The sequence below is a fragment of the Ovis aries genome, chromosome 3, assembly GCF_016772045.2.
Source record: "Ovis aries strain OAR_USU_Benz2616 breed Rambouillet chromosome 3, ARS-UI_Ramb_v3.0, whole genome shotgun sequence".
Taxonomy (NCBI): Eukaryota; Metazoa; Chordata; class Mammalia; order Artiodactyla; family Bovidae; genus Ovis; species Ovis aries.
The window spans coordinates 205,279,565-205,350,926 of NC_056056.1; the positions used below are offsets into that span (position 1 = coordinate 205,279,565).

Here is a 71,362-nt window from a genome sequence, read left to right on the forward strand (position 1 = left end):
TACTGTTGAAGCCTAGCTTGAAGGATTTTGAGCATTACCTTGTCAGCATGTGAAATGAGCCCAATTGTGAGGTAGTCTGAACATTCTTTGGAATTGCCTTTCTTTGGGATTGGAATGAAAACTGATCTTTTCCAGTCCTGTGGCCACTGCTGAGTTTTCCAAATTTGCTGTCATATTGAATGCAGCACTTTAAAAGCATCATCTTTTAGGATTTAAGCAGCTTAGCCAGAATTCCATCACCCCCACTAGCTTTGTTAGAAGTAATGCTTCTAAGGCCCACTTGATTTCACAATCCAGGATGTCTGGCTCAAGGTGAGTGACCACACCATCGTGGTTATCCTGGTCATTAAGACCTTTTTTGTGTATTTCTTCTGTGTGCATTCTGTGTATTTTTTCATGATGCGAAGAGCCGACTCACTGGCAAAAGACCCTGATGTAGGAAAGACTGAGAGCAAGAGAAGGGGGCGACAGAGAGTGAGATGGTTGGAGCACACCATGGACTCAATGGACATCAGTATCAGCAAACTCCGGGAGATAGTGAAGGCCAGGGAAGCCCGGCATGCTGTGGTCCACGGGGTCACAAAGTGTCCAACACAACTTGGTGACTGAACAACAGGAGGCCAAGTCACTATGCCAAACCTGGATATTTTTACACAAGAATGCAGTCAATGTCTTGTGCATGTATTTTAAATATACAAATACTTGTATTTAAATTTAAATACACAAATACTTGTGTATTTAAATTTTAATATACAAATATTTGTGCATTTTAAATGTTTTAAATATTTTAAAAATACTTACATATTTCAAATATTTTCACATATTCATGCTGGTTCTAGCCTGATAAGCCTCTGAAATGTTTTAGCTACTCTGTCCCACATCTAGGTTTTACCTGCACCCGAAGAAAAGGAGACCGGGCAAGATCATCTTCAAAGATGATGATCAGCTACTTCCATCAAGAAAATCAATCCTCAAGGAGTTTACTAACCAAAGGAAGGAGAGCCTTCTCAGCTAAATTTCCCATCAAGTCTGAAAACTGTTTTTAGAGACACCCAGCTCAACATATGCTACACTTTCCCTGACTCATGCCATATCCTGCATTTTCCAAATAAGTGCAGGATTTATTATAATAAATGTCCTGCAATATTCAGTCAGTTCAGTCACTCAGTCATGCCCGACTCTTTCTGACCCCATGGACTATAGCACCCCAGGCTTCCCTGTCCATCACCAACTCCCAGAGCTTACTCAAACTCATGTCCATCGAGTCAGTGATGCCATCCAACTATCTCATCCTCTGTTGTCCCCTTCTCCTCCTGCCTTCGATATCTCCCAACATTAGGGTCTTTTCCAATGAGTCAGTTCTTTGCATCAAGTGGCCACACAAGTACTGGAGTTTCAGCTTTTGCATCAGTCCTTCTAATGAATATCACCAGTGAATAAAAAAAAACAAAAACCTAGATTATTCTGGCTAGTTAGCCTAAGTCACTGCCATTTTAGTCTTAAATAAAACTTACTCCTAATATACAACAATGTCATTTAATTTGCAAAGGATTTCATAGTCACAACCTCTGATATAACTATATCTAACAGGAAGGAAATTCACCACTTAATTTATATAAAAAATAAATTGGCCCACCCATGTCACAGAGCTAGTTTAGTGGCAAACCTGGGATTTGAGCCCTACGCCCAGCCTCCAAATCTTTCTAGTAAGATCCAAGGTGTTCCCAATGGTTCTTGAATGGCCCATTTGAAACTTGTGCTTTTATGGATAATTTGGTTCTTCATGGCCTAACCCCTGAACTGAAACCTTCAAGCCTATCAGAAGCTATCATTCTTTCACTATTTTTTGAGCATCAGCTCTAAGCCAGGCACCATTCTGACCAGAGTGTATGAACCATTGAACAAAATAAAACTTCTGCCTTTGTGGAGCTTACAATCTAGTAAGAGTGGACCATGAACTTGAGAAAATGTTAGGATCTGTGTTCAGCAAACAGGACTAAAGTAGATCAACGTGGGAATTAGAGCTGCAAGTGGGTGAAGGTTGCTGAAATATTTAAAAAGGTGCTCTGTGTAGCCTAAAGTGATAGCTGAGCCAAGACTTGAAGGAGGTAGGGAAGGGAATTAGAGCACCTAAAACACAGTTTTCCTTTTTCTTTGAATGGCAAACAATGCAAAACCAAGCTTTGACTGAGTGATGTAAGGCAACATAGGCCCCAAGAGATGAGTACAAACAGTTGTGTTTCATACCTCCAACCCAAGAGCTCAGGATCACTTTTTAAGTTTCAGGCGCTAAACACATCTAAATGGAAGTCTTGAGGATGTTAAATATACTGCTGTGTTGAAAACAGAACTGTCAGAACTGATGGTCCGCACTGCAAAATATACATGAAGAATGACAAGGGTTGTCTCTTAGTCACTGTTGAAATATGTGCAGGCCTGCACGGTGGCACATGGAAATGTCATTTGACTCCTTCTGGAGTGATCGCTTCCTGTTACTTCACAATGAAAACAATCTGTTTGCCTGTATTTACAAACTATTAAAGTGTCCTTAACCACAGGAATAAAAGTAAAAAGAAAATATATGGTAAATAGACTGAGATCACAGGCTGAGAACATCTTACAGCTTCGGGAACAAGGACTGTTTTCTGTTTGGGGGATGGGGAAGGTTAAAAGAAAAACAAGAAAAACAAGCTCTGTAGCCCTGATTACCCACGGGAGAGCATGCCACAGGCTGGAGTTGACCAGATTGCAGGCCTAGCTCTGTAATATCCAGCTAAACAAAGGGGCCAGTGAGGACCTGGACAGGAGGCAGGGCCAGGAAGGAAACAGTTACTTGGGGCTGCAGTAGAGTGACCAGCCGGACTCAGCCACTCAAGGACAAAATAGACCAGTTTCTCAAAATAATTGGTGGTTTCATGCAGTAAAAACAAAATGAGGATGAATGCTTGGAGCTTATTCAAATAAGAGTAAAAACATATCCAAAAGAAAACACAGCTAGAAATAGTTGAATACAAGTTTTGTATTGAGTTAAAAACTGGACACAATCAGTTTATCAACTAGTTTATTTTTCTGGAAATGACTGGTGTGTTATTACAGCTGACTTGAGGCTGTATTCATGGGCAAGAGCACCCCCAACTCACACACAAGACCTCAAATCACACCATACCTATTATATTGGGTGGTTACCGACAGAGTCACCATAAAGAATTATGTGGTTAATATATGGAACATTTTCACAGCAGCTTGGAATAACTGACAATATTATGTTCAAAGGGTGAATGCAACAAGGCAGAGACCTGGGCCCTACCCAGCTCTGGAGAATGCCCATACACACCACCAGGGCAGAGCGCCCCCCGGAGTCTGAGCATGGCAGTGCACTTGTCTGCCTAGTCACCACTATTCAGTTTTAACCATTTGTTGTTCTTTCGCATTTTTAACCTGATTTCACAATATAGTCCTACAAACTTTCTTAAGTGCATCAGGATTTCTAGGGAAAAAAAATAATTTTGCGTTGGGAAAAAAGTGGAATAAAGCAGAACCACCTGATTTCTTTCAGAAAGGAAATTCCACTCATCTGTTTTTTGCTGTCTCTTAACTTGTACCCCAACTGCCCACCTACATATGGGTTCCTGACTGAAGGTTCTAACCTAAGGTTGGAAGGGGCACCAAGCTTGTGCCAAGCCCAAAAGCCATTGAGGTGCCTTTTGCTGCTTTGGGAGACAGTGGCCTCTTACAGACCAGGACGTGATAGCAAGAACAGGCTGGCTTGGGACTTACAGGGAAGCCAGGTTAACAGAGCAGAGCCTCTGCAGCTTCGGCGTGCAGCAGAGTCACAAGGAGCCAGTTAATGCAGCTGCCTACGCTGAGATTCTGAGTCAGCTAAACCCGGGACAAGACGTAGACATCTGCATTTTAACAAACACCCCCCACCTCCACTCCGCTATCTTCTCATGTAGGCAGTCTTCCACCTTCAGCTCTGAGGAGCACGTAAAGCAGTGACAAGGCATTTATCTGTGGAGGAAAAAACCACGCACATTCTGCCAACAGACAACCTGGGCACCCCGCCCCCCAGCTCCCTTCGCCTTTGGCCTTTCGACAGTGACTCCTGGGTGGTGAGGGGCGGAGTACACGTCTGACCACATCTGGGCGACCCCTCAAAAGGCCACTTTCTCCCAGTTTCCCACTCGGAGTCCACACGCCATCTACTCTAATACCTACTAAATAAAGGCAACATTTCTAACTCATTTTAAGGTATGCAATTCTTTTATTTCCTTGGCCTGACAGCAGAAACTTCATTATACAAGAGCCTGCATCTTGACAGAGCTGACCCTCAGACTTCCCCCACGGGAAGGACCCTTTTCATTCACGGAGATGAACTGAAGTGTCTTGAGATGAATTGAAATGTCCCATCTGGGTGCAAATTCCTGCTTCCCACCCAGATCATAACCCTAACGTGAAAATAATCAGAGTCAAATGGAATCCCCAAGAAGTATGAAAAGTCACCCTTCTCAAATTTTTCTAACTAGCAGCTGTGGGAAATTAAGACCCAAGGAGGGGGTGCCACTGGCCTCACCATGCATCTCTGTGCATTGAGAAAGTGGAGGATGGTGGGCCGGGAGCAAGAGTTCTGGATAAGCGGGAGGTGCAGACAAGCCATCTTACCCCATACCTGCCCCTTCTATACGTAACTCCGTCAACTCATGGAGTGAAGTCTGGGAAATGTCAGGACGAGTGGTTTTAGCCTATTACTGAAATGCGTGACGCTCATTCAAGTCCAAGGTAGGTGTGGGGAAAACGGGCACCAAAGAGCAAAGCAGGTTAGACAGAGATGCTCAGAACTCATTCAGTTCCAGTTCTATGCTATGGAGACTATCTTCGCAATCCTGACATCCCTCACGCCTTGGCCTCTACTCTCCAGCAGAAGGGGAGCTCCATCTAAGTGTCTGGGTCTGAGGTCTACAGCCACCACAGGGTGGTGGGCTGGGTACTGTGATGCTTGCGAGATGACCACTGGGATGTGGGAGGGATGTAGGAGATAGGAGAGGTCAGGGGCCACAACACTTCAATTACAGTGGGTCTCTTGGTCCCCAGGAATGGTCCACTACCAGCCAGTAGCCCTGCAACATTCTCAACCCCTTTCCCCACCTGTCTTGTGCAAATTTCAAAAACAGAATCTCTGCCCAAAGCAAAGGAGAGCAGGAAGTTACTGTGGTCCATGGTCTCTGGCCCCAACTTGCCCACCCCCCGATTCTTCCATGGAAATCAGATTTCGCAGCAGTGTTTGTTGTGAGACTGGAGTATCCCCATTTTTTTTTTTTTTTCCCTATCAAAGCCAACTCAACAGCTCTGTCCTGACGTGCTTTCTCCCAGGGCTGAGAAAGCAGCAAAAAATGTCAATCGAGCCTGTGAAAATATGGTGATGGTGTGTGTGGTGTCGTGTTTCCAGGTGTTCCACCTCTGTCTCCTTCACGGGGGGAGCCCTCCCTCTGAATCTCTCTCCCCAAGCCCCACACTTGCCCCTCCCCCTGCCCCGAGTCCATCGGCCGGTTTCCGCCACTCACTTCCCGTAGACACTCTCGTCACTGTAGGCCACATACAGAAAGTAGTCTTCCTCATGGTTGTCCTAGGCAAAGAGGGGAGAGAATGGTTTAGAAACATAATCAAGTTCATCATCCCTAGGGTCTGGAGTCTCACACAACCTTGCAGGGTAGGCATAGGAGGTACCCTTCATCCCCGTTCAAAAGAGGATAGTGTGACTCCCCTGCTGGTCCAGTGCTGAAGACTCTGAGCTTTCAATGCAGGGGGTACCAGTTTGATCCCTGGTCAGCGAACTTGGCTCCTGCATTCCACTGGGCAGGGCCAAAAAAACAGGGATCAAAGAAGCAGCACAAGTGGCTGGGATTCAACTTTGAACTCTAAGTTCACAAAAACCTTCATGGAGAACATCATACACATCAGAGATATGAAGCTCATTCTGGCGAGAAGAGCAATGACACAACATGATATATTGTTGTTAACTGCTGCTCAGTCACTGTCGAGTCCAACTCTTCTGTGACCCCATGGACTATAGCCCACTAGGCTCCCTTGTCCATGGGATTTCCCAACAAGAAAGTAGGTGGGTTGCCATTTCTTCCTCCAGGAGATCTTCGTAACCCAAGGATTAAACACGTGTCTCCTGCACTGGCAGGCAGGTTCTTTACCGCTGAGCCACCAGGGAAACCCATTAACCATATAAATTTGAAAGTGAAAGTCACTCAGCATGTCAGACTCTTTATGACCCCATGGACTATACAGTCCATGGAATTCTCTAGGCCAGAATAATGGAGTGGGTAGCCTATCCCTTCTCCAGCAGATCTTTCCAACCTGGGAATCAAGGGATAATTATATATATTGGGATATAAAATTATATATATTGGGATATATATATATATATATATATGAATATAAACCAGAGAATATATGCTGTGGAATAAAAACTAGAAATTATTAGGAAAGTTCACTAATAGGATACAACTATAAGGCAGTATTGTGTGAAACCCTTTGAAGAATAATGATGCAGTTACAGTCTAAGGTGATAAATCATGATCAAGCCCTCTACTATGGTTTATCATCATATTTTTACAGTTTACCAAAAATTAAACCAAATAAAATCATTCAAGTTACTATCCCTCCAACTGAGTTGATTTGTGAAGACAAATGAATCCACTGAAAGACGGCCTGGTCTTTAAATTTCATTTGATTTGGTATATCTGTGGTCAGAAAGCACTTCCTGCTGTTTCAATAAGGACACTCCAATGTTAAAACACTACGGCAGGGCAAGACTGAGAAAATAATTCAAAGGGACTGAATCCAGTGGGCCGCTCAATTGCTGAGGGACAAGAGACACGTGATCTCCCAGAGCCTGACACGGCCATGTGAGAGCATCCTGATAAATGATACCTCTGCCACCTGCCCCACTTTCCGAGTGTGTGGATGATAACACCTGGGACAGAGGCTAGAGAAGGCCAGACGGTACGGCCTTGTTGCCAGGACAATTACCTCATACAGCTGGCCCATGGTCGCACTAGTGGGAGGTATGGTGTTGTTGACAAAGAAGAATAAGGCGTCCTCAGGTCTCAGGTGGATTCTCTTTCGGATTAAGAAGTAGAACTGGCCAACTGGATGGAGGCGGTAGGGGGCAGTGGGGTGGTTAGGAAATGAAGACAAAGCGGAAGAAGACGAGAGGTTAGCAGGAGGGTAGTAAGATCCAGAAGACAATTCTACTGCACCTGTTTCCCAAAGCACCAGACTGCCATTATCATCTGAGCAGAGCCAAACACTGTCCTGCAGCTTCAGAAACAAAAACTGACATGGCAAGAAGCCTGTGTGTTCCTTGATATGCTATGGAGTTTAATTCCTCAATCCGTCTCCACTTTACTCAATTTCAGACCTAATGCTAACATTCCCACGGTCTAAATCTGATTTGAAACACACTTCTCGGAATTATTTGGGGTCCAGTGGTTAGGACTCTGGTGCTTGGCCCAGGTTCTATCCCTGGTAGGGGGAACTAAGATCCCAAAGCCACATAATATGGGGGGGAAAAAAAAGAAAAACAAAAAACAGATACTTTCAAGTCCATTTCCGCCTAAGACAAACTTGTGATGGAAGAGATCTGCTGGACTCCAGTAATCTTAGTACAATCCCTCATCCCAATGTCGGGGCAGTGAGTGGCGTTCAGTGCTTTATTTTTCACTGAGCACACTGAAAGGTTTCTGCTGCTGCTGCTAAGTCGCTTCAGTCGTGTCCGACTCTTTGCGACCCCATGGACTGCAGTGTAACAGGCTCCTCCGCCCATGGTTTCTAGAAAGCTGATATTCAAACCTAACCACTCTGGAGCAAACACATCTACCAATATCTTTCCAAGTGTCTCCTGGATGCAGTGGTTAAGTAAGTAAGTAAAGTCACTCAGTCGTGTCCGACTCTTTGTGACCCTGTGGACTGCAGCCCACCAGGCTCCTCAGTCCATGGGATTCTCCAGGCAAGAATACTGGAGTGGGTTGCCATTTCCTTCTCCAGGGGATCTTCCTGACCCAGGGATCGAACCCAGGTCTCCCGCATTGGAGGCAGATGCTTTAACCTCTGAGCCACCAGGGAAGTTATTCCATTAAAAATCAACATGAACAATTAACGTATCTTTTACAAATCCAAACAGTATCTACAAGATGTATGAACAAAAAACCCATAACTTAAAGAGGTCAAGGTATTCAGCTGAGAATCTCTATAATGTGATCTTCCCAACAAATTAGTCTGGTTTTCCTTATGGTGTAAATTGGTATCACAATAACAAACCTGAATTTTAAGCAGCTTATATAATACGCATCTGCTCTTTTCTTTCAAGCTCTCACACTCTGCTGCCTCTAAATCAAACAAGGCCCTACAACAATGGGAAAAGCTTAAGGAAATCGGTGATGGGAAAGAACAATTACATCACCATCGCTGAATCACCCAACTCTCTGGGGCATCCCACTCACTTCCCTCAGTTCTACCTCCCCTCAAGCCCATGATCACATGCACACAGGAAGGACTGGGAAGGCTTTGCTGTGGGAGGAAGGGTCGGGGGGGGACAGAGCATTACCAGTGAGGTCAGAGGGCACGAGGTACTTCCTCTTGTCCAGGTCAGGCACCCTGGCCTTGGGAGCCTTCTCCACAATCACCTGGGAGGACAGACAAAGGGTGGGAATGAAAACTGCAGAATCCAACCAATGTTACCTTCTTTCTACACCCTACAAGTGCCCTTATCTGAAGTGAGTTTCTCTAGGCGAAATACAACTTTTCCATTTCTTATTCTCTCTTACCCTTTACAAAATGTACGGGGAAACAAACTTTCTTAATAAGGTTATAATTTTATTACTGAAACAACAAGAGAATAGGGAAGGGATACTACGAAAAGTAAAGAGGCCCTTGATTTTAATTACAAGTTACCTATAAGATGTGCGTGTGTGCATGCTAAGTCGCTTCAGTCGTTTCCAACTCTTTGCAACCCTATGGACTATAGGCCACCAGGCTCCTCTCTCCTTAGGTCTCCAGGCAAGAATACTGGAGTGGGTTGGCATGTCCTCCTCCAGGGGATCTTCCTGACCCAGGGATGAAACTAGAGCCTCTTATGGCTCCTGCATTGGTAGGCAGGTACTTTGTTATAGGACATACACTTTCTGGCATTTAGTTGAAGCACCAAGAAAATTGTCTGGATTTTCTCAAGTGGTCCTCAGTACCTACTAGGTTTATTCTTTCTCATAAATGATATTTATCTGTAAAGGTACAGATAATGTGGTTTAAATTTTGTACTTCATCAAAGTTTTTTTGAGAGTGACTGTAAAAAGAAAAGTGCATTCAAGGCACTATTAAGTGAAAAAAGTGTTAAAATAGTCCTTGTATTAATAGAATGTCGGTACAATAACCCATAATAACCCATACTGATTATCTGTTAGAATTTTAAGAGATTTTCAGTGTCTACATTAAATATTTCTACAATACTTCCAAGTTTAGAAGGGTCATTTATTTTTGTAATGAAAAGGAAAAAAAGATCAAAAGGGAGGAGATATACGTATACCTGTGTTTGACAGAAAACAAAATTCTGTAAAGCAATTATCCTTCAATAAAAATAATAATTAAAAAAAGAAAAAAGATACATAAGTTATACATGTAGATGTATAAAACAGGAAATATTTTATAAATAAAATTTCAAGCAATAAGTTAAATAATGTACTTAAATATTTCAAAAACACATTCAGTATTTATATACTATATAAGTGATATAATATGTAGTTTGATTTAACTTATAAATACTTTGAATTGATTATAAAACCATCAGTTTTAGATTTTTAGTCTAGAAAATATAACCATTTTAGGTAGAAGATAAGGAAAGTACAGAAAAGTTAAAGTATAAACAAACACTGGGCACAGGTCACATGAATTCTCTTAACTTCAGCACTCCAAGGAGTAAAATATGTATGTACGTTTAGACGCTCAGTTGTGTCCGAGCCTTTGTGACCCCATGGACTGTAGACCACCAGGCTCCTCTGTCCATGGGATTCTCCAGGCAAGAATATTGGAGTGGGTTGCTATGCACTCCTCCAGGGGATATTCCCAACCCAGAGATCAAACCTGGGTCTCCCACATTTCAAGCAAATCCTTTACCATTTGAGCCACCAGGGAAGCCCAATAAAAAGGAACACAGTAACCTTCAAACACATCTTTTACAGACATATGGAATGGATCCAACAAACTCAAATAATCCATAAATCCATAAAACTTTTATGTGAAAAGGCTTTGTAAACTGTAAAGATCTAAAAATAAAGATCTGGAGAAATCTGAAGCTTTTAAATTTAAGGGGATAGGTTAACATAGTGAAAAACCTACTTATTTTTGCAGAGAAAGAGAATTCTGCACCAGGAAGACCAGAAGGACATTATCACACTTAAGTCACAGGCACAAAATGAGGAACAGAGTAGTAACCAACACAGTGATATTGTCATAACTAGACTTATCATGGTGTCTTGAAATGTACATAAAAAAACACTATGTTGTGTAACAGGAATTAACAGTGTTGTAGGTCAATTATACTTTGAGAGTAAATCCTGAGTTCTTATCACACACATTTTTTTTCTATTTCTTTAATTCTGTATCTGTATGAGATGATGAATATTCACTAAATTTATTGTGACCATCATTCTATAAGGTATGTAAGTCAAATCATGATGCTCTACACTTTATAGGTATACAGTGCCATATGTCAATTATATTTCTATAAAACCAGAAGAAAAAATTAAAAAATAAATAAAACTTAAACCTGGAGTACTGATATATGAATCGCTAGTCTATGTCTGACGCAGGGTGCAGCATGCTTGGGGCTGGTGCATGGGGATAACCCAGAGAGATGTTGTGGGGAGGGAGGTGGGGGGGGGGTTCATGTTTGGGAACACATGTAAGAATTAAAGATTTTTAAATTAAAAAAAAAAAAAGATAATATAAAAATAAATAAATAAAGTGTACCAAAAAAAAAAAAAAAAAAAGAAATGAAAGTGGGAAGAGCATAGGAACAGACCAGTGAAGATCCATCAATGAGGCAGCAGGTAAATAAAATTAAAAGGGAAGGAAGGAGCATAGCATTGTGCTACGCATGAACTGAGACCTGGCAGCTCCAGCCCCAATTAACACGAGATGGAAACCACAAGAAGGGAGCAGGAAAAGAGAGCAACAAAGACAAGTGCAATTGAATCAGGGTACGTGACTGCTTTGATAACAAAACAGTCCAGTGAGAAAGGGCTTTGGAAATCATTTAACCCTCTTTTCTGTCAACATGACACTTCAGCACAGTGAGATGCAGAGTTCTGCCCAGAACTAACACCAAATCTCAGGATTCAAAGAGCAAAGCTCCTTTTATTATTATTATATATATATATATATTTTTTTGGTCATCAGAAAGAAAGCCACACACTGAGCAGCTGGAAGGAGTTTGGCCACTGGTTAAAATCCAACTGGAGAAATCATGAGATCTGAGTGAGTCATAAGAGCTTACAAATTATCAAATAAGTAAAATATTTAACAGCAAACAATGAGAAAAAAATACAGGGATTAGCTGAAAGTCTGGGTGAATGCATGGAAATAACTGAAATGGGAAGGGCTGTTTTGAGGAAATATAGGAGAATTTCAACTAGATTTTGGAACAGGTACAATTCTGAGCTTGTAGCTTATACAGAACTATTGGAACAGAGCTTTAATCTTGGAGTTCTGAAAAAAACGGTCGTCATTTTGCTTACTGGAATGTTTTTCTGGCATCATACTGCCATCTTAACTGTTGATGGCAGCAACAGTTGACTTCTCTATTTCTAATACCTGACAGCATAAGGCACGCTTAAATCATTCTTAAATCATGAACTGCCTTGGACCTTGAGAAACACTATGGCCTGGAGGATCCAACAGCCAGGATCAGAATCCCAGCTCAGGCACACATCAGCCACTTTCAGGAAGTTACTCCATTTCTTCAGATCCTTCATCTGTAGAAAGGGATTATAATGGCGTGAGGACTAAGTGAATGGCTACAGACAGGGCACTGAAGATATTCCCAGGGACGTGGTAAGCTATCAATCAGTTAGTTGTCACTTGAAAATATTATAAGAGGGTTAGGATGGGCGTCACCAAGACTTGGTGGGAAACTTTTAAAACAGTCATCCAAGATCCAGAGACCAGGAAAGAAATTTGCGAAGCATCCTTTAGTAGGTAATAGGGCTAGTTCTCCTTTTTAGCTGAAAACACCTCTGTACATAATTCCTCTAATGTAACAGCCTTCATGTCTCCCTTAGTTTACAGAAACAGTACTGCAAGAGGTTTATACGGCCCACGTCGCTTCTGGCAGCTGGAAGAACATGAAAAGTTAGATGAAGACTGGAAAGGAATTCACCATCAGATAACTGAAATTCCTTTACACGTAAATTACCTGTAATATTTATCCTAAAGTCCCTGCCCTAAGATAAACAACACAGTCTTAGGGTCTCTAATCCTATCTCCAAAACTCAAGGATTGCTGTTCCCTCTATCACACTTCAAAAGCCTTCTGCCCTCAAATCCAGCTACGCAGCCCACATTAGCGAAAACCAGGCAAGAGGCGGGGGGAAGGGTGACAGGAAAAACGCCCGGATGCAAAAAGACACCTTGGTATTTCTTCCCCGTTCCTTCTCTCCGCCTGCACTAGGTTTAAGAACATAAACCTGAGTCCAAAAACCCGAGAAGAAGGTCTCAGTCTTTCCTGACTGTGTTCAGGTACAATGTGTTCAGAATAAACACCGGCCCACACACCCTGGAGCCAAGAATGATGAGGCAACCGGGTTGCTGCGCAGAGAACGTGACCTTGTTTTCTGGGCCAGGCCTCTCTTGTGGCGTCCCCTTCCCTTCCTAATCCTCACAGAATAAAATAAAAGATCCAATGGCTTGCGAACATTTCCCTCCCAAACCCAAGGCTACAAAGGGCCAAAGTCCTTCCGATTAACGGAGAACCACCTAAGGGCGGAAATTGATGGGAGCAAATCCCCTGGATCTGTCATTCCTGAACACTTCCATGCTATCTTAAGGCAGCATATGGGTGGTCCCGACCTCATCATTCTCGCGCCAAAATGCTACATTTTGAGTACACCCCAGCCAACACATCCACTGAACACTGCTGAGTCACTCAATCGTAGGATCCGTTCTAAAACTGCGGTCAGCTCTAAAAGATGGGGACCGGCTCTAGGGATACGAGTTTTAAAAGGTCCGCAGTCCGAACGTCCATTCCACTGGCTCTCCCCGTGGTGAAAGGCGTGCAGGTTGAGTAATTTTAGGGGCCACCCTTCTGTGCCTTTGGGTAGCCATCACGACTCCCCCGTCCCCATCCCCATCCCCCCTCTCCCCCCTAGGACACTCACAGGGACCCGGTCCGGATATTTCTTCCGGATCTTTTCTCCTTCCTTTTTCCGATACTCAAAGGGATGGTCCTCCTTATACTGGAATTTCATGATGAACCGCAGGATTTCTAAAATCCCCGGACGGGGCCTGCCTCCCTCGCGGACGAAGGCGTCTCTCCCGTCTTTTGATGATCCCTTTGGGCAATTCGCAATGAGTCTCAGATTCGCTTCCGAGAGGCCAGCCCACGTCGCAGCGCCGCTCGGCAGAGCTTTCAGAAAGGCGGGACTCGGGGCCTGGGTTCCAAGACAGGATAGGGCCAGGTAAAGAATTCCCGGTCGCTTTTCCCGAGAGCCGCGAGCACAAAAACAACACGACGGCCGGCTGATCCTGTGACGTCAGGAAGCCCCGCCCCCGCGAACCTTGGACCGCGGGATGGGGGTGGGCAGGCGCAGTCCATTTCAGTGTTTTCTCATTCTAGTTACAGTTTCCCCGAATACAGTCCAATTAAAACACGAGAAATTTCCACATTTTATTTTATTGTGACAGTGACATTAGAGGTGTTTATAAAACAACAACAAAAAATAATGTTCTAAAGATGTCTTCTACCCTCTCCGCCATTTCTTGGTTGGGCCCCGAAACAAATACAGATGGTGAAAATCCAGCTTTTTTTCAGCCTGTTGGGATCTGGAGTCTGGAAAGAGGTGGGATGGGGGTCCTCGAACTCCTTTGGCCCATTCAGAGGTGCCCCGGGCTTGTATTTCGCCCTTTGCCCGTTCATTGATTACACTGGTGCCTCGGATGCTGGGCTGGCTGCCTCCGCCCCTTGACCTCTCGTTCACCACGTTGGTGTCATATTTGGGTTTTTGCAGCAAATCTGCTCCTAGAGCAGCAACATAAACAGAGCATGACTCAGGGAACTGAAGAGATGTAGCAGGTGAAGGGCAAGAGGTATGATCAAGGTCCAGGGAAGTGACGTCAGTCGTTACTACTAAGAACTTTGCATAGGTTGAGCTATGGAAATGAGTGACAGATCTCAGAAGTTAGGTGTCTTCGGAAAAGAAAACATCAGGCGATTCAGGCGATTAACTCAGTAGTCCTCAATTTTTCCCCTGATGCAAAAATTCACCGGAGGAGAGTACTCCTTTCCAGACATGAATACAGAGTGCCACCTGAAGGGCTGGTGGAAGACTGAAGGTAACAGTGTCGCCTCCCTTTGGCCCTCCACTTTCGCTGCTAAGACAGAGGAATAAGGCCTTTCCAACCACTACTAGCAAGTGATTATAGGGACCTGTAAGGGAAGAGCAGCAGAAACTGTAATATTAAAAAAGAGTGAAGATACAGAATAAGGGGCTGCTGTGCCAGTCCAGGAAGTTCTGAAAAATGACAACAGTGGCCTGGGTCACTTGTCATCTTTCATCAAGGTCTCAGGATCTCTGATTAAAAAAAAAAAAAAATGAAAAGAAACAAGGAAAATGAATAGCATAGCCCTGCATTTCTTTATTTTTAGGATTTTTTTTAATGTGGGCCATTTAAAAAATCTTCATTCAGTTTGTTACAACACTGCTTCTCTTTTATGGTTTTGTTTTTTGTTCACAAGTCATGTGGGATCTAAGCTCCCCAACGAGGGATTGAATTTGCACCCCTGCACTGCAAGGTGGTCTTCACCATTGGACCACCAGGGAAGTCCCTAGCCTTTGTTTTTAATGCTAATCATTTTTCTCCGTGGCATTTTTCAATCCTTATTATGTATGAAAATCCAGGAATTCTTGTATCACATTATATTTTTGTAATGTTTAGTCCTTATTCTCAAATTGGTTATTTTAGCTGTTTGAGCTTGGACCCAAATATAGCCAAATCTCTCAAAGGAATACTTTAAAATGAGCATAGAAGAGTATTGTTTTCCCATCAAATCTACTGGAAACAATCACAGCTAGTTTAAAAATGATTTTAACTTTTATCTTAAAAATACCTATTCACAGTAGCAGATTACATAACAAAGATACTCAGGAGATGAAATTTCATTAACTTTTATGCCTTAAGGCCTTTCTAAATGCAAATACTTTTTCACAGACTAGCCACTCTGTCAACCCTTTACAGCTTGCTACATATACTTGTAGCAGAACACTTAAAATATTATACAGAAGGTAATTTTGTAAGGGCTTCCCTGGTAGCTCGACTGTGAACAATCTGCCTGCAATGCAGGAGACCTGGGTTCCATCCCTGGGTTGGGAGGATCTCCTGGAGAAGAAAATGGCAACCCACTCCAGTATTCTTGCCTGGAAAATGCCAGGGATAGAGGAGTCTTGCAGGCTGCAATCCATATGGGTCACAAAGAGTCAGACACGACTGAGCAACTAAATAACGACAACTTTCAAAGTCAGTTGGTGGTTTTGTGGGAAACCAGACAGTGTTCTTGCCTGGAGAATCCCAGGGACGGGGGAGCCTGGTGGGCTGCCATCTATGGGGTCACATAGAGTCGGACACGACTAAAGCGACTTAGCAGCAGCAGCAGACATACTTTAACAATACAAAACAGCAAAATTTAGTTCACATGGGTCGTGACAGGGCTTCCCAGATGGCTCTAGTAGTAAAGAACCCACCTGCCAATGCAGAAGACATAAGTGACATAGGTTCAAACCCTAGGTCAGGAAGATGCCCTGGAGGAGAGCATAGCAACCCTCTTTAGTATTCTTGCTTGGAGAATCCCATGGACAGAGGAGCCTGGTGGGTTATAGTCCATGGGGTCACAAGGAGTCAGACATGACTGCAGCAACTTGGCACCGGTGCACACATGTGTCATGACAAGTAATCTTTTTCTATTTATTCCAATATATTACTTCTTAGTTACTCTATTATTGTTGTTGAGTCTCTGTCAAGTCAGACTTTTTTATGACACTATGGACAGTGACCTGCCAAGCTCCTCTGTCCATGGAAATCTTTAGGCAAGAATACTGAAGTGGATAGCCATTCCCTTCTCCAGGTTGTATCTTCCTTTCTCCAGGATGTCTTCCCCACCCAGGGATCAAACCCAGGTCTCCTGCACAAAAGGCAGATTTTCAAGTGAGGAGCAGTCACAAAACCACAAGATTAAAGGGACCAGAGAGGCTCATTAAGATTAAGAGACTGGACTACCTAAGACCCTGCACACACCCTAATCTTGTCAGCAAGCCCATCCTTTTGAAACTTTGCAGAAGAAAGAACTCAAGACTTCCTTGCATTGATCCTTATTACATACCCCTGCTTGACTTGGCCAAAAGCGAAGAGGAAGCCTCAAGGAGCCTCTTGATGAGGGTGAAAGAGGAGAGTGGAAAAGCTAGCTTAAAACTCAACATTCAAAAAACAAAGATCATGGCATCTGGTCCCATCACTTCATGGCAAATAGAAGGGGAAAAACTAGAAACAGTGACAGGTTTTATTTTCTTGGTCTCCAAAATCACTGCAGACAGTGACTGCAGCCATGAAATTAAAAGACATTTGCTCCTGGGAAGAAAAGCTATGACAAACCTAGACAACTACCCTTTCCAGTACTCTTGCCTGGAGAATTCCATGGACAGAGGAGCCTGGTAGGCTACAGTCCATGGGGTCTCAAAGAGTCAGATACAACTGAACAACTAACTTCATACTTCATTTTTGTTGTTCACCCCAGGCTTCCCTGTTCTTCACTGTCTCGCAGTGTTTGCTCAAACTCATGTCCACTGAGTCGATGATGCCATCCAACCATCTTATCCTCTGTCACCCCCATCTCCTCCTGCCCTCAATCTTTCCCAGCATCAGGATCTTTTCCATTGAGTCGACTCTTCGCATCAGGTGGCCAAAGTACTGGGGCTTCAGCTTAATCAGTCTTTCCGATGAATATTCAGAATTGATTTCCTTTAGGATGAACTGGTTTGATCTCCTTGCTGTCCAAGGGACTCTCAAAAGTCTTCTCCAACACTATGGTTCGAAAGCATTAATTCTTCAGCCCGAAGCCATTTTTTATGGTCCAACGTCCCAATCTGTACGTGACTACTGGAAAGATCATTGCTTTGACTACATGGGCCTTTGCTGTACACCTAAAACTAACACAACTTTGTGTATCAACTATACTTCAAAAAAAAAAAAAGGAATATAAACTTATGCATAGTATTTGAAGTAAAGTAGATTTTAAAAGTCAGCTAAAATGCAGGGATTTTACATGTGTGTGGTAGAAAGGTGCTTCTCTTCACAAGCCTTGTAGAGCTATTTGACTTTGCAATCTATCTGAAGGAGTAAAAGGAATAAAAATTAAACTAAAAAACTAACAGCAAAAGGTTTTTCGGTTTGGTGTTTAAAGTCTGAGGAAATTGAGTGCAAAGCCAGCTCAGGAACTCAGTTTCCTGCCAGTGATATCACTTCTCTGTAACTTAGTCTCAAAAGCTGACCAAAAGGAGCACATTGTTTGGAAAATTAAAAGGGTCCTGTAGGCATTCAGAAGGTTATGGTTACTTACTAATTGTTTGACCCCTCATGAACTTTTGTCCACTTTGAATTGGATTTGCATTTATCTACTTTGGTGTTCACTGAGTTTGAATTTACACCCGTTTTGGGGAGAGAGAGAAGATAGGACCTAATTCCACCCGCCATAGTAATCAGATCAACATTGGAAGGAAAATCAAGTCCTAAGTCTAGTTCAGGAGGGATGTACCACACAAATCCTGTATAGGCAAGTTTGATATATAAACTGGAACCAAGAAAGGTCCAGGCACTCAGAACACTGATATCATTGACTTCCCTGGTGGCTCAGATGGTAAAGCGTCTGTCTACAATGCAGGAGACCCGGGTTTGAGCCCTGGGTTGGGAAGATCCCCTGGAGAAGGAAATGGCAATCCACTCCAGTACTATTGCCTGGAAAATCCCATGGACAGAGAAGCCTGGTAGGCTACAGTTTGTGGGGTCGCAAAGAGTCGGACACGACTGAGCAACTACACTTCACAGTAAGAACCAAAGGGTAGCATGAACATTTAGTCTGTGTTCTACCTGGAAACTGAAACACAATGAAGAGGCATTAAATTTAGTCTGCTTATTTCATAACTTTGTCTGTAACCAAGCTCTTATGAAAGATATTGGAGTATTGTTTTTGTGGTAGCTGAATAGCCATAGTGGTTTCCCTGTATTCTACATCTCACTTCTGCCATTCATCCTCTAGTGACAGTAATCTTACAGGTTACATGATCTTTTTTCCCCTCTTCAAAAACTTTCAATAGCTTTTCATACAATGCAGGATAAAAACCAAACTGCTTAAACTCATATGGTATCTCCTTTGCCTCTCCTTTCTGTTTGTCCATCCCTGTTTCCTTTAGACCTTGATCATAAAGATGAGACCATTAGACATTAATAACTTAGCTCATTAATAATTTAGCTCCTGATTTCTGCTTTACTAAATATATGTAACACCTTACTGAATCTATTGATTGCTTTCTTGGAGGAGGAGTAAGAACGAAGAATTGAGTTGTTAACAAATGACTGACCCTCTCTCCCTAGCTTCCTCTTTAGTAAATTTGCAGGTGGATCTTTCAAGCGCAAGTGGATCACACAGGCAAAAGAACACCCAACCACAGGTGGACCACGGGAGCAAGACAATGTTCCGAGGAAGAGACATCAGCAGGTTTGCATGCAGTGGAAAGATGATGAAGAATCTGAGCTTCTGCCTTAATGATTAACTAAGACTGTTTCTCCTTGTTCCATTTAAAAATTGTCATGACTGAGCAGGATCATCAGAGTTGGTCTCTGGACATAAGTTCACCATCTCCTCAGATTGCTGACTTTTCTTCTTTATCAAAGCTTGCCCTTCGATTTATTAGCTGTTGAGCAGCAAGCGGCCAAGCTTGCACACAGTTATAAAATGTAATTTGTTGTTTGTTTAGTCGTTCAGTTGTGTCTGACTCTTTGCGACCCCTTGGACTATAGCCCACTAGGTTCCTCTGTTTGTGGGGTTTCCCACGCAAGAATACTGGAGTGGGTTGCCATTTCTTCCTCCAGGGGATCTTCCCAACCCAGGGATTGAACCTGCATCTCCTGCATTGCAGGCCAATTCTTTACGGCTGAACCACTGGGGAAGCCTCATACTATGTAATACTTAATTGCCATCAAAAGATCCCAGCCTATCTTTTCAGAACCTTTCTTTTTCTGTTACTCTTGGGATTTTTAACACTCTCCATGATTCGAATTCCCATCTTTCCCGTCTTTGGTCATAGACAGAAAATGGACTTATCATGCATATTTGATGTTTACATTCTATAATCCTTCAGGTTTCAACTCAGACATGACTGCTTCATGACACCTTTTCCAAACTCTAAAGTTCTGAGCAATTCTGAGGTGGGAAATAGTGGAATTCTGGCTTAACAGAGGTGAAGGTGCCAACAGATGGGTATTGGCCAACATTATTCAGACACAGCTTGTAAATTATCTTCCACAAATGTATCTTGGACAATCCATAAATCACTGAAATTGTTTTCCCTGTCAGTCTGTTCAAGGGCGGACTTTCCATCCTGGCTTCTTTATTACCTTCCAGCCAATCTGTTCAGCCGATGAAAAGAAAACAAAACTGGGCTGTTCCCAGACTTTGCAGTTTTTCTCCCCTGCCTATTAAATTTGTTACATAAATTTCATTTTTGCTTTAATTCCATGCTCTCATATACATGTAACTCCTAATGTGTTAACTAATCAGACTCTTTTATAGTCTTCCCAGCCAGACCTATAAGGCCAACTCAACAAGATTCGACATTATAAATCCTGACCTAGACTTGGACCAGAAACAAAACACTACAAGGTTTCTTGTGCTGTTCTATTTGCCTCGAAACCACAGAGGAAAGCAATCATCACAACCCAGTCAATCTTCTCTCAGACTCATCTTCCCACAGAAAGGAGCTCCTGTATCATCCTTGTGTAAACTAGTCCACATCTGGTCCATCTCTCTCAGACTGGGAGCGTCATGCTCGCGGAGTCTTCTCCTTCTGCTCTGTAGATATATATATATATTTTATATAATGAATCTCTGTGGGGTCACACGGAGTCGGACACGACTGAAGCGACTTAGCAGCAGCAGCAACAGTGTATATGCTTCCATGCTACTCTCTCCATTCATATAGATACTGACACTTCCTTTCAGATATTCATGTCCCACTGGACATATTTCAGTTTGGGCAAATAAAAAATGATTTTTTCAAGTGTGGGTTTTTTTCCCCCCACTTAGTGTAATCACCCCCAGTTCAGTTCAGTTCAGTTCAGTCGCTCAGTCATGTCCGAATCTTTGCAACCCCATGGACTGAGGCACACCAGGCTTCCCTGTCCATCACCAACTCCCAGAGCTTACTCAAACTCATGTCCATCGAGTCAGTGATGCCTTCCAACCATCTCATCAACTGTCGTCCCCTTCTCCTCCTGCCCTCAATCTTTCCCAGCATCAGCATCTTTTCAAGTGAGTCAGTTCTTTGCATCAGGTGGCCGTAGTATTGGAGTTTCAGCTTCAGTATCACTCCTTCCAATGAATATTCAAGACTGATTTCCTTTAGGATTGACTGGTTTGACTGGTAAACACCCTAGAAAACCCAAATTAAGCTCTCTCTCTCTCTCTCTCTCTCTCTCTCTCTCTCTATATATATATATATATATATATATATATATATATATATATATAAATTAAGCTATAGAGTTTGGATAATGAAGCTTCATAGGCAAGCTTCATATTTATGCCATTTAGACTGAGAAATGGGTGGCAGAGATTCTTCACTACTTAAAATGACAGGAAAGACCTAGAGAACAATAATGTAAAAGTCGTATTTCCTAACTACTCTATTATTCATTGTTTTTAATCTAAGTACAGTTTAGAGTTCTCCTGAAGAGATGAAGTGATTATCACTCATTTCATCACCACCATTCCACATCCAGTCCCCCATCCCTTTTCAGGCTTTCATCACTTTTAACTAGGATTTTTGCAATGTATGCTCCTGTCTGGATTGAAGACCTGCTTTTTCACACTTCAGCTAAGACCTTAGACTTTTATCAGTGTCTTTCTAAACACTGAGCACATGGAATTTTTCTCCTAAAAGACTTTCATGACTGTCTTCAAGTTCAGTGTAGGGCTTACTGAGTACCAGGCTTAGCAATGTAATGTTTTTCTTCTTCAGCTTATGCTCACCCTTCTTTTTATAATATATAATTCATACTAAACTAATGTGCAGTAAAAGGAAGAAATGATAGAAAGTGAACAATTGAAAAATAAGCAAGGGGAACAAGGAGAAGGGAGAACTGGTTAACTTACTTACATATACATATATATATATATATATAGACATTTTAACTTGAGAGCTTCCAGACTTACATCCTCCTGCCCAGACCCTGAATCCCCAGATTAGCAAATTCAACAATCTCTGGCCATTTCCATTGGCTTATTTTATAAACACTACAAAGTGTAAAGGTCCAATATGGAATTTTTTTTTTTTTTTTTTTACAAATTGAGGATTCCCTCACTCACGAGGAAAATGATTTTTCTCATTGGCACATCTGAATCTTCCTTGTATTAGACCTTATCTCAGATTAACTTGGTTTATATTTACCATCAGCTGCCTTTCCCCCATCTTAGAAATCCCTGAATTTAATTTCCCCCTAAATGAGGTCTCCACTAGTCTTCCACATCCTCAAAGACAGGTACACCTTCCACACATTGGCTCAGGTCACTGATGCAGAACTTAATTTTCCCTTACAAAGTTTCCCTACCCAATCCATCAGCAAGTCCTGTCCCCAGAATATCTTTTTGACTGCAGCACTGCTCAGGGATGTAGACTTTGGGGAGAGATCAGTTAGCTTCATCGAACCCACATTTAAAGTTTGGAAGATGGGTACTGAAGTTTGAAAGGCAAGAATTCTGAAAGTGGATCTTTCTCCAGGGGATCTTCCTGACCCGGGATTGAACCAGGGTCTCCTGCATTGCAGGCAGATTCTTTACCATCTATGCCAGCAGAGAAACCTGTGAGGATAGTTAAAAGGAGTGAAACAAAATTGAGACCAGTGGTGAAAGTGATTGAGCTGATGAGCAAATGTCTTAGACTGAGTAAAGAAGTGAAGCCAAAAAGCTGCTAATGGCTTGTGACAAAATGGGAGGAGGACAGGGGTGGGAGACTCCATGTGGCTAAGGACAGGGCAAGGGGAGAGGGAAAGTGAGGCAGATAGAGCTCTTTAGAACAAGATCCTTACAGGCAGGGTTTCGTTCAAGATCTCCTTGTACCTGAGGACATTTTAACTTCTTTAAGGCTGTAGCATCCTGAAGGTTGAAAGGATCTAGAGTACTTTATGGAATATTTGACACTGAAGAGATTCATTTGGCAGTGCAAAACAAGGCCCCCTTGGGTGTTATTAACAATTCATGCATTTAACAATTTCCAGAGGCAGTGTCTTAAATGACTCAGAATAAAGTAGATCACCAGCAGATTATACTTACTTAGAACATTTTCCCTCCTGGCTCAGTGAGCGTTCCAAGAAAGGGCTTAATGAGGTGGTGCATTAATCAGCCACCCCTGGGTCTGTATTGCTCCCTGAAATGGAGCTAATTGACTAATAAACAAATTTTCTAAAATATTCCTTATCTTTATACAGGATGTATTAAGATGGATCACATGTCTCCAGCTGTTTACCTCAACCAAAGAATATTTATTGATGAAATAAAGCTACATGAGGGGTGACTTAGCAATAACACAGCAGGCTGAGTGGCAAAAGGACAAATCAGAATATAATTCTCAGCAGCATCATAGGAGGCAAGTGAAAATAAATTGTCAAAAGTAGGAGTAACAAATGCATGTGTATAATAACTTACAAATCTTGTCATTTCTAAATGGTTTATTTGATTTTCACAACTATCATCAGTGGTGTTATTATCCCTTATTTTATAAATGAGAAACTGTGTTTGAAAGAGTTCGGTAACTTTCCTAAAGTCACTGGCAAGTAGTTTTTCCCCAAATCTACTTCATTTCCTAAATTTTCCAATAACAGGACATTCTGGAGGTAGTGTGTTATGTGGACAGGATAGCAATGCAACAGCAGGATGGTGCCCTGGGAAGGACTCCAAGCAGTTAGTGCTCCAAAGATTGGAGAGGTACACATTTGCCAAGCTAGAACACTTGAGTGGGTTGCCATTTCCTCCTCCAGGAGATCTTCCTGACCCAGGGATCAAACCCACGTCTCTTGGATTGGCAGGGGGATTCTTTACCACTGAGCCACCAGACAAGCTTTAGGTGCCAATAGGAGAATGCATTTCTACCATGGCTCCACCAGGTGGCAGTGAAGGTCACCACTAGAAGCAAGTGTTGTCACTATAGAGATAGGACTTGCAAGCAGTCAAAGCAGGAACGAGGAAAGAGGCAAAACAATGCTATTCTTTTAGAGTTACAAAAGCACGCATGTGCATATGTGTGCATGCCTCCATGTGCATGCATGTATTGGCAGGGCAGAGGAACTAAAAAATGAATGGAACTGTTACTGCATTCTGTTCAGTTTCCCATACTGTTCGTGGGTAGAAGAATGAAAGAAGGACCTTGATATTTGCACTTCAGTACTTTACTGTGCCTTCTTAGCCCATGCCTGCAATCCCACCCCTGGACTTTGAATGTCCAGTGAGGTATTACATGATGTCTCAAATTATCACTGTCATTTAGCATAAAAGTGAATGTTCTCCTGAGAGGAAGGGTGTGTGAATTCAGTGCATTAACAGCTCTGGCTGTGCCTATACGAGTGTCTTTCTCCACAAGTGTACACACCTGTTTGCTGCTAGGGAAACTTGCAGTGTCCTCTGGGATAAGGAATTGGCTAGGTGAAGGAATCCAAGGTGTCTCTGGTGCTTTCCTGTTCAGCAGTAATCAGCATCACTTCAGGTTAATTGCAAATTTTTTTTACCACTGGATAAAGAAGAGTTCTCAACAAGAGCATCCGATAGCAGAAAATAGATGCATCTGGAAATGAAGAGTTAGAATCTATCTTTCCCACAGAATGATGTTTAGATGCCATCCTAACCCTTCTGAAAGTTAGGAAAAAATTTTCCATATGTCTGTGAATATCTACCAACCCTGAGGACACCTCCACTCCATTAATAAAACCAGATTTCGGGGGTTGGGAGGGATGTTCAAGAAGTAGAGGATATATATATATATATATATATATATATGTATATGGCTGATTCATGTAGTTGTACAGCAGAACCCAACACAACATTATAAAGCAATTATCCTACAATGAAAAATAAAAAGGAACTTCTAAGCTATGACTACTATACTTCAGCAGATGAGACATTAAATTACAGAGAATTTAAACCACTTATAAATGTAATGTTTTCCCTATAAACCACTTATAAATGTAATGTGAATCACTTATAAATGTAAATTATTTTAGTGTGCTAATTTTAAATTGCGTTGCAAGCAGGAACCAAAGAAGGAATGTTTAACATATTACAAGAAAAAATATGTGTACTATAGTAACTGTTACTACTAACAACTAGTGGCCATGTCTGTTTATAATTACATTTCTCTTGCTGGGTCTATAGGCTTATCTCAAATTTAACATAAACAAAAGTTTTAGTAATTTGATTTGTTACAGCTAAATAAAATACAATGGTTAAAAAAAAAAAAAAAGGTCCCCATCAATTAGAAGAGTGTTGTACTCCGGGAGACTCTTTCTCCATCGGGGGCAGCTGCTTTTCTTCTGGCACTGATGGTAGATCAGGTGCTTTCTGCCCGCACCTTGAAACAGTGAAGCGAGTCATGCGAAGTGCTTCCTCATACCCTGGGAGGGTGTCCAGGGAGGAGGGCAGCTGGCCCAGGGAGCTGGGGGAGTGAGCCACAGCCAGGATCCTTCGAGCCGCAGGGCCGAACACTGACTGCAGGGCTAGGCAGGAAAGAACCGGAGTTCAGGTGCATGCAGCATCTTCAGAAACCAGAGACTTACAGCACATGCAGTTGTCCTTGATTTCTATTATTTTATGAAAAGGGTGTCTAGCCTCTGTCCCTTTTCTTTATTTACTCATTGGCTGCACTGGGTCTTTATTGTTGCCCACAGGTTTTCTCCAGTTGTGGTGAAGAGGGGCTACTCTCTAGTTGGTGTGTGGGTTTCTCATTGCGGTGGATTAGCTTATTTCAGAGCACAGGCTCAGTAGCTGAGGAGGACGGGATTAGTCGTCCCACAGCATGTAGGATCTTCCTGGACCAGGAACTGAATGCAGGAACGTGCCTCCTGCATTGGCAGGCAGATTCTTTACCACTGAATCCCCAGGGAAGCCCAATCCCCCTTCATTTTAAACAAGTGTCAAAACTCATCATCACTCTTGGCAACAGATGTTATAAAAGTCCTGTGAAGCTTGCGTAGAAACCAACTTCCCTCTTTGCTTTCTCAAATAATCTAAAATGTGTCCTCACATCTCATAACCCCTTTCTTTCCCCTTTACGAATTTAAAACCCTTTATGCCAACCCACTGAAGTTGCAGATCCCTTAGAAGTAATTGTTTTTGCCTATTAATGTTTCCCCATGGACTGACAGCGAGAAAAGAAGCAGGAAAAGGCAAACAATATGCTATAGAGCTCTCTTTTTTTCAAAATAAATATCACAGGATATTGCCACCTGCTGTTCTGCCCAGTAGGTCACTCTCCAATATTAGTAAAGAATATAATCCAAAGAAGAGAACAGAGGGAAATAAAGGAAAGTGTCTTATAACTATCAAGTGTTGGGCCTAATATTTAACAGATTAAGACCTGGTGAATAAAGAATTGAAATACTTTCTCTACAGTTAAGAGAAAATATAAGTTTGGTTTTCACAAAATCTAAGATGCTTTCAAAACAGGGATATGTGCAGTGCTTAAAATGGTTTTATCAAAGTAATTGTTTATAAAATTGGAAATTTCTTCTATAAGACATTTCCAATATCATCTCTAACATTTCATTTCTTCCTTCTTTCCATCATCAGACCAAAAGTACAAGCATCCGTGAGAGGCAAGGTCACCACACCATCAGGCGTCTGGAAATTAAAGCTGCCCCAAGATTTAGAATCTTTAATACTATTCCCTCTTGGTACAGTGGGCTTCCCTGGTGGCTCAGCTGGTAGAGAATCCACCTGCAATGCGGGAGACTTGGGTTTGATCCCTGGGTTGGGAAGATCCCCTGGAGAAGAGAAAGGTTATCCACGCCAGTATTCTTGCCTGGAGAATTCCATGGACTGTATAGTCCATGGGATCGCAAAGAGTCAGATACAATTGAGTGACTTTTTATTTCTTGGCACAATGGAAAAGAATCAACCTGACAATGCAGGGAACAAGGGTTCCATTCCTGGTCCCCGAAGATTTCTCATGTCGGAGCAACTAAAGCCCTGTATCACAACTGCTGAACCTTGCTTGCTCTAGAGCCCGTGCTCCCCAACCAGAGAAGCCATCCCCGTGCGAAGCCCTCCCACCGAAACCAGGAAGCAGCCCTTCCCCGGGGCAGCTAGAGAAAGCCCGTATGCAGCAACGAAGACCCAGCGCAAGCAAAAATAATACATGAATAAGTAAATAAATCTAACACTGTTTGATCAATGTTTTTACACCTTCGCACGAGGTGTTCTTTTAAACCTGGCTTCACTTCCCGTGTTACACGGGAAGTCCGTATACTCACAAGTGACCGTGCTCTGGAGGGTGCTGTCACGGTCAAAAGCGATGACCGTCACTTCATAGGGTGCCCGGCCCTCCTCTCCCCCATTTTGCTGGCGACCCAGACAGCAGCGGAAGCACACAGAAGTCAGGCCGCACAGGAGAAGCAGTGCCCCGATGACCACCAGCAACCTGCAAGGGCCCCACGGAGTAGTGAGAGCTCTGTGCTCCTTGTTTTGCTTTGTTTTTTTAAACCAGTTTGCATAATCAACGTCTGCATTTTAATTCTTGCTTGAATGGTTTTTAGAATGCTTTTTAGATTTCAGTTCCCAGGCTTTCCTGTCATATATACACTTCCTTATTTTGTCAGCGAGACTGTCAGTTCACTTGAACAGTTCATGAGACATTTAAATGCGTTTTGGAGGCGCAGATTTTTACTGAAGCAGTCTCCTTTCTGTGGCTATTTCTAGAGTTGACCCTGAGAAAACACACAACAATCTGTTGATGTTGGCCCAGGAGATGGTATTGAAATAGGAAATCCTGCTATATTGTCACATAGGTTAGTGATGAGGAAAAGAGGCTTTACTCTGTGAGATGTTAGGTAAGTAGGCTCGATATCTCAGATTTTTTCCATTCTGTTGCCAATATATTTAAAAATGAAAAAAAAAAAAAAACCTTAAAAAGTAATACCCCTGAGAAAAGCTTCCTTTTAAATGTCTTTTTGGGTAACATAGCTGAAACTTACCATATATACCAGAGATGTACCCAGTCTGTGGTCAGGCAGCTATGGAGAAAGAATAATAATTTTATTTTGCAATAAAAATATAATCAATACCTGTTATACTTTCAGAATCAGAAATATGAGTTACAAAAATGTATGATACCTTTATAATCAAAGCATTACAGGTTATGTTAACTTCAATGTAACCAGCTAAATCAGTCATGAAATGGGATGCCTTTAGTAGTGGTTTATTCATGCGTGCATGCTATTGCTTCAGTTGTGTCTGACTTTTTTGCAACCCTATGGACTGTAGCCTGCCAGGCTTCTCTGTCCATGGGATTCTGCAAGCAAGAACACTGAAGTGGGTTGCCATGCCCTCCCCCAGGGGATCTTCCTGACCCAGGGAGTGAACCTGAGTCTCTTACATCTCCTGCTTTGGCAGGCAGGTTCTTACCACTAGTGCCACCTGGGAAGCCCAGAAGTGGTTTATACCATCATGTAAACCACTATAAGACAGACTAAACTAGTTATCACTAAAGTAATGTTGATGGAACATGTAACCACAATCATTGTAAACAGTTTTGATGACGATTATCAAGAAAGAACTTGCAGAGTAAGCTTACAAAGGGTAAAAATGAATGTGACAGTTAAGGTTTGTGTATATTTGAAGTCAATAGCTTAAACATAAAGAATATTTCAATTATAAGCATGAACATTTATAATTTGTTTTACAAGCAGTTGCAAAAAGGGGGACCATATAGATAAATAATACAGTCCTACTATATAGCACAGGGAACTATATTCAATGACCTGTAATAATCTATAATGGAAAAGAATATGAAAAAGAATATATATATATATATAACTTAACCCTTTTGCTGTACCCTAGAAACTAACACAATATTATAAATCAACTATATTTTGATAAAAAATAAAAAGCAGAAACAAAGGGGAAAAAAAGAAAAAGGAGGGTCACAATAAAACCATAAAAACGCCCACTATAAAAAGGGCTTTAAATTTTCACAAAACTGATAAGCATATCCACTGAGGCCAAACAAGAAGGGGAGGGGGGGAATGTAAAAACCAACTCCATCATGATGAAAGCTAATTAAATATTCTGAATGAACTACAGTAATTATCAATTTTCTCTACCAGATGAAGAAAATATGGATTGCGTGGGACAAGAAGTGGGATAAGTTTGTAAGTGGGAAGAGGAGGGGAAGGAAAACATTTGTTACTGAAGATAATTATTAATGCATTTAATAATCCTTTCTGCTATAGTGATCTGTTGAAATCTATTGCAATCTACTTCTCTATCCTCTCTGCACAGTTGTAGACCATGTAGTTTGTTTCATCAATGAACAGTGTCTCTAAGTGTCCTCATATTTCTCATTCGTTCAAAGCCCCTTCCACTTCTACAGTGTTATGATTCTGATTCTATTAAAAGTAGCCCTCCTGCAGCGGTAGGTGTGTAAAACCTCAAAGAGCATGTGACAAGTAATGAAGGCCATTGCCATTCCTCCTGGGTTTAACAGACTTGGCTGTTGGGAAACTCTTTCCGTGGCTAAATATGTATTTTTCTTCAGCCTAAGTAAGTCTTTTATTCAAACTGTCCCTGCTTCCTTAAAACAGTTTATCTCCAAGAGGAATGAATCTCTTCCCCTTTTTATCTTGGTGTCCTGTGTCTACGTGAGACCTAATTGTAACAGATTTAGATGGAGGGATAACCACCTCAAAGTGAGAGCTAAGTGACACCTGCAATAAATGTTGTTGTCACTGTGGTTGTTGTTTAGTCTCTAAGTTTTGTCTGACTCTGTTGACATCGCATGGACTGTAGCCCACCAGGCTCCTCTGTCTGTGGGATTTCCCAGGCAAGAATACTGGAGTGGGCTGCCATTTCCTTCTCCAGGGGATCTTCCTGGCTCAGGGGTTGAGCTTGCACGTCTCTTGCATCTTCTGTGTTGGCAGGCGGATTCTTCACTGCTGAGCCACCAGGAAAGTCCAATAAATACTAACGTGCCCTAAAAAATAGGAAATGTTCTGCATATCTGAAATGGTGGTTCTACTCTGGCAATGACCCAAGTTTATCTGTCTGAGTCTAGTGAATTCTGTCTGTCCCAGTGAGTCACTGAGAAGCATGGGAAAGAAAATCTTTCACAAATCTCCGTGACTGTATAAACTGAGATTAAGTTTTGATAGGAAGATTGGCCTTGGGGAAAAATGCTGTCAGCAGTATTATTTTGAGTGTTTAGGATGACAGGAATGCTTGTTTGTTTTTGGAGAACCCGTCTGTGAGATTAGTGGGTGGAGGCCCATTTAAGTAGAATTAGGGAAATCACAGCTATCTCATGACATTTGACCCTGTTTGGGGTGTTGATGTTTTTGTCTGTCTCGCCTTCCTTCCACTGAGCATTCTCAGATACTTACTGTTCAGGACTGACACAGTTCTCCTCACATCTTGCCCGAGGAAGCTGTAGGAAGGGAAATAATCTCAGACAGGGAAATAGTCTCATTTGCTCTGCTCAGCAGCCTATGTGTCACCCTTTTGACTCTGCCATCAGGTGAGTGGGTGAGAGTGAAGCAAATACAAGGAAAAGGTCATAGGGTCAATCGTGGTTAGGACTGTTTTCATCTCTCCTATGCCTGATCTTTATTAAATTCAAAGTGGGAAAACCTACAAGAGCAAATGTCTACTCTGATCTGGTTCTTCTATTTTTTCGTGGTGGTGAGGGAGCATCCCTGACTTTGTGAATGAGATGCAGTGTTTACACCAATTTGTTCATCTTAGAAACTTTCTCATCTGTCCCCCAGACAGATCCTTCAAATTCTGTCTCATTTACAAGTTGAATTCCACCCCAGTGCTCTTTTTTAATTTCCTCTGTACATCAATAACTCACTGGCAGTACTTCAATCTAAAATTAAAAGTTAAAAAAAAGCAACTCAGTGACTTAGTGGTGGTGATTCTGTATTTAATTCTGTGTAGTACTATTTATAATCTGAGTAAAGCATTTTGAAAACATGACTTAAGATTAAGCTAGATATGTCATTCCGCTTGTTCAGAGGGAAAATATTAAAACAAAAGCAAAAACTCACCATACAAGAGAAGGAGGGGAGAAGGGAGTGGAAGAACTATTTATTGAATAGCTGCTCTGTGCCAGCCAGATTGCTAAGAATTTTTAAGATTTCATAACATTTCAGCACAATAACCATGCCAGTGGGGACTTTACTTTGAAATGTTAAGGGTCTAAGGCATAGAAATTTAAGTGACATGACAACTGCACATACCTATAGATTTGGCCAGAATTCCAAACCAAATTCTATCATATGTTCATGTTGAATGAATTACTAGAACCAGAGACAGATCTGCTCTAACTCCTTGACATTGCTGCCAGATCCCTTCTCCTCCCAGGAAAGAAATCTTCCACTGCCTCTTCTAGGTATGTTTCAGTTCACTTTCTCCTTCTAAGACTCTCTAGGTAAATTTTTGTTCTAAAAACTGTTTCACTCTTCCAGTAACTTGGATGATTTGATATTACAGGAAATCAACAATAAATGCCACAAAATTTCTCTAAGGAGATGGAAATTTGTACTTATTGAGAATTGGGAGCAAGGGACAAGCAGACTCGTGGCATCGGGTGAAAAGGACTTGTAAAGGGACTAACAGCTGACTTTTGCAAAAAACACTTGAGATGTTCACTAAAGATGACAAAGTATGGGTTTCCTCCACCCATCCACGGGACTTTGTTTTGCTTTCTTTACTAAAGGAAAATAAAAATAAAAAAGCCTAAGGTGGTTAGTAGATAAAACATCCCTTTTCAAGCCTGTTGCAAATAGAGAAGAAATGAGAAAAGAAATTTGGAAGGGAAGGACAGAAGAGAAGAGGAAGCAAAAAGAAAATACAAGAGAAAGATATGGTTTCAGGCACTCAATTAACTGGTATAGAGGAAGCAAATAGACAGCAACCTTCCTGTTAGGAGCTATACAGAAATTGGAAACCAACCCATTTCATCATTTGCTTTTCTTCTTAGTAGATTTCATAACTGAATAAACTTCTCTCTGACAATGGTCTGGAATCCCTCAGTCCAATGACCCTTTCTCAGTTGAGTTACTTAGAATCTCCTGCTTCTCAATGGAGAGAAATAAAAGGTCCAAATTACTTTTAAAGAGTTTTCTTTCTCTTATCTCTGACCGGGAGGCACCTAAACTGCTAGAGTGGTATTAAGGCTGATGTGGGACATACCATTTAGGAGAATTATGTCCTTAGTTTTAATAATTTACTTGAGAACATTTTTTCTTTTTTTGGCCACATGAGTGACTTACTTGTTGGACCTTAATTCCCCCACCAGGGATTGAACCTTGCCCCCTGCAGTGGAAACATGGTGTCCTAACCCCTGGACCACCAGGAAAGTCTCAATAATCTACTTGAGATTTTGAGGGCTAGTAAGATGCTAAAAGAGAGAAATACACATAACAGACACTTCTAAATTGCCTTCGCTATCCTACTCGTATATATGTCCTTCTTTTCATTGATGTCATTCGTCACAGGTCACTAAGGGAACATTCCAGTTAATTCTTTTTCCCTACTACCCCTTTGGTTCGAAAGTACATGTCTTTCCTCCTCATTCATTCCCCCCCCGCCCCCCAGGTTTTCTGAAAGTTGGCTTTATCTGAGAAACAAACAAAAGTCTCATTCCTGCATTTTCACGACTCACCTGGATGAAATACACCAGGGCAGAGGCCATCAGGGCTGGGGACTGCAGTCCCATCTGGCTGGACTCTTACTTCTCCAGATCAAGCACTGGGCATCCGGCTTCTCCCTTCTGTGCTCCGGGCCATGTCTGACTTTTTGACCTAGAGGACTTAAGGAGAGAAACTTCTCTCAGCAATAAGCTGGTTTTTCCCTCCTCTGTCTCTTTCTCTCCTCTCACTCTCTGTAGTTGTTATTTTCTGTAATTTTTCTCTCCCCTTTCATCCTAGCTTCTTTCTCTACTTCTGCCCCTGAGTTTAAGGTCTCTACATTTCCTTCCCTGCCCCTCCTTTTCTTCCATTCTACTTTTAGATCTTTCTAGATGCCTTGAAGTTTTTTCCACACTGCCTCCGAAAGGACAACTCTCAGGAAGGACACTTAAGTCCTGTGAATTAGGTATTTTTCTAGGCAGTGGTGAGATACTGGGCTTGAAGGAGGATCAAAGAGAGACCAGATAAAATCTCTTTTCCATCAGAAAAGGAGTAATATTCTTGGCCCTTCACCCAAGCACTCTAGGATGACTGTTGCTGGTTGAAAATCACCCTGCCAACCTCCATTCACACCGGCTCTCAATGTGATTAGCCCTCCTCTCTTGCTCTTGGAAACCACCGCCCTTCACTATGTTGATAATCAACTCTCCTGGTTCTGGGTCATTTATTCCTAGACACTGGAGTAGGGCTGAGAGGTTGCCAAATGAACTGGAAAGCTATAGCATCTTTGGAAAAGCAAGTTTGGAAATTAGAATTTCTGGATGCTGTCCTTGAAGTTGCCCTCCACACTGACCTCAGTTCTCATTGAAATAGTGAAAAATCAAACAGACGTTTCTAAAACAAGACTCAAGATCTCTCTCTCATATAATCTAAAGTCAGAGCCAAAATAAGTACCCATGGAAAGGACATAGAATATTTATAGAGATACACCTCTCTAGGGACAAATGAATGCTGTATAAATGATGTGTGCTTAAGCCAGTAATCTTTCAATACAAAATATTCAGAATTTTTTAAAAAAGAAATTATTTAATAGGAAAATTGGACATTTGTTTACAGGGATCTATCTCATAAAAATTGAGAGAGAGGAAAAACAACCTTTCTAATTCTGGAAATCTGATTTTACTGAGTTATTGAGAGAAGACCATTGGGGGCAGTTGGTTCTAAAGGCCCTCAAACAGCGTAACAATGTGATATGAGAATGGAGAATATAAACTCAATTTTCTTTTTCTTAGCCAAGGAATTCAAATAGAGAAAAAGTTGGTACAATACTGATGATCCAAAATCATTCATTTTCAGAAATAAATGAGCACTATGTCATTTTAAAAAAATATAACAGTATGTTCCAAATTTCAGCAGAAGAGGGGCCAGGTAGGAGGCATTTTACAGGACAAAGTTGGCAGAATCTTGGCCCTTCACTAAATTATCATATAATTTCTCAGTCCTCAATTTTCCGATTCATGAACTAGGAATGGAATGCCCCATGAGACCTGCCCTCGATGTTGTTTCATAGAGAAAATACAATCAGAGACATGAAGGCATTTTGATTAGAGTATTTCTATTCAGAGTGTGATGTAGCATCGTTAAACTTGCTCTTCTCTTACTCTTGTCAAAGAGACAGTGGGGCATCATGGCTAAGACTCCAGCTACATTGTCTGTGGGGTGAAATACTTGGTCACTTATTAGCTGTGGGATCTTGAGCAAGATATTACATCTCTCTGTTGGCTCAGTTTCATCCTATATAAAATGGATAATAGTAATAATAATAATAATCGTTGTTATTGTTCATTGTTCAGTCACTAAGTCGTGTCTAACTCTTTGTGACTCCATGAACTGCAGCACACTAGGCTTCCCTACCCTTTACTATCTCTCGGAGTTGCTCAAACTCACGTCCATTGAGTTGGTGATGCCATCCAACCATCTCATTCTCTGCTGCCCTCTTCTCCTCCTGCCCTCAATCTTTCTCAGCATCAGGATCTTTGCCAATGAGTCAGCTTTTTGCATCAGGTGGCCAAAGTACTGGAGCTTCAGCTCCAGCATCAGTCCTTTCAGTGAATATGCAGGGTTAATTTCTTTTTGTATTGACGGGTTTGATCTCCCTGAAGTCCAAGGGACTCTCGAGAGTCTTCTCCAGAACCATAATTTGAAAGCATCAGGTTACTTCATACACTTATGGTAGCTCAGATGGTAAAGAATCTGCCTGCAATGCAGGAGACATGGATTCAATCTCTGGGTTGGGAAGATCCCCTGGGGAAGGGAACGGCTACCCACTCCAGTATTCTTGCATGAAGAATCCCATGGACAGAGGAACCTGGTGGGCTACAGTCTATGGGTTTGCAAAGAGTTGGACATGACTGAGTGACTAACTTTTATACACTTAAAGAGATTAAATATGTTAATGTGTATGAAATGCGTATACCGTGAATGTAGTGAAAATCGCTCAGTCATGTCTGACTCTTTGTGACCCCATGGACTGTATTCCACCAGGATACATATACAACCTTGATATGAAAAAAATATTTTGTGTTAGCCAAGATTATTTTGATTTCCACTCAGTTTTAGCAATGACTTTTACCCTCAGTAGACTGGAAAACATGTCCTCCTGCTTCATGTATTGTCACCATGACCTTGTTTTAGCTTTTCTGGGATTCCTGTTCTTGAATATTTCCCCTTGCTACCCTGGCCCTCTTCTCTCCCAATCATGCCAGCCGTCACCTGCATGAACAGGTTTTCCTATTAACACGACATTTTTCACCCCAGTTGCACTTTGCTGCCTTGTGATTGCCATCATCTCTTTGCCTTCCAGCTTCCTAATAATTTAGAACAAATGGAATTCTGTTAATGACCTTCTTGTTATTTTTCTTACAATTACTGCTGCCGCTTCCCCTCCCCCACCCCTCCCCCCACCACTGGGTTAGTGAAAGAGAACTTTTTGTTTATTCAAATGGAAGTGATTATGCCTTGTGGCAGTTTTAACTCTGAGCTCAGTCTCTATCAAAGCATCCATATAGGGACTGAAGAGAGAGGAAAGAGAATGCAAGTGAGAAGACTGAAGACAGTCTGCATTGGAAGGGCAGGTGGCTGAGCCAGAAGGGAATGATCTCATTACAACCCTACACAATTTTGTGGTTCCATTACGCTCGTGAATCATTAGCTTGTACCCAGGTTGTTAAGGACATGGTGTGGAACCAATGGAGGGGACTGTACACAGGTCTTTTCACCTATGCTTCAGGGAATTGTTAATACAATACCTATAATAAGTGGGGCTAAGGAATTTTTTATGTCTGGTTCCTCTGATTATTCTCCTTTGGACCTTGCCTAGGTCAGGTCAGTGTTGCTGTTGTTGTTTAGTCACTAAGTTGCAACCCCATGGGCTGTAGCCTGCTAGGTTCTTCTGTCCATGTAATTTCTCAGGCAAGAATACTTGAGCGGGTTGCCATTTCCTCCTCCAGGGGATCTTCCCCACACAGAGATTGAACCCTCATCCCCTGCATTGGCAGGTGGATTCTTTACTGCTGAACCACTAGGGAAGCATTCAGCGAAACAGGCCAGGACTATTACTACTCTGAGGCATCTAGGATGAGCTATGAAGAACTGAACAGCGGATCTTCAAAAATAGATACTATTACAGGAGAAACCAGTTCTATCTTACAACTACTGGAAGCTCCACCAGGAAGACAAAATATTCAGTTCAGTTCAGTTCAGTCTCTCAGTCGTGTCCGACTCTGCGACCCCATGAATCGCAGCACGCCAGGCCTCCCTGTCCATCACCAACTCCCGGAGTTCACTCAGACTCACGTCCATCGAGTCGGTGATGCCATCCAGCCATCTCATCCTCAGTTGTCCCTTTCTCCTCCTGCCCCCGAATCCCTCCCAGCATCAGAGTCTTTTCCAATGAGTCAACTCTTTGGGTGAGGTGTCCAAAGTACTGGAGCTTCAGCTTTAGCATCATTCCTTCCAAAGAAGTCCCAAGGTTGATATCCTTCAGAATGGACTGGTTGGATCTCCTTGCAGACAAAATATAGCGTCTGTATTTTACAAACCAATATGCAGTTTAAGTATTGAGTGGTGACTTCAGAGGCACTGAAAGTCAGCAATAGGACTAGACTCAAGGAAGTTTAACAAAATAGGAGGATTAAGATTATCATAGAATTACTGGTTTTATATGCCATGTAACATGTTACTACAAATTATGTAAGCAGCAATGTAAAATGATACACATTTATTATCTCACAATATCTGTGGCTCAGAAAGGTGGTCACAGTTTAGTTACAGCCTCTCCTTAGGGTCTCATGAGGCTGTGCTCAAGGTCCTTGCTGGCTTGCAGTCTCACTGAAAGGCTTAACTGGGAAAGGATTCATTTCTAAGCTCCCCTAGGCAGAATTCATGCACGTTTGTTTCTTGAGATAGGTACAATACCTTATGTAACCACATATACATGATCACATACATTACATCACCTTTACTTCATCCCAAGCCACAAATTCCACCCACATTTAAGAAGAAGAGATTACGCAGGAATAATGAGAACCACTTACAGTCTGTCACGTCTGTCCACCTATCTGCCACATAGAGATTGTAGAAATTATCCCCAAGGATCTTTCCAAAACAGGAAAAAGCCAAAAATTCCTCAATGAATCAATGGATAAACAAGATGTGACATACTTATGCAGTGGAATATTATTCAGCCTTAAAAAGGAAGGAAATTCTGACAGTTACTACAGTGTTACTGCTGCTGTGTCCATGCTCTAGTCATGCCTGACTCTATAACTGCATGGACTGTAACCTGCCAGGTTCCTCTGACCATGGGATCCTCCAGGCAAGAATATTGGAGTGGGTTGCCATTTCCTTCTCCAGGGGATCTTCCTGACTCAGGGATTGAACCCACATCTTTTGCATTTCCTGCACTGCAGGTGAGGCCTTTACCACTGAGTCACCTGAAAAGCCCATATACTAAAACATTGGATGAATCTTAAAGACATTATGCTAAGTGAAATAAGACAGATATAAAAGGACAAGTATCATAAACTTCCACTTGTATGAGGTTCCTAGAGTAGTCAGATTCATAAAGGCAAAAAATAGGATGGTGGTTTCAGGAACTGGGAGGAAGAAGAAGTGGGGTGCTGTATGAGTCAGGGTTTTCCAGGGAAATGAAACCAATAGAATTTGTATATATACCTAAAGAGATTTATTATAAGAAATTGACTCATTCAATTATGGAGGCTGACAAGTCTAAATTTGTAGTGTGAGCTGGTGGGGTCCAGACCTAGGATAGTCAGTGGTGAGTTCCTGTCCAAGTCCAAAGGCTATCTCTTGGAGAACTTTTTTTTTTTTCCTTTTTTGGAGGAAGGCTAGTCCTTTGTTCTGTTTAGGCTTTCAACTGATTGGATGAAACCCACTCACATGGAGAGAAATCTTCTTTACTCTACTGATTGAGATGGTAAATAGTAAGTGTTAGCTGCTTAATCGTGTCTTACTCATTGCTACCTCATGGACAGTAGCCCACCAGACTTCTCTGTCCATGGGATTTTCCAGGCAAGAATACTGGTGTGGGTTGCCATGCCCTTCTCCAGATCTTACCAACCCAGGGGTCGAACCTGGGTTTCCTGCTTGGCAGGCAGATTTTTTTTAACCATCTGAGCCACCAGGGAAGCCTATATTGAAATGGTAATCTCATCCAAAAACACCCAGCAGAAACACTCAGAAGAATGTTGGACCAAATATCTGGGCAGGCTGTGACCCAGTCACGTTGATGCATAAAATCAACCATCACAGGAGTTATTGTTTAAAGGATACAGTTTCAGTTAGAGAAGATGAGAATGTTATGGAGATGGATAGTGAAAGGTTAAGTAGCAATGTGAATGTGTTTAATGCCATGAAACTGTACACCTAAAAACAGTTAAACTGGTAAAAATGTTATATTATATGACATTTATCACAATAAAAAAAAGAACCCACTTATTTCTAATGGGCTTGAATAGCAGAAGGCAAAACATGGCTCTCAGCATGGCCGTGCTGAGGAGCTAGATCAGGTGGAAGACAGTGACTGATCTAGTTTTTCACACTGTCCACATGATGGCACTTCTGTGTGAGCTCTGTGTCCCTTCTTCAAGAGACATCAAGAAAAAGTCTGAAGGACTTCTCTGGCAGTCCTGTGGTTAAGACTCCAGGCACCTGTTTGGGGACACTGAGATCCTGCAAGGGGTAGGTATGACCAAAAATAAAAACAAATGAAAAGAAAAGGTTTGAAAGTGAATGCAGGTATCCTCTACCAGACAACATGCTTAAAGTCTTGTGTGAAACTGATATTCTCTGTCTTGGTGATCTGAAAACTCTTTCACTGAATCCTTTGAGAGAGTTTCATACTGCATTAGGAGAAGGCAATGGTAACTCACTCCAGTACTCTTGCTTGGAAAATCCCACAGATGGAGGAGCCTGGTAGGCTATGGTCCATGGGGTCTTGAAGAATCGGACACAACTGAGCAACTACACTTTCACTTTTCACTTTCATGCATTGGAGAAGGAAATGGCAACCCACTCCAGTGTTCTTGCCTGGAGAATCCCAGGGACAGGGGAGCCTGGTGGGCTGCTCTCTCTGGGGTCACACAGAGTCGGACATGACTGAAGCGACTTAGCAGCAGCAGCATGCTGCATTTATAATACCACTCAGAAGAAATCACCTATGTCTTTTATAATCTGATATAACTGAAAGAACAGTGAACTGAGTTTTTGCGTAGCATCAAACAGAAAAAAGATAGTCAGTAAACCACTTAATACAGTTGCGGTTTGGGGGGATGACTTTAGTTCTACTTTCTCAAAATAATACAGTTGAGATAGATTTTCCTTAAATTTCTTTGTAGTTTAAAAATCTAGTTCATGCTGGTGATGTCTTGGTAGTTGAGAACCTCATGTGCTGACTGTTAACTGTTTGTAGAATATAACACAATTTACATAGTATGCCTGGTATAGAAAAGAATGAGATTTCCTTAACAGAAGGCAATCAAACCTTACTTTTCAAGAGTTTATAGTTTAAATGGAGAGATGGAATAACACCAATGGAATTGAAAATCAACACAGTGCCTGTTAGAACTGGACATGGAACAATAGACTGGTTCCAAATCAGGAAGGGTATACATCAAGGCTGTATATTGTCACCCTGTTTATATAACTTATATGCAGAGTATATCATGAGAAACGCTGGACTAGATGAAGCAGAAGCTGGAATCAAGATTGCCGGGAGAAATACCAATAACCTCAGATATGCAGATGACACAACCCTTATGGCAGAAGGTGAAGAAGAACTAAAGAGCCTCTTGATGAAAGTGAAGGAGGAAAGTCAAAAACTCAACATTTGGAAAACTAAGATCATGGCATCTGGTCCCATCACTTCATGGGAAATAGATGGGGAAACACTGACACTATATTTTGGGGGGCTCTAAAATCACTGAAGATGGTGACTTCAGCCATAACGCTAAAGGTGTTTGCTCCTTGGAATAAAAGTTAAGACTAACCTAGACAGCATAGTAAAAGCAGAGACATTACTTTGCCAACAAAAGTCCATGTAGTCAAAGCTATGGTTTTTCCAGTAGTCATGTGTGGATGTGAGAGTTGTCCTATAAAGAGAGCTGAGTGCTGAAGAATTGATGCTTCTGAACTGTGGTGCTGGAGAAGACTCTTGAGAGTCCCTTGGACTGCAAGGAGATCCAACCAGTCCATCCTAAAGGAAATCAGTCCTGAATATTCATTGGAAGGACTGATGTTGAAGTTGAAACCCCAATACTTTGGCCACCTGATGCGAAGAACTGATTCATTTGAAAAGACCCTAATGCTGGGAAAGACTGAAGGCGGGAGGAGAAGGGGACAACAGAGGATGAGGTGGTTGGATGGCATCACCGACTCAACAAACATGAGTTTGAGTAAACTCCAGGAGTTGGTGATGGACAGGGAGGCCTGGCATGCTGCAGTCCATGGGGTCTCAAAGAGTCAGACATGACTGAGCCACTGAACTGAACTGAACTGACAATGCATGTTAGAGTATAGGAAATGAAGGTGGAAAAGGAAATTGACGATGACAATCCAACCTCTAAAAGTTGAGAGGATTTATTAAAACATAAAATAATTGTTTGTGAAGGAAGTACAAGATTTGTAGAGCTTGGCACCAAGTCCCAGACTGCTTAGGGAGATTCCTGTGAGTGCTGGCCCAAAGGACAATGGATGATTATGCTTTTCTGGGTCTCATAAGTGAAGTGTGGAGGTGAATATCAGAACTTTGAGAGATCTGGCTCAATCTTAGGCCTTCTGTAGTTCTTTCTGGTCTTGTGTGTTTCTTTGGGTATTTTAACTATGTACTCACATGCATCCTTCGGATACATTACTTCCCAGGACATCCCGTAAAGGGTAGGAGGATGGGATATGCTCTAAGAAACACGTGTCATATCCCTTCCCTCAACAAACTTACCTGCATGTCTCACCTTCTAGTGTATTTGTGCTCAGTCGTGTCTGACTCTTTGGGACTCTATGGAGGGTAGCTTTCTGGGTTCCTCTGTCCATGGGATATTCCCAGAAAGAATACCGGAGTGGGTTGCCATTTCCTCCTCCAGGAAATCCCCTGAATCTTCCCAGCCCAGGGATTGAACCCATATCTCCTGTGTCTCCTGCATTACAGGCAGATTCTTTACTGCTGAGCCATGGGGGAAGCCCATAATGGCTCATATTACTCCACTAGGATATTGATGGCCTCCAAAATAGCTGTCACTGTGAGAAATGAAAAGGTTTCCATTTCATTGTGGTGTCATTTCAGTATTTATTAATCACCATTAAAATAATTTCCTGAGATTCTGTTTATGTGAACAGTCACTGTGGCAAAGGCAGTAATGTATTTAATCTTGCTTCCTGGCATTCACAATCAAGGGAGGTGGAATGGGTCTTTAGTTAAAAGGAAAGTAACACTGATTTGTTACAAGCTGATTGGAGGAGGACATATTGGCTACATGCTGAGTTTTCCTTCCTGAACTGTCTCACAGAATAGCCCTTTAAGTGATAGACAAACTATTTTCAATTTGGTCCAGGTACCCTGTACAGAAAAAGGGAGGGCAAAAAACTTAGGGACAGAAATGAAATCCTAATTAAACTATCATATTTGTGAGTTTTCCTAATGGTTTCCTAGATATTTTATTTATTTACTTTTCTCCAATCTTCTTTTATGTAGTCCCTGATTAAAAAAAAAATTATGTATTTGGCTACACCAGGTCTGAGTTGCAGCATGAGAACTCTTAGTTGCAGCATGTGGGATCTAGTTCTCTGACCAGGGATTGAACTCAGGGCCCCTGCCTTAGCAGCATGGAGTCTTAGCCACTGGACCACCAAGGAAGCCTTCCTATATAGTCCCTTCTTTATATATACATATATATATTTTCTGGCATCATTTAAAGCATATATTAGCTATCACACCATTTTTGCCCATAAATAATTCAAAAAATATCTCTCATAGATAAGGATTTTTTTTTTTAAAGCAAGAATAACTGCAAGGAGACATTTCTTTTCTGGTTAGGAAGTTGTTGGGGGCGGAGGGGGGATAGGTGGGAATTTTATCAGTGAATAAATGGCAACCCATGGACAGAGGAGACTGGTAGGCTATATGGGGTTGCAAAGAGTCAGACACGACTGAGCAACTTCACTAGAGAATGTATTCTTGCCTGGAGAATCCTAGGGACAGAGGAGCCTGGTGGGCTGCTGTCTACGGGGTTGCACAGGCTTGGACACGACTGAAGTGACTCAGCAGCAGCAGCACATATAGTATCTTTGTTGAGATTCCATAGAAATCTTTGTGACTTAAGGCAAACACATATAAAATGTATTCTTTGATGAAAAATTCAACTGTGTTGAGTGTAAACCTGTATGCAGGTCAGGAAGAAACAGTTAGAACTAGACATGGAACAACAGACTGGTTCCAAAGAGGAAAAGGAGTACGTCGAGGCTGTATATTGTCACCCTGCTTATTTAACTTCTATGCAGAGTACATCATGAGAAACGCTGGGCTGGAGGAAGCACAAACTGGAATCAAAATTGCCGGGAGAAATATCAATAACCTCAGATATGCAGATGACATCACCCTTATGGCAGAAAGTGAAGAAGAACTAAAGAGCCTCTTGATGAAAGTGAAAGAGGAGAGTGAAAAAGTTAACTTAAAGCTCAACATTCAGAACACTAAGATCTGGCATCCAGTCCCATCCCTTCATGGGAAATAGATGGGGAAACAGTGGCTGACTTTATTTGGGGGGTTCCAAAATCACTGAGATGGTGATTGCAGCCATAAAATTAAAAGACACTTACTCCTTGGAAGGAAAGTTATGACCAACCTAAACAGCATATTAAAAAGCAGAGACATTACTTAGCCAACAAAGGTCCATCTAGTCAAGGCTATGGTTTTCCCAGTGGTCATGTATGGATGTGAGAGTTAGACTGCAAAGAAAGCTGAGTGCCGAAGAACTGATGCTTTTGAACTGTGGTGTTGGAGAAGACTCTTGAGAGTCCCTTGAACTGCAAAGAGATCCAGTCAGTCCATCCTAAAGGAAATCAGTCCTGGGTGTTCATTGGAAGGACTGGTGTTGAAGCTGAAACTCCAATACTTTGGCCACCTGATGCGAAGAGCTGACTCATTTGAAAAGATCCTGATGCTGGGAAAGATTGAAGGCAGGAGGAGAAGGGAATGACAGAGAATGAGGTGGTTGGATGGCATCACTGATTCAATGGACATGGGTTTGGAAAAACTCCAGGAGTTGGTGATGGACAGGGAGGCCTGGTGTGCTGCGATTCATGGAGTCACAAAGAGCTGGACAGGACTGAGCAACTGAACTGAACTGTGTTACTACTGCTAATAATAATAGCTATCATTTATTGAGTTGTTACTGTGTTTGAAATACAAAGCTTAGCACTTTCACTCAGTATCTTATTTGAATCCCTACAACAGCTTTATCTACATTATCAAGTAGACATTGTAGTGTCCCAATTTATAGCTAAAGACATTCCCCTAGATTATAGACCAAGGGACTAGTAAAGGAAAAAAACACAAACTAGCTCCATCTGCTGCAAATTTCTCTATACTGCCACTGTATGAAATAGTATTCCTAAGTTCTAAAATTACCAAGGTTGTCATGGCTAGAGAGATGAGTCATGTGATTAACTGCCAAATTCTTAAGCCTACTGCTGAAAAAAAAAAACAAAAAAACAAAAAAAACATCAAAATTAAAGAAGAAAATGTGAGACTTATGAAAGATCCCAGTGTAAAGATAGTCTGTTATAGTGAAATAAACATTTATGGATATTGGAATAAAACTCTAGTCTAAATCCACACTCTTCCACAAATTTTGTGGGACTTACTCTTTTAAATTTCAGTTTTCTTATCTGAAGCCTGAGTAAACATCCACTCCTCTTAAGGCTCATGGAAAATACAATTTTCCCTTTCATAAATTACTTGGTGAAATATCCTGAAACACTATCAGATTCACCACTTTCCCCTCCTGCAATAAACATATCTCAAGAATTTGCGTCAGCCAACTTCCCAATATGAAGCAAAGCTGCTCCTTCCTCCTACCAATGATTGAGTCATTCCACCAGATATCAGTAGCTATTTAAACACTCCAGGAGGAACTCACCAACTTTTACTTTGTAGAAGTCCTCAACAGCTTCACTCTCTGATTCTTGGAATACATTTGAAAATGACTGTTGATGACCACAAGAGTATGAGAGATCAACTTGATCAGAAGCCAAATGGCGAGACAGCAAAAGGTACTAGAGGTGGGTAAATGAATACAAGGACAGAGTTCATTTAGACCTGTAAACTAACCAAATATAAGAGCAGGAAACTACAATGCCTGAATGTGGGAAGATATTAGAGTTAATAACATTTACTTAAAAGGAAAACAAGTCAGATATAATGGTTATTAAAGAAGATGATGATAAACTAACTTGGTATGAATGATGATGTAGTAGAGGGTGATGATAACCAACTCTTATTGATCATTTGCTATAGGCTAGTTTCTATGCTATTCACTTTATATGCATTAAAGCTTTACACCTTGAGGTTGGGACTACTATCATCTCCCTTTTACAGAGGACTAACTGGTGATCTTCCCTGGTGGTGCAGAGGTTAAAGCGTCTGCCTGCAATGTGGGAGACCTGGGTTCGATCCCTGGGTCAGGAAGATCCCCTGGAGAAGGAAATGGCAACCCACTCCAGCATTCTTGCCTGGAGAATCCCATGGACAGAGGAGCTTGGTGGGCTACAGTCCACAGTCGCAAAGAGTCAGACACGACTGAGCAACTTCATTTTCACTTTCAACTGGTGATCAGGAGGATTAACTAAATTACCCAGTTTTATGTGGCTATTAAGTGGTAGAGCTAAGACTGAGCTATAATATGGGAGGAATATTGACCAGAGGGAAATGTCGATTGAAAGATTTACCCAGATATTTTTTCCTAATGCCAGGATTGAGCAATTATTTGCAAGACACATAATTATCTTCAACTTCTTTTCTGCCAAGTTGCCAGACATAGTCTAGGAGCTTAATCACTCTTGAATCAGTGAATGAACCATATTCCTTCCTGTCAAAACTTCTATTTGGTTTGATTCATCTGTAGAGCGCTTTTGACACTTGAGAACTCGGTGAAAATAGTAATATTTGATCATTGATTGATTTGAATCATTATACATTCACACTGGAGCTTTTGTGATGTGATGGTCCAAGCCATGTAGCTACTCGCAATTGGATTAAAGATCTCTGTTTGGATCTTAACATCTGTGTGATCTTAGGCAATTAACTGAACGGTCAGTTTCCTTATTTGCATATAGAGAGTTAACATTTTCAGTGCCTTATCTGTTTATCTTACAAGGTGAGGAGTCCAAATCCTTTATTTGAAATGTTTTCCTTCTGAACCAGTAGTATCTGTGCTTTTTCGGTGGTGGACTTCATAATAAGATATTCATACACTTGTGAGCTACATGATTTGCTTTTATAATAATGGGGAATTTTTTTCGCATAACAAGAGTGCTATAGCTGCTGTGAGTGTAAGACGTGATATTAATATGAATCAGGTGAATAAAGAGTTTCATTTATATTTTTTCTTTGGTCTATAACCCCAGTCCAAGATGTATTTATTTTTAATGAAATAAAAACTGAATAGCATAAAATTATGTGTTAGTTCTTTGAGGCTTTCTCAGTCGGTTAACTGACTAAAGACTTTACTTGTTTGATGTCTAATATTCATTTATTATATGTTACTTATAACTGTGGTTATGTGTGTGTGTGGGGGGTGAGTGTGTGTGCACACATATGCATACATACACATGGTCTATACTGAAAATATCAGACTCTGCTTTGTGGAGGAAGTTGATCCAATCAAGCTGAACTGAGAGTTTCTTGAGACAAAGCATATGCTTTAGAATCAGATACTTGGAGAATTCCCAGGTAATCCAGTGGTTAGGATTCCATGCTTCCAATGTCATGGGCATGACTTTGGTCCCTGGGCAGGGAAGTTTAGAGTGGCAAGGCCCAAAAGAAAAAAGAAAAAAAAAATTGAACTTAACTAGAATCAGATCCTTGGAGTCAAATAGCTGATATTGAATCCCAGCTCCTAAATTTCATCAGTTGTGTGACCTCGGGTAAATTACTTAAAGTTTTTAACTGCCCATATTTTTTGTCTGTAAATGTGGATAGTGAATTATTTGCAGAGTCATTGGAAAGACTAGAAGTAAGTAGTGCAAAGTGCCAGGTACAGGCTGGATCCAAAGAATTGTCTGACCACTTACCTCCATCATTTTTGTCTTTCTGAATCACTCTAGGTCTTCGTTTTGTTTCTTCTTGGAAGTGGTACCCTGCTGCTGTGACCCTAGGGGTCCTTTGTCTGGGATTACTGGTGACTGTTATATTGTTGATACTGCAATGTAAGTGCTGAAGCAGGGAAAGAAGGGAGAAAAAAAATGAGGGCTTATAAACACGGTTTATTAGTTGGTTTCATAGTAACTATAAACCACCTTGATTTAGATACATTTGAGGCAGACTGTTTTTAGGAGTGAATGGGAAGATGAATGAGTTTATTGTGTTCTTCCCTCAAATAGATTGAGGCATGGGGTGAAGATTATGGATATTAGGTTTTTGTTTGATTTTGTTTCCAGAACTTCATAGATAGAGTCCATTTAAATCCCAGAATAATGAGGAGGGAAATAATTTGAAGTTACTAACCCATAAGATCACCTGAGGGACCCATAAAAAGACATTTCATTTAGTTTACATTGAGTTTTAATACAAGTGGTTAAATACCAATTTAAAGTTAACTCAGAAACACAGTCTTCATAAATACAATATTTAAAATATAACAGTCTTCGGATTTACAATATGGCCATTTAGGAAAGAGGGGATGTCAAGAAGAAAAGAAATGAAAAGGTGAAAGTGAACAAGAAGGGGAAAAAATGGCTATGATCATACATCTCATCCACCTATGTATTTAGGTTATAGCTTTGAGCTATTTTGGCTCTCTAGAATCCTAGAATCCAAGTAATGAAGGCCTTTGAAGTGCTAATTTGTTCCTCAATTGGTGTTTAAGGTCGCAAACCACTTAGTTTTTCAATCTATAAACACTTTGGACCTGTAAATCCTTTCCTAATGATGTGGGAGAAGAGCCCTTGACTCAGTGGTGGTCATTGGAAGAGTCTTCCTCTGAGGTTCTGACCACTTTTTAACAGGGTCAAGTATGGGTTTCAAGCCAAAGGGTCTACTTTGTACTGAACCATCAGACTTATAGAATTGAGACATTGGACCCTTAACATTTGTTGCCTGCTTGATTTCACAACCTTCCTTTCATTTTCACCCTTTCTAAAAACAAACAAAAAAAAACAAGCTAAAATTGAAAAACTGTTTTCATATTCTTGCGAAAGCAGCTTAAAATAATCCCATGGGAGAGTTTCTCAAAAACAGGGTGAGTGTCACAGTTTTTATGTAAAATCAGGAAGTGTGGAAGGGTGGAGAGAGGGCAATTAAGACACAGAATTAAGACAGAGTAACTCATTAATGACAAGTGCTACTAATAGTCACTGAGTATGATTGGTGTCTGACTGTTTTAGATTATCTGCATTTTACTTATGCCACTGATGAGTGACTTAACATGTGACTTCTTTTAACTTGTGTGTAACTCTCAGTAACAAGTAAATTCCTGTTTGTTTGTTTGTATTTTACCACAAGTATCTGAGACTTTCCCCAACATTAATATATATATATAGCAGAAATATCAAATAACTTCCAAATCCATAATTTGAGTAAAGTTGGGTTGCTTTATTGTCAAAACAGATGGCTTGATTCTGTTCTTTGATTTCACCGAAATCCAGTGGAGGCATTTTTTTATTGGGAATTGGAATTGGAATCTAAATTTAGTTCTAATTTAGTATCCCAGGTGTCTGATCTCCTAAAGCAACAGCAAGCAAACATTACTCACCAGGAAAATATCCTCGAGGGACAGATTTTAGCGCAGCGCCAATCAGAAAAATCTTCCCAGGAGTCACAGAAGGAACTCAAAGAAATGATAGAAACCCTTGCCCACAAGCTGGATGAGAAATCCAAGAAACTAATGGAACTTCATCGCCAGAACCTGAATCTTCAGGAAGTTCTGAAAGAGGCAGCAAACTATTCAGGTATGAGGGAGAGAGGGGGTCAAGAGAGACATAGAAGCTTATCTGTAAATCTTAACCTTTCTGTTGAAGTGTCCCAAGGACAATATTGGTGTATGGATGCATCTATCATTTTTCATTCTTCAGATTCTACATTAGAGGCCCTCTATTTTTGTCATCCTTGCTCTGGAGAGTGAAGTTGCTCAGTCGTGTCCGACTGTTTGTGATCCCATGGACTGTAGCCCACCAGGCTCCTCTGTCCATGGAATTTTCCAGGCAAGAGTACTGGAGTGGGTTGCCACTTCCTTCTCCAGGGGATCTTCCAGATCCAGGAATTGAACCCAGGTCTCCTGCATTTCAGGCAGATGCTTTACCCTCTGAGCCACCAGAAAAGCCCCTATCCCATGTCATCCTCACTCTATCACATGTCCAATTCTTGAGATTATCTGATTCAATCAACCACACTTTCTGGTGGGTTTAAGCTTTCCTTCCTCACAAGAGCCTTATCTTTCTTTCTAAGATTTTAATTTTGAGATTTTCTGGCAGAATCCTCCCACTTCTTTGTACAGGTTCTCATCTCTTTCCATTCCAGTGTATCGTAATCACTGATTTCTTTTCCCAAGTGGTCTCCTTTGTCCTGGGGATTCCTAGCTCTTCATCAGCTTTATTCTATGGGACTGTTTCTTAAAGTATACAACTACGTCAACATTAGTTGAGTCAATAGAGGTGAGCTGGCTTGTAAGTGTTAAGTAGATACTTCAAATCAGATAAAAATGTGAAGGACCTAGGAAGTCAGTGCATATGAGAAGAACTGAGTTGATCTCAGTCGACGAAGTGAACTAAGAATCTAGGAGGCAGGTAGAAATAGTAGCATCTATAACAAGGAGAGGATAATGTGAACTCTGATAATACAGAACTGATCCATACGTACTATTTAGTTTTTCAACAGTGTGTAATTAAATCAGGTATGTGCTTTTAGTCATAGGGAGCATTAGAAAGTGCGAAATGGAGTTACTTTTGGTAGTACCTTGCTTTCTTGGTGGGGCGCCTGAGAATCTTATTCTTGACAATAGCACCTAACTGCCACTTAATAAACAGAGATTTCTCTAGCTTCTTGCTTGTATAGCTCATGGTCTCAACCATGTAAGTTTGTTGACTAAAGATTACATAGTAACAGTTTACAGATACCCATGCATTAATTTTGTAGATCAAAAAGTTGAAACACAGGTAAGTTTAATGATAAGTAGGTTCATGTAAACTTTTGCAGTTTACAAATACCTTCAGTATGTATGTGCTCAGTTATGCCCGACTCTTGGCGACCCTATGGGCTTTAACCCACCAGGGTCCTCTGTTCATGGATTTCTCCAGGCAAGAACACTGGAATGAGTAGCCATTTCCTCCTCCAGGAGATCTTCCCAACCCAGGAATTAAACCCATATCTCCTGCATTGGCAGGCAGGTGGATTCTTTACCACTGTGCTACTTGGGAGGCCCTCAGTATGTACAGTTCAGTTCAGCTCAGTCGCTCAGTCGTGTCCGACTCTTTGCGACCCCATGAATCGCAGCACGCCAGGCCTCCCTGTCCATCACCAACTCCCGGAGTCCACCCAAACCCATGTCCATCAAGTCAGTAATGCCATCCAGCCATCTCATCCTCTGTCGTCCCCTTCTCCTCCTGCCCCTAATCCTTCCCAGCATTAGGGTCTTTTCCAATGAGTCAACTCTTTGCATGAGGTGGCCAAAGTATTGGAGTTTCAGCTTCAACATCAGTTCTTTCAATGAACACCAGGACTGATTTCCTTTAGGATGGACGGGTTGGATCTCCTTGCAGTCCAAGGGACTCTTGAGAGTCTTCTCCAACACCACAGTTCAAAAGCATCAATTCTTCGGCACTCAGCTTTCTTCACAGTCCAACTCTCACATCCATACATGACTACTGGAAAAACCATAGCCTTGACTAGATGGACCTTTGTTGGCAAAGTAATGTCTCTGCTTTTGAATATGCTGTCTAGGTTGGTCATAACTTTCCTTCCAAGGAGCAAGTGTCTTTCAATTTCATGGCTGCACTCACCATCTGCAGTGATTTTGGAGCCCAGAAAAATAAAGTCTGACACTGTTTCCACTGTTTCCCCATCTATTTCCCATGAAGTGATGGGACCAGATGCTCTGATCTTAGTTTTTTGAATGTTGAGCTTTAAGCCAACTTTTTCACTCTCCTCTTTCACTTCCATCAAGAGGCTTTTTAGCTCCTCTTTACTTTCTACCATAAGGGTGGTGTCATCTGCATATCTGAGGTTATTGATATTTCTCCCAGCAATCTTGATTCCAGCTTGTGCTTCTTCCACCAGGGTTATTTAAATTTCCAAAATAAGCAGAAATTTTTAGATAAGCTGATTTTTTAAAGCAAGTGTCAATTGTATATTGAATCTCTTTAAGGAAAGAACAGCTGAGGAAATAAAACCATCTTAAATAAGGCTTAAAGGAAGGAACCTAATATATCAAGGACAGGGATGTTTTTATAAGCAGACATAGCTACATATCAAAAATGGTTTATTTCACAGGTGGGGCCATAAACTAGTCTTGTTTTTATCAGTCATATGGGATTAAAATTATGTCAGGACTGTTCAGAACCATCTTCCAGTGGTGCCAAGTTTAGACAACTAATCAAAAACACTAGATGATGTGTCTTTTGCTGGCAGACATGCTTTTCATCAAACAGCTTTGAGAAGATTCTCAAAAGCAACAACAAAATACTATGCAGAAAAATATGCCAGTTTTCTCAAGTTTGAGATAAGTTTTATCTTTCTTACTGACAAGTCTGTGATTCTCCATAAAAGTATGAAGAGGGCGAGATGCTGAGAAATTCACATATGTAGTTTGCTTGAGGTCAGCCAGCTGGAAAGATGCAGTGCCTTCCAAGTAACAGATATTTTAGCACTGGAATTAGTGGTGGTTCTCAACTTTTAGTGTACATAATTGTCACCCAAGTAGCCTGTTAAAAGTGGCAAGTTCCAGATTTTCCTCTAAACACTGTATCAACATATCTTGATAGGCACCAAGAAGTATTTCCTCAATCCATTCAAACTCAGGAGCTTGAGAGGTAATGTGATATAATGGGGGCTTCCCAGGTGGCTCAGTGTGTAAATAATCCACCTGCAATACAGGGGTAGCTGGAGCCGCAGTTGTATCCCTGGGTTGGGAAGATCCCCTGGAGGAGGATATGGCAATCCACTCCAGTATTCTTGCCTGGAGAATCCCATGGACAGAGGAGCCTGGCGGGACGCAAAGCGTCAGACACTACTGAAATGACTGAACACACACGCATTGGATATACTGATAAAACACACAGATGTTGGATTTAGACTGCCTAAGTTCAAATTCTCATTTTCTCTGTCTTTCAAATGAAGAAAATGAATGAACTTATACATACTGTTGTTATGAGGATTAAATGAGCCAATACATAAAAAGTACTGCCAACCATTAATGGCACCTAGCAGTTTTTGTGTTTGTTAAATAAAAAATAATTAAAGAAATACAGATTGTTTGAATACATTATGAGATTCATCTTTTTCACTTTTTCATGACTTGGAAAACCTACCTAGACTTTTCTTTTAGTTCAAGAAAGCCAGTATTCTCTTTCCTTCAACATAGTAAGACAGGACTATGCAAACTGAGAAGAATCTTGCACTCTTTGCTTTCAGCCCCGTGTTCTGTATGTCCTCTTTCATTCACTTTCTCCTTTCGTAGTTCAGTGCCCTTCTATTTTGTCCTCTCTGATAAAGCCTGTTCTTACAAAACTATCGGATGATTTTATGCCACAAAGTGAAATTGAAATGTTGCCTTTCTCAAGGATTTGAGTTTTGTATTTTTGGTCACAGCATAGAACAAAGGGCTTTGTTCCCTAGTAGAGAGGTTCCAAGTATTACTAACACACAGAAGAGATGGTGATGATGGTAATGAAGAAAGGAAGAAAGGGGAAGGGTGAGAGGGAGAAAAAGGTGAGGGGAAATGAGAGGAAGAGGGAAAGGAGGAGAAGGAACTGGGGAGTGTTTAAAATATCTGTAAACACATAGACAGGTTTCCCTGGTGGCCCAGACAGTAAAGAGTCTGCTTGCAATGCAGGAGACCTGGGTTCGATCCCTGGGTTGGGAAGTTCCCCTGGAGAAGGAAATGGCAGCCTACTCCAGTATTCTTGCTTAGAAAATCCCATGGACAGACGAGCCTGGCAAGCTACAGCCCACGCAGTCACAAAGGGTCAGACATGACTGAGCGACTAACACACACAGACACACAGACACTGTCATGTTTTTGCCTGTCGCCTAAGCCCCGAGGTTTTTGGACTTCCTGGGAATTTTGCTGCTGAAAACTCTCTACCTACTAAAATCTTGTTGAAATGAAGATGCCCACTTTGCCTCCATATACTTTCTCCCTAAAGCAGCTCTGTCCAAAAGAAAATACAGGGGATACCACACATGCAACATTAAAGCTTCTATTATTCTATAAAATATTACAGAAAAACTTTTTGGCCACCCCAATAGGAGCCACATGAAAAATGAAAAAGAAAGAGATGAAATTAATTTTAGTGACATATTTTATTTCATTCAATATACTTGAAATATTATCGCAAAACTAATCAGTATAAATATTATTCATGCAATATTTTACATTCTTTTTTTATACTAAATTTTCAAAATTAGGTGTATTTTATACATACTGCAAATCTCAATGCAGATGAGCCACGACTCAAGTACTCAAAAGCCACATAGGGCTACCTATCCAGAGGTAAGAATTATAGGATCTAAGCCTAACTTTGTTATTCAAAAAGCTAAAGTTTTAAAATATATAAGCACATCTTTTAGTAACAGAATAGCTACTAAATATTCATCCCCTCTCATTTCCATAGTTCCAAACATAATTAAAAAAAAATAGATCAGTACCTAATATTACATCCCAGCTCAAGCCTTGCTTTTTAATTTAGTTTTCTAAAATCAGAATGCATATTTTTTCCTCCAAAAAGAAAAAAAAAAAAGGAGAAACAAAGACTCTAGGCTATTTAGGAATTTGCAGAGTCTGGGTGTAATTCTGACTAAGAAGAGATGGCATGCATGTGGGAGTCCTGACAGGTGAACTGAGTTAAGAATTGTAGAAATATTAATATCTTTTCTCAGGCACAACTCACTGATTAGATATACTGTATTTCCAAGGTCCTTGTCCCCAAGACTGGCTCTGGCATGAAGAAAACTGTTACCAATTTTCCTCTGGCTCTTTTAATTGGGAAAAAAGCCAGGAGAACTGCTTGTCTTTGGACGCCCACTTGCTGAAGATTAATAGCACAGATGAACTGGTGAGTGTAATGGATGTGTGGGATGTGTCAGGCTGGATTATTGGGTCATAGGTAAGTAGATCTGGTTTAGACCCTCAGTAGAGGAGTGCTTGCTTAAGAATCAGAATACGTACATGATTTCTAGCCTTGTATGGCCACTGGATATGTGCGTGACCTTGGATGGACAGGTTACTAAGTATTTCTAGGCTCCACTAGACATCGCTGTAAAGCCATGGAGAGGATGTCAAAGTTCTCTTTGAGTTCTTTAGTTTTGTGAATCTAATCTAAAAAGTCCACTTCCACTCATTCATCAACACAGAAATGTTACTTCCCACAGGAATTCATCCAGCAAATGATTGCCCATTCCAGTTTCCCCTTCTGGACGGGGTTGTCAATGAGGAAACCCAGCTACTCGTGGCTTTGGGAAGATGGTACTCCTTTGATGCCCCACTTGTAAGTTTGTTGCTCTTTTTCAGTGTTGCTTATTTATTTATTTTTATTTTTGTCGCTTTGCGTAGGCTTTCCCTAGTTGCCGTGGGCATGGGCTGCTCCCCAGTGTGATGCGTGGGCTTCTCACTGCAGTGGCTTCTCTTGTTGCCAGGCATGGGTCCTAGGGGGTCGGGCTTCTGTAGTTGTGGCTCTTGGGCTGTAGAGCACAGGCTCAGTAGCTGTGGCACATGGGCTTAGTTGCTTCAAGACATATGGGATCTTTCCAGACTAGGGATCGAACCTGTGTCCCCTGCATTGGCAGGCAGATTCTTATCCACTGAACAACCAGGGTAGTCTGTAAGTTTCTTATTCTTCACTGAACCTACTAGTGAAGTTACTGCTGCATTCCATGCAGTGTCCTCTTCTTGGAAAGAATCTTGGGGAATTTCCGAATCTCTCTCTCCAACTCTCTCACACAGCAACTTGCCCATTTACCCATTCGGATCTTCTCTTAGCTTTTCCTTCTCACATTTATTACTGACTTGAAGCTTTAAGACAAGGTGGCAGTAAATCTGATTTTTCTCTTTTTTTCCTCCCTGCCTGCAGGTTTAGAATTCAGGGAGCTGTTTCCCATATGTATCCTTCAGGGACCTGTGCGTATATTCAAAGGCGAACTGTTTTTGCTGAAAACTGTATTTTAACAGCATTCAGTATATGTCAAAAGAAGGCGAATATATTGAGAGCACAGTGAATTTGAAGGATCTGGAGGAAAAGAAGGAGAAGACCTTTGAATTCTCTTCTGGAGTTTAAGCTATACTTCGTCACTTAGGTGTAAACCATAAGAGCCTCGGGAACTGCCTGCTACTAGTTGAGTGCAGAACTCCTTAGCAGAGACTGGCCCAGCTGCCTGGCACCTTGTTAGCAAAAGTTGTAATTCCCTCTGTATATTTTTCCCTAACTTGTTCCAAGTCCTCCCCTGCTGGACTTCAGAGAAGTCAATTTTCCTGTTTCCATAGTTTCTAAGAATTTGTTGCCTAACTCAAGGTCACACAGCATTTTTCTCATTTTTGTCCTATGCTTTCTTCTAGACATTGTAGAGTTTCAGATTTTTCATGGAAATCTAGAACTTATTTTAGGTTAATTTTTAAGTGACATATGGATGTATGGAAGTTTTTTTTTTGGCTTGTGGGGATTCAATTGTTTTTGCAACATTTGTTGAAAAGACTATTCTTCCTTCACTACATTGCCTTTGCACTTTTGTCCACAATTTTCCATACATGGCTGGGTTTATTTCTGGACTTTCTATTCCTTTCCATTGATTTATTTATTATTCTTGGCTTACAACAGCACCTTGATATTTTGAATTCTATGGGTCTTTAATATATCTTGAAATCACATGGTAGTAGTTATTCATTGTTATTCTTTTTTACAGTTGTTTGGTTAATCTATGCTTTTGTATTTCTGTCTTAAATTGGCTTGTCCATTTCTAAAAAAAAAAACTTGAAATTTTGAATTGCACTGAATCCATACATAAATTTGGGGAAAATTGAATTCTTAAAAATATTGATTTGTTCAACTCATGAAAAAGGTGTATTGCTCTATTTAGGTATTCCTTATGTTCTTTAAGCAATGCTTTTTAATGTTCTTTGTGTAGATGTTGTTAGATTATCATGTATTTCACATTTTTTATGCTACTGTAGATGGTATTGTTATCATTTGTAGTTCTTATTTTCAAAGTCTTCTGCTAGTATGTAGAGTTATAATAAAGTTTCATATTAATATTATACCCTGAAACCTTGATTAACTCACTTATTTCTTCTAGTAAGTTTTTTCTGTGTGTATTTCATTAGATTTTCCATATATATAATCATGTTATTTGAAAAAAAAATACTTTTATATTTTTCCTTTCTGGATGATTTCTTTTTCTTTTCCTTGCCTGATTTCATGGACTAGAATATCTAGTAAAATATTGAATAAGAATGGTGAGAGTACATATCTTTATTTTGTTCTTGATTTTGGGAATAAGTCATTCAGTGTTATACTATTAAATATGGTGCTGTGTATTTTTCACAAATGAAATTAACCAGTTTGAGGAATTTTCCTTTTATTTCTATAATACTGAGAGGTTTTATTAAGAATGAGTATTGATTTGTCTTGAGAAGAAAATGGTAACCTACTCTAGAATTCTTGCCTGGAAAATTCCATGGACAGAGAAGCCTGGTGGGCTACAGTCCAAGGAATCAGAGTTGGACATGACTGAGAGACTAACACATTGATTTGTCTAATATTTTTCCTACATCTATTGATACCATTATATAGTTTTCTTTTTTTTTTCTAACAAGGTAAATTACACTGTATAATTATACAAGGCTGGAGTTGGTGATGGACAGGGAGGCCTGGCATGCTGCGATTCATGGGGTTGCAAAGAGTCCGACATGACTGAGCGACTGAACTGAACTGAACTGAACTGAAGCCATATTTGGATTCTTGGGATTAAAATTACTCTTGGGGTTAAAATTATCACTTCAATATATCACCAAATTTTAGACCCACTAAAGTTTGGCTTAGGATTTCTGCAACTACATTTTTGAAGGATACTGATATGTAATTTTTTTTCGTGTAATGGCTTTGTCAGGTTTAGGCTTCAGAGAAGTACTCCTTCATGTCAATTTTTGGAAAATTTTGTGTAAAATTGGTACTATTTGTTTACTTAGTGTTTGAAGCAATTTACCATTAAAGTCATCTGGGCAAAATTTTTTCTTTGTTTTATAAGATTTTTAACTACTTACAGTTAAACAGTCCATTTCTTTAATCGATGCAGTGCTATTCGAATTATTTATTCTTTTTTTTTTTACAGACTTGTCTCTTTTATTTTTATTTTTTTAAGTTGAAATTTGCATTTTTATTTTTTAATTTTTTTTAATTTTTATTTTTACTTTATTTTACTTTACAATACTGGCTTTGGTGGCTCTGTCTTTTGAGGAATTTGTCCATTTCATCTAAGTTTCTTTTTTTTTTTTCCTGTTTTTGGCTTAACATTTTTCTTTATATTTTCTTATTATTTTAATATTTCTAGAGTCTGTAGTGATGCTACCTCTCTCATGCCTGACATTGTTTACTTGTGCCTCCCCCTACCTTTAAAAAAAAAAAAAAACTCAGTTTGGCTCTATAATGTTTGCTTTGAAATCTATTTGAATGAAATGAATACAGGCAATTCTGGTTTTCTATGATTAATGTAAACCTTGTGCATCTTTTCCCATTCTTTTACTTTTTAATTTATTTTTGGTTGCACTGGATTTTCATTGCTGCATGTAGGCTTTCACTAGCTGTACAAGCAGAGGCTACTCTTCCTTGCGGTGCCTGGCTTCTCACTGCAGTGACTTCTCTTACTGCACAACATAAGCTTTAGTAGTTGCAGCATATGGGCTCAGTAGTTGTGGCACATGGGCTTAGCTGCTCCACGGCACATGGGTCTTCCTGGACCAGGGAGCCAACCTGTGTCCCCTGCATTGGCAGGTGGATTCTGATCCACTCTACCACCAGAAAAGTCCCTATCCTTTTACTTTTAATCATATTTTGTCTTTGTACTTAGAGTGTGTTTCTTTCAGGTGACAGAGAGTTAAGTCTTGCTATTTTATATACTTTGACAATTTCTGCCTGTGTTTGTGTGTTTAAATGATTACATTTATTGTGACACTGATACAGTTAGATTTAAGTTTATCATCTGGATATCATCTTCACTTTTTTCACCTCATCTTTGTTGCCTTTCTCGCTTTCCTTGTCTACTTTGATGTTAATTAAATATTGCTCCAGAGATAATGATGGGATGGAGCCAAAGTAAAAACAAGACCTAGTTGTGGATGTGACTGGTGATAGAAGCAAGGTCTGATGCTATAAAGAGCAATATTGCATAGCAACCTAGAATATTAGGTCCATGAATCAAGGCAAATTGGAAGTGGTCAAACAGGAGATGGCAAGAGTGAACGTCAACATTGTAGGAATCAGTGAATTGAAATGGACTGGAATGGGTGAATTTGACTCAGATGACCACTATATCTACTACTGTGGGTGAGAATCCCTTAGAAGAAATGGAGTGTAGCTATCACAGTCAACAAAACGGTCCAAAATGCAGTACTTGGATGCAATCTCAAAACGACAGAATAATCTCTGTTCATTTCCAAGGCAAACCATACAATATCACGATAATCCAAGTCTATGCCCTAACAAGTAATGCTGAAGAAGCTGAAGGTGAAAGGCTCTATGAAGACCTAGAAGACCTTTTAAAACTAATGCCCAAAAAAGATGTCCTTTTCATTATAGGGGACTGGAATGCAAAAGTAGGAAGTCAAGAAACACCTGGAGTAAAAGGCAAATTTGGCCTTGGAGTACAGAATGCAGCAGGGCAAAGGCTGATAGCATTTTGCCAAGAGAATGCACTGGTCATAGCAAACACCCTCTTCCAACAACACAAGAGAAGACTCTACACATGGACATCACCAGATGGAAAACATCGAGATCAGATTGATTATATTCTTTGCAGCCAAAGAAGGAGAAGCTCTATACATTCAACAAAAACAAGACTGGGAGCTGACTGTGGGTCAGATCATGAACTCATTGCCAAATTCAGACTTAAATTGAAAAAAGTGGGGAAAACTACTAGAGCATTCAGGTATGACCTAAATCAAATTCCCTATGATTATACAGTGGAAGTGAGAAATAGATTTAAGGACTAGATCTGATAGATAGAGTGCCTCATGAATTATGGATGGAGGTTCATGACATTCTATAGGAGACAGGGATCAAGACCATCCCCAAGAAAAAGAAATGCAAAAAAGCAAAATGGCTGTCTAAGGAGGCCTTACAAATAGCTGTGAAAAGAAGAGAAGCCAAAAGCAAAGGAGAAAAGGAAAGATATATGCATTTGAATGCAGAGTTCCAAAGAATAGCAAGGAGAGATCAGAAAGTCTTCCTCAGTGATCAGTGCATAAAATAGAGGAAAATAATAGAATGGGAAAGACTAGAGATCTCTTCAAGAAAATTAGAGATACCACGGGAACATTTCATGCAAAGATGAGCTCAGTAAAGGACAGAAATGGTATATACCTAACAAAAGCAGAAGATATTAAAAAGAGGTGGCAAGAATACACAGAAGAACAGTACAAAAGAGATCTTCATGACCCAGATAATCATGATGCTGTGATTAGTCACTTAGAGCCAGACATCCTGGAATGTGAAGTCAAGTGGGCCTTAGGAAGCATCACTAATAACAAAGCTAGTGGAGATGATGGAATTCCAGTTGAGCTATTTCAAATCCTAAAAGATGATGCTGTGAAAGTGCTGCACTAATTATGTTAGCAAATTTGGAAAAATCTGCAGTGGCCAAGGGACTGGAAAAGGTCAGTTTTCATTCCAATCCCAAGAAAGGCAATGCCAAAGAATGCTCAAACTACTACGCAATTGCACTCATCTCACATGCTAGAAAAGTAATGCTCAAAATTCTCCAAGCCAGGCTTCAGCAATATGTGAACTGTGAACTTCCAAATGTTCAAGCTGGTTTTAGGAAAGGCAGAAGAACGAGAGATCAAATTGCCAACATCCGCTGGATCATCAGAAAAGTGAGAAAGTTCCAGAAAAACATCGATGTCTGCTTTATTGACTATGCCAAAGCCTTTGACTGTGTAGATCACAATAAACTGTGGAAAATTCTGAAAGAGATAGGAATACCAGACCACCTGTCCTGCTTCTTGAGAAATCTGTATGCAGGTCAGGAAGCAACAGTTAGAACCGGACATGGAACAACAGACTGGTTCCAAATAGGAAAAGGAGTATGTCGAGGCTGTATATTGTCACCCTGCTTATTTAACTTCTATGAAGAGTATATCATGAGAAACCCTGGAGGAATCACAAGCTGGAATCAAGATTGCTGGGAAAAATATCAATAACCTCAGATATGCAGATGACACTACCCTTATGGCAGAAAGTGAAGAAGAACTAAAGGTCCTCTTGATGACAGTGAAAGAGGAGAGTGAAAAAGTTGGCTTAAAGCTCAACATTCAGAAAACAAAGATCATGGCATCTGGTCCCATCCCTTCATGGGAAATAGATGGGGAAACAGTGGAAACAGTGGCTGACTTTATTTGGGGGGGGGCCTCCAAAATCACTGCAGATGGTGATTGCAGCCGTGAAATTAGAACATGCTTACTCCTTGGAAGAAAAGTTATGACCAACCAGACAGCATTTTAAGAAGCAGAGACATTACTTTGCCAACAAAGGTCCATCTAGTCAAGGCTATGGTTTTTTCAGTAGTCATGTATGGATGTGAGAGGTGGACTATAAAGAAAGCTAAGCACTGAAGAACTGATGCTTTTGAACTGTGGTGTTGGAGAAGACTCTTGAGAGTCCCTTGGACTGCAAGGAGATCCAAACAGTCCATCCTAAAGAAGATTAATCCTGAGTGTTCATTGGAAAGACTGATGTTGAAGCTGAAATTCCAATACTTTGGCAACCTGATGTGAAGAGAGCTGACTCATTTGAAAAGACCCTGATGCTGTGTAAGATTGAAGGCAGGAAGAGAAAGGTACAACATAGGATGAGATGGTTGGATGGCATCACTGGCTCAATGGACATGGGTTTGGGTAAACTCTGGGAGTTGGTGATGGACAGAGAGGCCTGGCATGCTGCAGTCCCTGGGGTCACAAAGAGTCAGACATGACTGAGTGACTGAACTGGGCTGAACTGAAATATTGCTTACTATCCTGTTTTATCTTCCCGGTGGCTTATTAACATTACTCTTTTTTTGTTGTTATTTTAGTAGTTGTTTCAAGATTTATATACAGATTGTGACTTACTGCAATCTGTCTTAAAGTGATGGGGCTTCCAGGTTGCTCAGTGGTAAAGAATCCTCCTGCTAATGCCAGGAAATGCAGGAGATAGTGAGTTGGATCCGTGAATTGGAAAGATCCCCAGGAGGAGGAAAAGGCAACCCACTCCAGTAATCTTGCCTGGGAAATCCCATGCACAGAGGAGCATCGCCAGCTACAGGTCTCAAAGAATCGTACAAGACAAGCAATTCAGCATGCACACATGCAGTTGAAGAGATATGATACATCTTCATGTATAGGAATCATCTAGGAATGGAACCTTAAGCTAGTATTCTTCCATGTCTTTTCTCCCAGCCTTCACATTAACATTGCCATACATTTTTATATCTGTCATCATTTTTGCTTAAATAGTAAAACATCTTTTAATGGCATCTAAACAGTAAGCAAAAAAATCTTAAATATTTACCCATGGAGTAAACATTTTGGGTGCTCTTCATCTTTTTCTTTTTAGATCAATATTACATCATGTGATATTTTAATTTTTCTTAAATGACTTTTATCATTTCCTGTAGTGAAGGTCTGCTTGTGAGGAAATCTTTATTCTTTTCCATCAAGTTTGAAAATTTTTAAGTTGCTTGGCATTACGTCTTCAAATATTTTTTCTGCCCTGCCTCCCCAAACACCCCTGCCTCCACTCCACGGAGTCTCTCTCTCTTTCCTTCTCCCTGCCCCTATGCACACACACACTGTTCAAGGACTCCAAATATATGAATATTGGGCTGCCACAGTACCACTGGATGCAAAGAGCCAACTCATTGGAAAAGACCCTGATGCCTGGAAAGACTGAGGACAGGAGGAGAAGAGGGCAACAGAGAATGAGATGGTGGGAAGGCATCATCAACTCAATGGACATGACTTTGGGCAAACTCCAGGAGATAGTGATAGACAGGGAAGCCTGGCGTACTGCAGTTTACAGGGTGGCAAAGAGACTGAACAGCAACAATGGTATGCTAATTCTTCTTTCTTTCTTTCTTCCCTCCCTCTCTCCCTCCCTGTCCTCACACCTTCCTTTCCTTTTTAAAATTATTTTCTCTCAGTGTTTCAGTTTTCATGGTTTCTATTGTTATATCATCAGGTCCGTGAATCTCTTGTACTGAGTGTCTATCATTAATATACACATATTTTCCATCTCGCACTTCGTAGTTCTCATCTCTAGAAGTATGCTTTAAAAAATCTTCCTTGTCCACAAATGTAGGGAATAAATATATGGATACTAAGGGGGAAGGGTGGGTACAGAGGAACTGGGCGATTGGGACTGACATATATACACTACTGATAGTATGCATAAAATAGATAACTAATGAGAACATACTGTATAGCACAGACGAATCTACTCAACAGTCTGTAGTGACCTAAATGGTAAGGAAATCCCCCAAAGAGGGGATATACGTAAACATATAGTCGATTCACTTTGCTGTACAGCAGAAACTGGCAAAACATTGTATAGAGACTATATTCCAATAAAAACTAATTTTCAAAACCCTGCATTTACAAAGCAAAAAAAAAAAAAAGAAAAAAGAACCTTCCATGTCCCCATGGAGCACTTTAAATCTATGAATATATGAAGAACATATTAACTATTTTAATGTCTGTGCCTTTTAATTCTAGACTCTGAGGTGGGTTTTCTTTTGTAATTTTATTTTTTATTGGAGTACAATTGACCCTTAAGTGATGGGGTGGGGTTGTAGGGGTACCAACCCTTCATGTGTTGGAAAATCCTCATATAACTTTATTTTTTTAAATTTTATTTTATTTTTAATTGGAGGATAGTTACTGTACAATATTGTGCTGATTTCTGCTATACATCAACATGAATCAGCCATCAGTATACATATGTCCCTTCCTTCTTAAACCTCCCCCATCTCCCTCCCCATCCTGCCCCTCTACATTGTCACAAAGCATTGGCTTTGGGTTCCCTGTATCCTTGTATAACTTTATAGTCAGCCTTCTGCATCCTCCATTCCAAATGCAGATTGAGTAGTATGGTAGTATCGATTTAGTGAAAAAAAATTGCATGTTTTTGTGGATTCATGCATTTCAAATCTGTGTCATTCAAGGGGCTACTGCATAATTGACTTATGATGTTATATCAGGTCAAAGTTAGATATTTTTTTTTTGTTCTTAAAAATCTTCCTGAGTTTTATTGTGGAACAATTTAAGTTACATAGAAACAGTGATATGCTTCTGGCTATTGCCTTTACGATTATCAGGCAGTATCAAAGAAGTTCTCAGTCTGGGGTTAATTATTCTCCATTATGAAGGAAGAATTTTCTGAGTATCCTATCCAACAATCCATGAGCTGTGATCCTGTCTAGTCTTGTTGTTGGGAAAGGGCAGTGTTTCCTGCCCCATGTGAACTTTAGGCATTATTTCCTTTGTTTCTTTCTTAATTTTTTTAATGATTCATTTATTCTTGGTTTCACTAAGTCTTCATTGATGTTCCTGGGCTCTCTAGTTGTAGTGAGCAGGGGCTACTCTGCCTTGCAATGCATGGGCTTCTCATTGTGGTGGCTTCTCTTGTTACAGAGTACAGACTCAAGGCACCAGGGTTTCAGCAGTTGTGGTATACGGGCCCAGCTTCTCCTCAGCATGTGGAATCTCCCAAAACTAGGGATCAAAACTGCGTCCCCCGCATTTGCAGGTGAATTCTAATCTACTATACCACCAGGGAAGTCCTCTTTTGTTTATTTTTGATAGTTCTTTTTTGTGGCTCATCTGGTAAATAATCCACCTGCAATATGGGAGACCTGGGTTCGATCCCTGAGTCGGAAAGATCCCCTGGAGAAGGGAAAGGCTAATCTCCAGTATTCTGGCCTGGAGAGTTCCATGGACTGTATAGTCTATGGGATCGCAGAGTCAGCCACGACTGAGCGACTTTCACTTCACTTCTCCAATCCCTCTGGTAATTCTCTCACATTATGCTCTGATATGTAGGAGATTCTCTGCAAGTCTGTGGGGTTCTCTCTGTGCAGCTCTCCTTTCTCTTGCACTTTCCTTTGAAATCTTGCTGCCTTTTAGTCTTTCTCAATTCAGGGGTTTTCCAGCAAATGCCTCAGTTCCCCTTTCCCTTGTGTGTGGCCTGCAAACTCTATAAACATGATAAACTGGCCAGTCCTGGTACTCACCTTGTTTGTTTCCATCTCTTATGGATCACTGTCCTTCTTTGTCATTTGATATCCAATGTTTTAAAAACTGCTGATCATGCATTTTGTCTGTTTTGTTTGTTATCAAGTTGGAAGGTAAATCCTGCTGTCCACTGAAAAAAATTGCACAACATGAGAGTTGGAACTTAAGTTCTATTTGGGGCAAAATGAGGACTATAGCCTAGGAGGCAGCAGTTCGGGTAGCTCTGAGAAATTGCTTCAAAGAGGTAGGGGGTGAAGATCAATGTTATGTATGATTTTAGAGAAGAGGAGTGCGTGCAGTCAAGCACACATTATGGCAGATGCTTGCTGCTAGTCATGAAGAACAGATGTCACCATTAATGATTTTAGTGTTTTTCTAAATACAAGGAGATGCAAGAATTGGGGTCATAAAATCTTCTCCTGACCTGTTCTGCCAGTTTCACCCAGAACACAGAGTGCCTTATTCTGGATCTCCACTCTGAATTCCTTTCAGGGGGTGTTGAAGGTCAGCAGCTGCAGTGGCTCATGATTTAAACCTTGTTGAGGTAAATGGCAAGTGACAACTTATAGTTGGCATAGTATTTGTTATTCCATTTGGCTTTAGGCAAATGTCCAAGAGAAGGATTTCCTAAGTAGGGACTTTAGTTTCTCTTTCTGTTGGAACTACTGGTATCTCTGAACAAAAACATGTTGAGCTGAAAGGATCTTCGGTGGGGGAGGGGGAATAGGATCAAGGCTGGAAGATGAATTTCTTGCCTCTGTGTCTGGTACAGAAATTTCAAAGTCGATGACAGAGCTATCTTCTTTAGCCAAGCTGACAGGGCCTATGAGTCAATGTTCAGTCACTTCTACTATTTCTGTCTCCAATTCCTCCAGACATTGGCAACTTGTCTTCCTAAACTTTAGATTTGGAGGAAATTGCCCTAATCTGATCTATTTTGGGGATATGTCTCTCACTTTAAGTACTGCTTCTTAATCCCAAACATATCCATGTTCCTATCTTTGCATTATTTAAATTAGGGCTACAACTACAGCCTTGGCCCGCAGTTTATTTGGGTATGCCCTGAGGGTTAAGACTGGTTTTTACAATTTTTAAAGTTTTATTAAAACAAATATGTTTTGTGGCAGCCTAGATGGGAAGGGTGTTTGGCAGAAAATGGATACATGTATATATAGCTGAGTCTCTTCACTGTTCACCTGAGATTATCACATCATTGTTAGTTATACCCTAATACAAAATACAAAGTTTAAAAAAAAACACAAAAATAATTATGCAGCAGACTGTAAGTGATTCACAGAGTCTGAAATATTTACTCTGTTGTCCTTTGTTGGAAAAGTTTGCTGATTCCTGATGTAAATAACTTTATGTTTATGCCATGTTTATTTTTCATCAAAGGAATGCACTCTAAATTTGGGCTACCTGATTTCAAATCCCTTTTTTAAAAAATATATCTTTGCTATATAAGGAAAGTTATTTAGCATCTTTTCCTAAACTGAAAAATAGGAATAACTCCAGTAGCTCATAAATTCTCTAGTAGTTCATAGATATGTGAGGATTTAATGAAATAATGTTTATAGAATAACTCATACAGTGCCTAGGATTTGGTTAGAGTTCAAGAAATGTTAACTATTTATACTATTACTGTTGTTGTTGTTTTAATAGGCTCCTACAAGTGTTTCTATTTTTGGTAGAGGTTCTTAATCTCATACAGTAAATTGACCAAATAACTTCTTAACTTAGGTTTAACTGTGTTTATAAACATTGCTTAGAATTATTTGTTGTTGTTGTTGTTGAAATAGTGTCCTGTGGATCTTCTCTTGACTTGGCATTTGTTTCCTGAACCATAGTGAGTATTGCTTAACAGTTCTTCAGTTTCTTATTCGTAGAGATTCTCTGAGTTATTAGGGCTTACAGGGCATTTGGGTTAATGGGAATAGATGGCATATAAATGAATATAATTTCAAATATAGAATTACCCTAGAATATTGCACAGAGTTAGACTGTTCTGGTTTGGAGAGATGAGCAGAATATATATGCTTTCCTAGCTCTGTTGTTCAAGTTTTTAAATTTTAACAAGTAAAATGAGCAAATTTAAAATATTTAATCCTGGGACTTCCCAGGTGTGGCTAAGACTCCACACTTCTAATGCAGGGGGCTCAGGTTTGATCCCTAATCAGGGAACTAGATCCCACATGCTATACTTAAGACCAGGGCAGAGCCAAATAAATAAACAGATATTTTTTAAAATAAATGATGAAAATAAAACATCTAATCTTTATACCTTATGTCTCCAAATGTACCTTCTTTGCACCTCTATTTACTTCCAAAATTGCCTCAAACTCAGCCCCCATGATCAGCCAGACTCATTCCAGTGGTGCACAAGGTATTAATCTGTGAAGGATGCCATAAACCAGAAAATTAGCGAACCACTCATTTCCTGGAAGCAAATTTTTAAAATGAGACAGAAGTACATGGTCCTAAGCATATACACAGTTGGGAAAACTCAGAATTTTAAGTAAGAGTATTAGGCATTTGACTTACATGGACCATAAGAAAATCTCAGGGACTTTGACAATTATTAAACTGGACATTTGTAGAACCCATTTAAACTTAATGGTCCAAGTTATACTCCAGTGAACATAACTCAGCTCTTCCCTAGTTTTTTACTCCATTAAGAAAGAGCACAACTGATAGATAATTTATAATTTTCCTTTTAGAGAACATAAATAATTTAAGTTTACTAAAGCATCCTATAAGGCTGACAGCAGGAATCTACCTGAATATATTCATAAGCATCAGACTATTTGTGTTTATTAAATTCTTTTCTGGGATACTCTTCTACAGCACTGTCTTTTATTTATTTATAACAAACCCCAAACATTAAAAAAAATTAAGTGAACAGCTTTAATATTATGCCTATCTTATTAAGCATGCGGGTTATATATTGGAAATAAAGTAGGATGCCTAATATATAACTTCAAAATACCTGCTTATATACCTAAGTGACCTAAAAATCTGAGTAATAGTTTCAGGCTGTTTTGCTTTTCCCGAGTTATTCTAATTTACTGTGACAAAGAGATGTCGATTAGAAATTATTCTCACTTGTGGGTGAGAATTTATTCATTTAATAAGTCTCATTCATATGTCTTCTTTCTTTAGTGCTAACAGAATAGGTAGTAATTAATATAGAGAGAGCTTATTCCCAGGATGTTTATAATCTAGTGTGTAGGAAGAAAATAAAAATAGCTACGTATGTACAGTTTTATTCTCTTAATATATGAAGCACTACTTTACATGCTGGGAATTTGTAGTGAACAAGACAAGCTTCCTGCCCTCCAGAGACTAACACATTGTCAGGCATTGAAAATTAAATATACAATAAACATATCTGGTGATTACTGGGTCTTCCCTTGTGGCTCAGCTGGTAAAGAATCCACCTGCAATGAGGAAGACCTGAGTTCGATCCCTGGATTGGGAAGATCCCCTGAAGAAGGGAAAGGTTACCCACTCGAGTATTCTGGACTGGAGAATTCCATGGACTCTATAGTCCATGGGGTGACTGCTCACAATAGAATAACTCCCAAAGCCATAACTTCTTAGGAATAAAGAACTATGGATGACTTTAAGCAGACTGAAAGTCACATTTTTTTTTGAAAGGTTACATTTTTGTTAGGAGTCCAATGCAGCCTGCAAAAATTCAATTTCACTCACAAATCAGTAAAACGTTAACGTCCTCTAACTTGCCTTGAAATTCATAATACAAAGCAGCAGAGGGCACCATCACCTCATGCACCCTGCCTGATTTTGCTAAATTTTTTTGATCCATTCATATTGACTCAGTTCAGATCATACACCACATGGAATCTATTTTCATTTTTTAGTTACCCTGTAACTAAGGGTACCTAAAAAGCAACAAGGTAAGATGATTAATTCATTAGATGGAATGCAGACTTTGAATCTGGTAGTTCTGTCCAAACTTGGAGATTGTTTTCCCCTCTGAAATTCAGTTGCCCTATCTCAGGCGGCCTCCCCTCTTAAAAAAAAAAAAAAAAAAAAAAAAGAGTGGAATACACTGGATGTGTGTGTGTTTAGTCGCTCAGTCCTGTCTAACTCTTTCGATTCCATGTACTATAGCCTGCCACAGTTTGTCCTTTGTCCATGGGGGTTTCCCAGGCAAGAATACTGGTGTGGGTTGCCATTTTCTCTTCCAGGGGAAATTCCCCACCCAAGGATTGAACCTGCGTCTCCTGTACCCCCTGTATTCTTTACCACTGAGCCACCTGGAAAGCCCATATAACAGATGAAGAACTTCCAAATATTTGATGAGTTCAATTGCTTTTTTTTCTAGATAAAACTATATATTAACTTTCCAAATAGAAAACAGTAAAATCAGAGATGTTCTGTTTGTAGCGGTACTGGGGCAGTCTAGACACTTTCCTATTTGACTTGTACTACATCACATTTTGCTATATTTCTCTTCTTTTTAAAGATGATTCTGAGTTTAAAGGTATAGGGAAAAAAGAAAATATAGTAAACATAGCTAACCAAAACAGTAATGGCCCATTAACAAAAGCAAATACAGTGGAGAAAGAAGAGCCACAGTGGGCAGGAAAAAAGAGACAATGCCACATGTAACCTAAAACGCACAAGCAAACACACATACAAGAAAAACCTCCCATTTGAAAATAACGCCCCTCAAACTTAGTTTTTCCTTGCTCTCCAAAGGCAATTTAAAGACAACTTGATTGTGATTTGGGATTAGAAATTGGAATCACCAATAGCTTAGCTCTTAGTTCATAAGTATCATAATTGCTAGCTTTCTTATCTATTTCCCCCAGTAGACAGGACCGTTAAGATGCTGGCTTAGAAAATGGACACAGAACACAGATGAAGACAGAATGCTTACTTTTGGGGGGGTTTATATAGGTAGTTTTAGACTATAGTATATGAAGGCCCTTATATATGTTTGTACATGTTTTATTATTTTTAAAGTATTTGTTTATTTATAATCTTTTTTATTGGAGTATCATTGCTTTACAATGTTGTGTTAGTTTCTGCTGTACAATGAAATGAATCAGCAATAATGTATACATATATCCCCTCCCTCTTGGAAACCCCCCCGCCCCCCCGCCACCCCGCCACCCCCGACCCTTTAAGGTCATCACAGAGCACTGAGCTGAGCTCCCCGTGCTATACAGCAGCCTCCCATTAGCCATCTTACACGTGGTTATATATATAAATATATATATATATATATATATCAGTGCTACGTTCCCAATTTGTCCCACCCTCCCCTTCGTAATCTTTTATACATATATTTATTGATAACCTACAGGGAATCAGAAACAAGTCTAGTTTCTTGGGCTATATGTATGAATGAGACAAGCAGATTTCTAATTCATGGGGGCTTCTCCAGTGGTCTGGTGGTTAAGACTCCCTCTGCCTTCCAATGCAGGGAATGAGGTTTTAATCCCTGGTCAGGGAACTAAGATCACATGCTGTGTGGTGTGGCCAAAACAAAACAAACAAAATCCTAAGTCATGGGACTTACAAACATCTGGACGTGGAGAGTCTAAGTATAAACAGACGAGAGATATTCAACATCAGTAAGTACTTTGAAGAGAAAAAGAAAAGCTATGTGTTGTGATTAAGAGTGAAAGGAAGGTGCTCTGGTTGTATTCTGCTTCATTATCAAGAAAACCCTCACCATGCAATGTTTTCAAGGCAAAGCAGTTCAGCCAACATATATGTGCAAAGTCCCTGACCTTGATGTGTTTTTGTGATCACTCGCATGTAGAATCTAAAAAATACCACAGACGAATTCATTTACAAAACAGAAACAGACTCATGGACATAGAAAAATAACTTATGGTTTCCAAAGGGGAAGGGATAGAGGAAGGACAAATTAGGAATATGAGATTAAAAGATCCACACTATCATATATAAAATAGATAAACAACAAGGACTTACTGTAAAGCACAGGGAACTGTATTCAATATATTGTAATAATCTGTAATGGAAAAGAATAAAAAACCAAATATATACATACACACACACACACACATACACACACATATATATATATGAATCACATTGCTATACATCTAAAATTTACACAGCATTGTAAATCAACTATACTTATTATTTTTTTTTAAGCCAGTATTTCAAGACCATGGTTAATGAGGGGGAGACAGCTAAGGCATGAAGTTAAAAAGATAGTCAGACATCAGATTATTTAGACCCTTATAGAATAGAGAAGATAAAGCCAATGAGTGTTCAGCAGGCAATAAGGAGGTGGTCAATGGTCTGAGGAGAACTAAAATAATAACATTTTCTAGAAGTCACTTTGCTTTTTATAATTATCATGTATCAGCAATACTAAACAACGTCAGTGATAAACTATTCCCTGAAAATGTCTTTTGTTGCCCAAAGTTTTAAACAATTATGGTGATAACAGTTGAATTTTAGCTTTCCATTTATCTATTTATCTACACAGTTCTTATTATTCATGGTTGTTATGTTGTATAGAGCCACAGAGAATACTCAACAACCATTGTTTCCAGGGGAAACACAAGATTAGTTTCCTCTGAGTGTCTATTCACAATGTTTTAATCAATAAATTTGTAACCAAAAGTAGAGTCTGGTTGCTTGCTAGCCAAAAGCTAATAAAGAGGTTAGTTTGGGGGAAAGGAAAGTTTGCTTAATTTTGGATGCCAGCAACTGTGGGTGGAGGAGTGAGGAGTGGTGAGACAGACGTCTGTCTAGAAGTCTTCCTCCCACCCCCACCCAAGGGAGGGGGCTACATGCAGAAACGGCACAGTCAGCTCAGACAGACCAGTCTTGAAACTGGCAATTGGTAGTCTGCCCAGCATCATCTTGGTTGTTTTAGGTTTGTTCCCATTTCCTTGAGGCCAGTTCTAGGAACGGTGGAAGCTTATGTCATGGTTACAGTCCGATCATTATGTAGTTAACTTCTTCACGTGGTGGGAGTTTCAGGATTTATTATATATAATAGCTCACAGGATATGGCTCAGAATATTATCTATAGTCCTTGAAAAGGAACTAAAAGTCCTTGACTTTGCTCACAGACTGAACTATTATTGTTTGGTCTCTTTGTTTTCCTTTGTTGCTGCGTGTTTTCACTTCTCTGATTAAACTTATTCTTATTAAACTTATCCTGGCTAAAGTTTTTCCATAGACAAGAGGCAGGCTGAAGACATGCGGAACAAGGACCGCAGGGTCTTGCTCTGTTTCAGGGAGGAGTTATGTGTATACATGTAGCAGATTCACTTTGTTGTACAGCAGAAACTAACACAACATTGTAAGGCAATCGTATTCCAATTAAAAAAAAAAGAGAATTTTGCCTCAATTAAAAAATTTAAGGAATCTAGAAAGCATTCTATGTTATTTAAGTAAGCATAAATTTAACACTGGAAAGAGTGTTGTGAATAAAGTTAAGTG

At 40.4% G+C, this 71,362-nt stretch overlaps 3 protein-coding genes across 7 annotated transcripts; 1 reads left to right on the plus strand and 2 right to left on the minus strand.

Annotated features, from left to right (window-relative positions):
• Window positions 1-3,044: 3,044 nt before the first annotated feature.
• GABARAPL1 (GABA type A receptor associated protein like 1) lies at window positions 3,045-13,776 on the minus strand. Of its 2 annotated transcripts, XM_012175401.4 has the most exons (5): window positions 13,436-13,776; window positions 8,615-8,693; window positions 7,039-7,157; window positions 5,562-5,623; window positions 3,045-4,011 (listed from the first exon to the last, which is right to left on the minus strand). In XM_012175401.4, exons 1-5 carry the CDS (start codon window positions 13,523-13,525, stop codon window positions 4,008-4,010), a joined length of 354 nt encoding a protein of 117 aa, XP_012030791.1. In that variant the 5' UTR covers window positions 13,526-13,776; the 3' UTR covers window positions 3,045-4,007. The 2 variants fall into 2 exon arrangements, with proteins under 2 accessions (XP_012030791.1, XP_060269409.1); XM_060413426.1 differs by having other exon boundaries at window positions 3,045-7,157.
• A 9,281-nt stretch (window positions 13,777-23,057) lies between these two features.
• TMEM52B (transmembrane protein 52B) lies at window positions 23,058-33,155 on the minus strand. 2 transcript variants are annotated; one of them, XM_042247543.2, is made up of 6 exons: window positions 33,051-33,155; window positions 32,465-32,611; window positions 30,180-30,223; window positions 27,777-27,815; window positions 27,057-27,223; window positions 23,058-25,301 (listed from the first exon to the last, which is right to left on the minus strand). In XM_042247543.2, the coding sequence occupies exons 2-6, from the start codon at window positions 32,516-32,518 to the stop codon at window positions 25,057-25,059; spliced, it is 549 nt and encodes a 182-aa protein (XP_042103477.1). In that variant the 5' UTR covers window positions 32,519-32,611; window positions 33,051-33,155; the 3' UTR covers window positions 23,058-25,056. The 2 variants fall into 2 exon arrangements, with proteins under 2 accessions (XP_042103477.1, XP_027823675.1); XM_027967874.2 differs by having other exon boundaries at window positions 32,465-33,075.
• Window positions 33,156-44,141: 10,986 nt separating this feature from the next.
• On the plus strand, window positions 44,142-56,650 carry OLR1 (oxidized low density lipoprotein receptor 1). Of its 3 annotated transcripts, none has more exons than XM_042247544.1 (6): window positions 44,142-44,282; window positions 46,326-46,427; window positions 47,922-48,167; window positions 53,347-53,486; window positions 53,803-53,918; window positions 56,237-56,650. In XM_042247544.1, exons 1-6 carry the CDS (start codon window positions 44,204-44,206, stop codon window positions 56,238-56,240), a joined length of 687 nt encoding a protein of 228 aa, XP_042103478.1. In that variant the 5' UTR covers window positions 44,142-44,203; the 3' UTR covers window positions 56,241-56,650. The 3 variants fall into 3 exon arrangements, with proteins under 3 accessions (XP_042103478.1, XP_012030794.2, XP_004006920.1); XM_012175404.4 differs by lacking the exon at window positions 56,237-56,650 and adding an exon at window positions 54,501-55,688; XM_004006871.5 differs by lacking the exon at window positions 56,237-56,650 and adding an exon at window positions 54,501-55,688 and having other exon boundaries at window positions 44,142-44,273.
• The last annotated feature ends 14,712 nt before the right edge of the window (window positions 56,651-71,362 follow it).

What these genes read in the sequence shown, in the direction of transcription:
- GABARAPL1 (XM_060413426.1), bottom strand. Translation starts at nt 13,525, where the DNA reads ATGAAATTCCAGTATAAGGAGGACCATCCCTTTGAGTATCGGAAAAAG. An exon ending in AATATCCGGACCGGGTCCCT is followed by an intron (nt 8,694 to 13,435) that starts GTGAGTGTCCTA and finishes CTGTCCTCCCAG; the next exon opens with GTGATTGTGGAGAAGGCTCC. An exon ending in CGTGCCCTCTGACCTCACTG is followed by an intron (nt 7,158 to 8,614) that starts GTAATGCTCTGT and finishes GCCTCCATCCAG; the next exon opens with TTGGCCAGTTCTACTTCTTA.
- TMEM52B (XM_042247543.2), bottom strand. Translation starts at nt 32,518, where the DNA reads ATGGGACTGCAGTCCCCAGCCCTGATGGCCTCTGCCCTGGTGTATTTC. An exon ending in CCCTGGTGTATTTCATCCAG is followed by an intron (nt 30,224 to 32,464) that starts GTGAGTCGTGAA and finishes CCCTTCCTACAG; the next exon opens with CTTCCTCGGGCAAGATGTGA. An exon ending in CCTCCAGAGCACGGTCACTT is followed by an intron (nt 25,302 to 27,056) that starts GTGAGTATACGG and finishes TTTCCTGCCTAG; the next exon opens with CCCTGCAGTCAGTGTTCGGC.
- OLR1 (XM_012175404.4), top strand. Translation starts at nt 44,204, where the DNA reads ATGACTGTTGATGACCACAAGAGTATGAGAGATCAACTTGATCAGAAG. An exon ending in GACAGCAAAAGGTACTAGAG is followed by an intron (nt 44,283 to 46,325) that starts GTGGGTAAATGA and finishes GAATCACTCTAG; the next exon opens with GTCTTCGTTTTGTTTCTTCT. An exon ending in TATATTGTTGATACTGCAAT is followed by an intron (nt 46,428 to 47,921) that starts GTAAGTGCTGAA and finishes GTTCTAATTTAG; the next exon opens with TATCCCAGGTGTCTGATCTC.